Source organism: Callorhinus ursinus, unplaced genomic scaffold (genome assembly GCF_003265705.2).
Source record: "Callorhinus ursinus isolate GAN/ISIS: 27379988/994484 unplaced genomic scaffold, GSC_fseal_2.0 scaffold13, whole genome shotgun sequence".
Lineage (NCBI taxonomy): Eukaryota > Metazoa > Chordata > Mammalia > Carnivora > Otariidae > Callorhinus > Callorhinus ursinus.
In genome coordinates, this window is record NW_027397075.1 from 11,902,871 (window position 1) to 11,973,509 (window position 70,639).

Below are 70,639 nucleotides of genomic sequence, written 5' to 3' on the forward strand. Positions count from 1 at the left end.
GTGGGGAAGGACCTCCAGAGGAGTTTAAAGACAGAGCCACTTCATCACTGCCTGGGCCTCTCCACCCTCCTCAAGTCAGTGGTGGTTAGGTTGACTTCCTAGCCAAGTGCTGGGACAATGGATTTCAGGTCCAGGTGGGCTGCTCCCCACAGAAAGTGGAGCCTGTAACTCATAACTGCTCACCGTGAATGTCTTGGGACACAGGGCATAGCTATGGAATCAGATGCAAAAACGGTCATTTCTGCCTACCCAGCGTCCTTTCCCTCTTGTGGGGTACCCCAGTATTCCTAGAGGCAACCTGCTTATGCTTTTCAAACCAGGTGGTTGGCTTCAGGAACAGGCATGTGGTCCAGGTGGACCAATCACTGAAACCCCATCCCCATATGGTGATTGGTCCAGATTGGACAGAGGACCCTGCTGCTGGCCAATCAGTGTTCTCTTCCCTGGGAACTGTGATTGGTTCAGGGACCAGTGTGGGACCCAGGCAGGCTGATTAGACTGTTCTGGGAGCTTGGATGGAACTTTGGGAGATAGAGGTTCTCTTCCGCAGCTGAGCCTAATGGTGATGGGGTCCCCTGCATGGGGAGGGCACCTGAGAAGGAGGTTGCCCCAGCGAAAGCAGAGCCAGAGGTGGAGAGAGGATGCTGAGCCTGATGATATCCCTGAGCTCCCAGACCAGGCCGACCCAAAGGTGGCCCACCCACTCCTTGGTTTTCCTTACATGAAGCACAAAGGAGATTGTTCTGTCTTTGCATCCTCAAGAGTGCATGAGCTGGATCATTGCCATTGGCTCCAGATGCCCCAACTTAGTGTCCAGACTCAGGGCTGCAGCCCACATGGTCCCAGACCCCATGGACACTTGCAGACATGGGAGGCAAGCGGGCTGCCCCACAGGGCTCAGTCCCAGCTATCTGGAGACCAGGGGGCTGCTGTGGGACTGGCCAGAAGAGGAGGAGGTGGTGGTGCTGAGCTGGGAGAAGCCGCTGGTGCAGGATTCCAGGCTGGACATGGAGCCCCTGGGGAGGAAAGGCGTCGCACGCACATTACCTTCTGGTGGTGATACAGTGCTGGGGCCCACACACAGCAGTGGAAAAGCTGGTGATGCTGCAAATGAGCCCCCAGGGCTCTTTCCACAAGGCTGGTAACCACCCCAGGCACAGAGGGCAAGTGCAGAGGGAAAAGCAAGTGAAGTTACGGTGAGAAACGAGGCTCCACCCATTTTCCTGCCCACCCCCCCCCCCCCACCTCCGGCAAAGATCCCAGCCTGCCAAACACCATTCAGGGGCTTCCTTGACCTGGAGATCTAGCATGGCCCAGAGGGTGCCAGCACCACCAAGCCTCCTGTAGCTCCTTAGAGCTGAAGACTCTGCTGCCCCAGAGCTGCAGTCTGCATTCTGACAACACCCTCCCCACCCCCCACCAGGTGATTTGTGTGCACACCACCTAGGTCTCAACTCCAATGTCACTTCCCAGGTACCTCCCCCATACCTCCTGCCCACCCTATGCCAGGCCCCTTGTCCTGTGCTCTGACAGCACCCTGTGCTGAGACCTCTGGCACCTCCTAGCTGTGTGACCCTGGGCAAGGACCCCAGACTGGAGTACCTTCGTGGCATCCACTGCTGTTCATAATTACGGACAGGTGTGATCATGTGGCCGCCTGCTCCATGATTGTGTGTCTGGTCCCCCAGGGTCCACCCAATGCCTGCCTACTGAGGACAGCCAGGAACTAGCCCTTGACCTGGTTCTCTGTGAGCTCTTGAAGGTCAGGGCAGCAAAGTTCCCCCACATGGACCAGACCAGACAGGCTGGCAAGCAGCATCTGGCCCACCCTTCAGCCTCCAGCTGCCCTCCTGGAGGCAGCAGCCCCCAGGCGCTAGTGTCTAGGGTGTCTGTCCCCTGCACTGGCGCCCAGTGGCCAAAACAAGCTGCTTCCCAGAGAGGAAGTCACCAGCCCTCCCACGCTGTGGGGCTCTCTTTGGAGTAAAGACACTGGCCCAGTATCTCTCACATTGGGCTGCATGTGCCCTTAGGGTACTTGGAGCTCCACCTGGCATATGGATGCAGATGCGACACCCCCCTAGAGCCTCAATTTGACTCCACGGTAAAGAATATAAAGCATTATTTTTAGAAGGAAACTAACACGGGGCGCCTGGGTGGCTCAGATGGTTGAGTGTCCGACTCTGGATCTCAGCTCAGGTCTTGATCTCACGGTTGTGAGTTCAAGCCCCATGCTGGCCTCCATGCTGGGTGTGGAGCCTACTTAAAAAAAAAAAAAAAAAGAAAAACAGAAACTAACAGATATGTTATGAAGCAGGATGCAAAATCACATTTGTTTTTAAAAGATAAAATGTAAAGCCTTGAAGAAACTGCCTGCTCCATCTCCTCACCCTCTGCTTCATTTTTGCTATCAAGTGCTTACTGTATGCCTCAGTGAAGGGCAGTCTTCCCCCAACCATTTCTTCCTGATGACAACCCCGTGATGTGGGGGTTTCAGCAGTCCCTTTTTAACAGATGGGGAGGCTGAGGCTCAGACACTCAGGTGACTTGCCTGAGGTCACACAGCAACCAGGAAGTGCTAGAGGTCTTAACCACTACACTTCCTGCCTCTCTGAAAGCAACACTTGGGGAGATGTGTCTGCGAGACACTATTCTAGAATGTTCTAGAACAGTCCAGCCCTGTTTTATGGGTTTCTAGGAGTGAGAGGAGTTCCAAATAGGAGGGCCTTGGGCTCCCCTTCCCCCAGCAATCAATCTGGTATGTTGGGCTTCTGTCCAGAGTTTCATCTGAAGGGGAGGTTCTGCAGCTGAAGCAGCATTTGGACACAGTGTTGGATCTGATTGCTCACACAGGTGCTGAACCTCTGGAGAATTTTAACAATACCAATGCTGGGGCCCCACCCCTGGATAAGCTCAAAGGCAAGTAGGGAAGATGAATCCAATGTCCCCCAGCCCAGAAGGAAGGGGCCTCAGAAGTGCTGTAGGCCTGGCCTGGAGAGGAGGAGGGGGCCCTTCCTGCCCACGTTCCCTACTCCAGCCCCTCCTACCTGAAGTCCTCAGATGCCAGCACCTCGTAGTAGTAGAGGAGTTTGCACTTGGGGCCAGGGCTGTGCAGGGCCGTCAGGACGTCCTCCACACCCGGGAGGCTGCAGGCCACATTGCCAGGGGGGCTGTGCATTTGCCACTGGAGCAAGTAGATGCCAGGCCACCGGGTCACATGGGAGCCCTGAAACATAGCAGTCCTGCCTGAGGCTCTGGTCCGCCTGGGGATGGACGGGAACCCCTTGCTAAACCAGTGAACCCACAGATCTTCCTCACAGGGCCTCCGGAAGTCATCCTTGACCCCTCTGCTGTTAACCCTGTATCTGTGGGGGCTGAGAGCCTCCCCCTGATCTGGTGGGAGTGGAGGCCTGGGGTGGGGCTGTGGTTGCAGGAGAACAGGTGCAATTGGTTAAAAGCCTGGATTTTGTTGGGCTTTTGTTGTGCTGCCCAGGAGGGATTTGGGCAGAGAGCTGGCAGGTTGGTTAGAGTTGGTGGAAGGCCTAGACGGTGAGAATGGAGGTGTTAGTTGTTACAAGAGCAACTTCAGGGAGGGCTAGGGGTGCTGGTGTTTGAGGTACAAGACAGCCTGCTGCTCAGGGGCCCTGGGTAAGATCTGCTGTGCTCACCGGAGCCTGTTTGTGCAGTGTGAGTGAATGAGTGGGGCTGGTGATCTAAGACTTGCGAGCCCTGGCCTTGAGCAGCATGTGAGTAACGGGGGTTCATGTTCCAAGATCCATCTGAGTTCTATCCCCAGACTTAGAGCATCTCTGCTGCATAGGTTCTGAAACTAACACATCAGAAATCACTGGGAGAGGGTGAGGGATGCAGAGTCCAGGCCTCGTGCCCAGAGGTTCTGAGTTACGCCCCTGGCATGAGGCCTGGCAGTCTGCATCTTTAACAAGAGTCCCAGAGGATTCTGAGGCTGGGATCCTGGGGTCCCCAGAGTTCTGGATCTGTCCAGTCCTTTCTCCCTGACTGTCCTACAGGGTCCCTGAGGTCAAGGGCCAGAACCCTGGCACACAGTGAACACTCAGTCCTGTATGATGAATGAATAAATGAACAAAGGAGTTCGAACCTGGATGCTCTCCCCTTCCCGGCAGACAAGAGGGGCTTCGACACGGCTGTAATCCACACCTAGGACCCAGCCTTTGTCCGTCAGCTGCCCGCCAGCCCTGGCCCCGGGCTCCTGGGGGCCAAGCTTGGGCATCTGCTTGCTGTGGTACAGACTGAACACCACGTCCCCTCTCAGGATGTCAAAGTCCCAGGTGATGACTGACTCCCCCTCCAGGATCTCCACCGCAACCTGCATGGAGGGCCGGGGGCGGGGGGCGAGGAGGGGGAGGCATAGTCTGAGAGTCCCATCTGGAATCTCACCAGGAGTGGGGAGCTGGGATGGGGAAGTCAGCTGCAGTAGGTGCTGTGGAGTACCCACCTGGGTCTCCAGTCCCCACTGCGGGAAGGATGGGCTGCTGAGGCCCCCAGCCTCCACTGTCTAAGAACTGCCCTGGGCAAATGGTCCTGCCTCTGTCTGAAATGGCTGGGAGGTCCCACCCTGTCACAGGGTGGGTGACCCACAGCCGAGGACTGACATGAGAGTACAAAAGGCCTGCCCACCTGTCATGCTCTGCACAGCCCAGTGCTCCCCTCAGATCAGGCTGGGCAAGACTCGGCTGTACCGCCCCTGTGCTTACATCCATCCCCACACCCACCCTGTCCCACCTCTCCTTACAGGTTTCACCCGAGAGCTCACCCTCAACAAATCGCTGGCACAAGAACCCTCACCTCAGGCTCTGCTTCAGGGGACCCTGGCCTAAGACAACACCCGATTCCAGCGGGCCCTCCCAGGTCCCAGCACCTCATGGGGGGCCCCTCGGAGCACGCTGGCCGACTGGTAGGTCTCTCTCCACTGCTGCAGCTGGTCCGTGTGCCCCTGCTCCTCTTCCGTCAGATAGAGGGACTTGGGGACGAGCCCTCCTTCGGGGACATTGCACTGGGGGACAAAGACAAAGGTGGCAGGCCTGGCTGACCCACAGAAGGGTGCTCTGTGACCCCCGAAACTGCACTTGTCACAGCAACCCCTTAGTGAGTAGGGTGCAGGGCTTTCATTACCTCACTGTCCAGAACCACAATGCAATAGAAGCTATTATTCTTTCCTTCTGTTTCACAGAGGAGGAAAATGGAAGCTCAGAGAGGTCGGGCCACTTGCCTGAGATCACACAGCAGAAAGTGGCTAAGCCTGGGCACAAACCCATGTTTATCGGGCCCCCCAGGCTCATGTCTCTTATTACCATGCTGGTTTTAGAAGCCCATTTGCTAAACATAAATCATGCATATGTATCTCAACAAGTGGAGAAAATGGGCAAGCTTGGCAAAATCCCTAGGAAATGCCTTTTTTTTTTTTTTAAAGATTTTATTTATTTATTCATGAGAGACGGAGAGAGAGAGAAGCAGAGGGAGAAGTAGGCTCCCGAGGATCAGGGAGCCTGATGCGGGACTCGATCCCAGGACCCTGGGATCATGACCTGAGCCGAAGGCAGATGCTTAACCATCTGAGCCACCCAGGCGCCCGGAAATGCCTTTTTTAAATTCAGAAATCAAGTAAGCTTGGAGTTTGGTATTCTGTTAGAGAAGGGAGAGGGGCCTGCCCTCCCACAGCCAGATGAGATAAGACCGTCGTGACCCAGGGTAGCCCCTTCCTGTGTCATCTCACCCCCAGGGGGAGGCAAGTAGAAGGGGTCTGTGGTTGCCTCTCCCTGAAGCAGTTGGCCGATCTTCCCACTCCATGGGGCTGCTGGTTGGGAATAAATCCCTTTGGGTACACCGGCTTCAGGGTCCAGACCACTGGGATGTTTGAGTCACCTCTCCCAGAAGCAGAGGGTGCAAAGTCAGCAGGTAAACTCTGACTGCTGCCTAGCAACATACTGCGTGGGGAATGCCAAGGTAAACCTTTGACTGGCCTGGTCTCTGGGCTTCCGGAAACTTCCATCTGGATCACTATGTTTGAAAGAAACAAGGTAAGGCCCCTCCTTTGGAGAGATCTCACCTCTCTTTGGGGCAGCTTCGAACCAAGCCCTGCCCCCCAAAAAAGAGAAAGCATGACCTCTCCAGGTACCAGCACCCACACACACAACGGAGGGCCCCACTCCAGCCTCCTTGGACCTCTGCAGCCCCGCCCCAGCAATCTCTGGCTCCTCCCGTGGCCACAGCCCAGGGCCTGCAGCCATACACTCACCACACACTCTCCCCCGAGGAAGTCAGGAATCACTTCTTTATCCAGGTAGTCCACGAGGCCTCCGGGGCCCTGGTAATTGCTACCGCTGTAGATGAGAAACTTCTGTCTGGTGTTCTCATTGATGAAGGGGCTGATCTGAAGTGGGGGGAGAGGAGACAAGATGGAACGGTGTTTTTGTTTGTTTGTTTTATATGGAGATGTAATTCACATCACAAAAAATTAACCACTTTATCTTATTGGTTTTTTAAGTTTTTTTTTTAACTTTTTTTTTTAAGATTTTATTTCTTTATTTGAGAGAGAGAATGAGATAGAGAGAGCATGAGAGGGGGGAGGGTCAGAGGGAGAAGCAGACTCCCCGCTGAGCAGGGAGCCCGATGTGGGACTCGATCCCGGGACTCCAGGATTATGACCTGAGCCGAAGGCAGTCGCTTAACCAACTGAGCCACCCAGGCGCCCGGTTTTTTAAGTTTTTATGTATTTAAATAATCTCTGCACCCAACGTGGGGCTCAAACTCATGACCCTGAGATTAAGCGTCACATGCTCTTCTGTTCTTTTTTTTTCCCCCAAGATTTTATTTATTTATTTGAGAAAGTGCAAGTGCATGACTGGGAGTGGGGGGGTGGACAGAGGAAAAAGGAGGAGCAGACTCCCCAATGAGCACGGAGCCCGACACAGGGCTTGATCCTAGGACCCCGAGATCATGACCTGAGCCGAAGTCAGATGCTCAACTGACTGAGCCACCGAGGAACCCCAATGTTGCATACTCTTCTGATTGAGCCAGCCAGGTGCCCCAGAATTAAGCATTTTAAAGTGAACAGTTCAATGGCTTTTAGTTCATTTACTGTGTTGTATAACTACCACTTTCCTGTAATTCCAAGACTTCTCATCACCCCAAAAGGAAACCCCATTCCTTTTACACATTCATACACATCAGCGGCTCCTCGCCATGCCCCTCCCCCAGCCCCTGGCAACCACCAACCTGCTTTCTGTCTCCATGGATTTGCCTGTTCTGGACACTTTATAGAAATGGAAGCACACGACATGTGGCCTTTTGTGTCTGGCTTCTCTCATTCAGCATCATGGTTTCCAGGTTCATCCATGTCGTAGTCCTTTTTATGGCTAAATAATATTCCACTGTATGGATGATCCTGTTTTGTTTACCCCAGGTGGAAAGTATTTCAATGCTGAACTCAAAGCTGCATGTCGATCCATTGTTATTCACAGCACACACACACACACCCCCGCCCCAGTGCTGGTGTGGTATCTGACGAGGTACATAGTTGGGGCAGGAAGGAAGGACTTGATATTGGCAGGGCACCAGCCAATTCAGCGAGGAATGCCACAAGCAAAAGATGGACAGGGAACTGGGAATCCCACCTGTGTGGTTACTCTCCTTCACCCTCCATCCCGGGAAGCAGTCACCTGCGGGCCTCGGCAACCTGGCTCCATGCCACCAGCTTCCATCTGGTGTGGCCACTGGGCAGGGGTGGGGGGCAGCAGCAGGAGATGGGAGGTGGGAACAGAGAAAGAGGCCAGGGTACTTCTTCCCCCACTCTCTCCCACCTCAGTGCCCCAGACACCCCCACTCCCACCCCATTCCAGCTCTCATGGGGCTCAGTAACAATGTCATCCCCTCTGCTTGTCCCTCCAACCCCCGGGGGGTGGTCAGGGTTCACTGCAGGGGCTAGCCCCAGGGGGCCTCTCCATCCTGCCCATACCTCCGCAAGGAGTTCTTTCATGTTACATCCCCATTAAGCCACTGGGGCGAATCCCACTTTTGGCCAGAACCCTAAGTGACTGGCCCCCACCACCACGCAATATACATCTTCTTAAAGGTCTCCAAACAGCAAGGGAACTTCATTTTCACAAAGATCAGGATATCTCAAGATAAAAAGCTTTCAGGAGCGGGTCCTGCCGGTCCCTCCAACAGCTGCTGCTCCCCGGCCCAGCCCCAACAGAGCCTTGAAGTAGCCACAGGAGCTAGAGAACATTCTGCCCCAGAAGTCCGCTCACATCCTCTCCTGTTGACAATCCTCCATGGCTCCCTACTGCCCCAGGACAAAGTCCCACCTTCACCACAGCCTGGACTTGGTAAGTACTGGTCCCCGAGCATTTTCCCAGCCTCTGCCAGGGCCACTGTTCCTTTTGCTCCTTTTTGCTCCAACCATTCTGGACTGGGTTTTCAGTTTTTCAGAAAGCATCAAGTACATTCCTGTCTCCAGGCCTTTGCCCGTGCTGTGTGGGTTGCCTGGCCCATCTTTCCTCCCTGCCCTTCCCTGTATGATTCCTGCTCCTTTCTAGGGTCTCAGCCACAAGTCACCTCCTCTGAGGGACCTTCCTCGGTTTCCAATCTAAATTACCCCCTGCGTCACCCCCTGCCTGACTTAGCCTCTCTAAGAACCCTGAACATCCTCATGCCCTTGCCACAGGGAACCACGAAGTGTTTGCTTGTGTGGGGTTATCTGCTTTATCACTCCCTGCCCTGTGACAGTGGTGGGGAGACACAGTGGCTGGCTTGTTTACTTCGAATCCCCAGGGCCTGGAAGGTGCCTGGCACATAGTAGGTACTTAGTGAAACACTGAATCCACTTAACTCTCAAATGTCTATCCTGATTGAACCTCAATTTATAGCAGTGGTTTTCCGGTTTTCTGCGGCACTGAATCCTCGGAGGGGCCTGTGGACCAGTAGCAAGGCCCCAGGGCAGTAGTTTTCAATTGCCAGTAACAACCTGCTCATGGTTGTGAGATCAGTTCAGCACATTGTGACTAGCCTATTTTTAATGGGATGGAATAGAAGAGCGAAGAAGGTGTTGTACGTAGTTAAGGTAACCATTGCTTGCGGATCTGTGCAGGTGTGTGTGTGTGTGTGTGTGTGTGTCTGTGTTGGGTTGTAACATAACGTGTATTTCTTACTGTGGGTCTTGGGCAAAAGTTTTAAAATCCCTACAGCACAGGATCCCAACACTCCTCGGAGCCGACTCACAGGAACCCTGGGAACGCTGTACGATCCTGAGTGTGACTCTAGTGTCCACAAAGCAGGACAACAGATACATAAATCATGGTCTACCCATACGGTGGAACCGTATTCAGATATAAGAAGGAATGAAATACTGATCCATGCTACAACGTGGATGAATCTGAAATCATGATGCTCAGTGAGAGGAATCAGATGCAAAAAGCCTCATATCGTATGATCCCACTTATGTGAAATATCTCAAATAGGCAAATCCACAGAGACAGAAAGGAGACTGACGGCTGCCAGGAGCTGGGGAGGAGCAGGGCTTCTGATAGCTACAGGGCTTCCTTTTGTGGTGCTGATAATGTTCTGGAACTAGATGGTGGGATGGTTGCACAACCCTGTGAGTCTACTAAAAACCACTGCATTCTGCACTTTGAAAGGTTGAACCTTATGGTCAATGAGTTCTAGGTCAATAAAGCTGTGACTTAGAAGAAATGACACGGAACAATTAGGCAGAAGGAACCCACCCCCCACCTCGGTCATCTCTACCGGGCAAGGGCCTGGCCCGGGCGCCTGCTCTCACCAGCGTCCAGAGCACCGGGAAGACACGAGGGGCTCGCACGATGAGCAGCCGACCCAGGGTCTCGGGGTAATTGTCCTCCACCACCTCAATCATCCGCAGCAGGGCCTTCACCCCCGGCCGCCACAGGTGACGCATGTTGAGACCCTCCAGGTCCACCAGGCAGGTCCAGGAGCTGCAGCAGAGACGGGCCACTCACTCCCGCCTGCTCCACCACCTCCCAGGGCCCCTGACACCCTCAGCGGGTCTCAGAGTTGACAGGAATGGATGGAGAGGCTCAGGAAGGCAGGGCTGGGGGTAGAGGGGCAAGACACTCTCATGGATCCTACCACCCCAGACCCTCGGCTGGGGAGGCCATGTGGGGAGGAGGTTCAGAGCCTGGCCTCTGAGGCTAGGCAACCGAATTCAAGTGTCACCTCCACCCCCAAGAGCTGTGTGACATGGGCAATTTCCTCATCAAGACAGTGGCAGTGACAGCAAGAGTCCCCATCTCGAGCAGTTGCTAGGATTAAATGAGGTGGTATGTGTAAAGCTCTCCGCAGGGACAGGCCATAGCATGCACTCGATAAAAGCCAGTTATTGCTACCAATTGTTGAAAGGGTGCTGACTGCTAAGAGCACACACTCCAGAGCCAGATGGCCTGGATTCAAATCCCAGCTCTGCCGCTGGCTGTGTGGCCTTGGCCAAGTTCCTTAACCTCTCTGTGCCTCCATTTCATTGGTACTAATTCATTAGGGAAATGACTGTTTTACTGCAGCAGCTAGTTCTCAGGAGCCTCTCCATCCTGCCTTTGTTCCCTTCATCCAGTCCACACCGCTGCAAGGAATCCCTCATGACACCCTGTCATCTGAGCCACGTCGGGTGAATTCCATTTCTGATCAGGACGGACCCTGATTGATCGATTTCTCACCCCAACCAATGTATGTCTCCTTAGGAAAGCTCCAAACAACAAAGAAACTTACTTTTCCTAAAGATCAGGCTACGTCAGGATAAAAGGCTGCAGTAGCAGGTGCTGCCTGCCCCTCCCCCCTGGGGTGTAATAAGGACAACATGAATCAGGTACTTCAGAGAGCACCTGCTGCAGAGTGTCACACACGCATTTGCGTTATCCCTCAACGGTTGTCGTTTTTGATGATGCATAAAGAAACCCTGGGACTGGTGATATTATTCCCACATGATAGATGAGCAAGCTACGGTTCAGAAAGGTTCAGTGCCACTCTAAGTACTCATGTGGGAAACTGAGTTCGGGGGAAGTCAGAGAGGGACAGAGGTTACTGGATGTGCCGTGACACCTGCAAGTCCCTCTGCCTGGGAGACAGAGTCAAGGCGGCAGTTGGGGGTGGTGCAGAGCTGGCCTCACAAAGCAAGGTCCAGGGGGTGATGTGGCACAGGGGTTCACATCCTTGAGCCCGAAGCAGACAGGAACAGGTTCAAATCTCAGCTCTGCCACTTACCCACTTAGCAGCAAGCTTGGACGAGCATCGCCCCTCTGAGCCTCCGTTTCCCCCTCCACAAAGAACAGGGACAATAATAGTCCCTGCCTCACAGGATTGTTGTAAGAATTAAGAGAGGACATTTCTGTAAAGTACCTAGCATGCTTCCTGGCCAGCGTCTATGCCCAATGAACCTTGGCTGTTTTCACTATTTCAGGGGAATTTGCTCTTGGCTGGGGGTTCTTGCCTGATGGGACGGCCAAACTGCTTTGTGTTCCCTTCACATCTCTTCTGTCCTTCCTCGTTGACGGAAAGAACCTGGAAAGTAGAGAATGTGCTGGCAAACATTCACTTGGCTGCCCCACCCACAGGCAGCCCTGGGATCCAGTGGGGACCCCTACTCACGTGCTTCAGCAGTGCCTCTTCCCCCACGGCCTTCATCAAGCCTTTGGTGTCCATGTGGCCCAGGCGCAGGATATAGAGGGGGCGGCCATCTTTGTAGGCGAGGCAGGCCGAGCAAAGAGAAGGGACATTATTTCAGGAGTGCTGGTGAGAGGGTAGGCCCAAACTTCTCCTCGGAGAAGGCGGTGCCAGGCTGTGGCTCAGCTTGCCCCTCCTGTCCATTTATTCGACAATGTTCTGCCTGCTCCCGAGAGGGGCTGACACCAGTTATGGCAAAAGAAGCAAAGTGTCCAAGTGTCAGAGAGACAGATTTCCATCACACAGGAAACTGGCTGAGGGGCATGTGGCAACTCTATGTACGACCTCAGCAACTTTTCTGAAAACCTGTCCTAAAATTAAATGTTTATTTTAAAGCTTTTTAAAAAGAAGAGATGAACCATGTTAGGAAGGAATATGGAGAGAGTGGATAATGTTGGCTCTTAGCTTTCTGTCAACCAAAGCGAATAGGAAAAATAAGGAAGAATATACGAATACAGTCGATTCTTATTATTCATGGTAGTGATGTTTTCTGAAGTGATCCTGAACACTGACTTAGGGAACAGTGAAGCATCGCTTTGAGAAGAAATATGGGGTAAGGTCCCTGCAAGACTCTAGACATAACATTTTTGTTAACTGATCGATACATAACCTGTCCTGAATTTCTTAAATTCAGGCACACTAGCCTCAGAGGCCATGCTCATTAAGGACACTCTATTGCTCATTAAGGACACTTTATTGGGTATATATTGTTGATACATCAACATCGAACTCACGGCCAGCAGCACCACACTCAAGCCAGGACAAAGCTTATCTAACACACATTTTTTCTCTGTGAGGCACATTGCAGCCTTCTTGTGCTCGGTAACACGAGCCAGCATTTTTGCACTTTGCCTGGGGGCCATTTTAAACAGCAAAAATCTCTCACACACACACACCACACAAAAGCTACAAAATTGCAAAAAAAAAAAAAAAAGTAGTACTAAGTGGACTTTAAAAAGGACTCTTGTTAACAGTATGAGAGCCGGAACAAAAAGGCAGAGGGACATCTTGAGGACACAAAGATCAGACAACTGACTTTTTGCCATTCTGCCCATGGTTGTAATTGACCGCAGAAGCACCCCGAGTATTGATTTGGGGGTTACAAATAAATTTGGGTGACTAGGCAAATTCACAAATATGGAATCCATGAATAATGAGGATTGACTGTATATTAAAATAAAGTGCTCCAACTGGTTCTTCAGGAGAGTCAAGCACTCACCTCAATCGATATATATGAATTTCTACATAAAGGGCATTGAAAAGCATCATGTGCACTGGAATCAAGGGCAGCTTTAAGAAACTGAGAGGAGTTATTTGTGGTGGGTTGAACAGTGTCCTCCAAAAATTCACGTGAACCCAGGACCTCTGAATGTGACCTTATTTGGAAATAGCCTGCAGAAGAAATTAGTGAAGGACCTCCAGATGAAATCCTACTGGATCAGTGTGGCCCCTAAATACGATGACCTGGGGTCTTTACAGGAAGAGGAGAGGACACAGAGAGACAACCCGAGGGAAGCCATGTGAAGACAGGCAGAGATTGGGGTGACATGACCACAAACCAAGGAACACCTGGAGCCACCAGGAGCTGGAGAAGGCAGGGAGAGATTCTCCCCTAGAGATATTGCAGGGAGCATGGCCCTGCCCACAGGTTGAGTTTGGGCTTCTGCCTCCAGAACTATGAGAAAATACATCTCTATGGCCTTAAGCCACTCAGTTGGTGGTAATTTGCTATGGCAGCCCCCGGCCACTAATGCAAATCATACAGCCATTATGTGTGGGGTCTCCAAGACCAAAAGCAAGGCTGAGCTAACTCTGCCACTGCGTGAGAAACATTGCTTCCAGCTCAAATGTCTATTCTGGCCCTACTTTCCTCATGGCTGGGTGAACCCCAAGGGCATCTCCAGATGCCCAGGAGAGTCAAAAGGAAAAATCATAAGAGGCTAACATGAAAAGTGGCCTTCAAAGCGCCTTTGGCAGTGACCAAAGTGTGCGCTCTGCATTATGTAGGTAAAGGGACGCACCTGTGTCCTGGTAGTGCCAGCCCCCCGCATAGAATTCCTCCAGGAGGGCAGGGGGTCGCCACGTCTGAAGGAGGAGATCCACCTGGTGCTGCTTTCTCCAGCTCAAGGACTGGCACAGCATCTCCCGGGCCTTGTCCAGGTGGAAGTCACGAGCCCGCAGGAACCGGAGAATGTGCTCATCTTTGGGAATCTGAGAGAAGAAGGAGAAAGCCCGTAGAATGGTATTCCCTAACCCAGTGGACAAAATTATGGAGAATGAGTAGCTCCTGTCTTATCTGCAAAACACTTAGCTGGGAAAAGGACCATACACTTAACCATGATGCAGTCTAGGGGTGAACTGTCGGGAAAATCTGTGAGTTTGGGCTGCCTGACGCTCCTCCCTCCTCATGTACCTCTTTTCCTTTGGGGAGCTGCTTTTCCTCCCCACTCCCCAGCACCCATCCTGGCTTTAGCTGGTGTTGCCAATCAGCACTCCACTCTCATGGCCTCAGGGGTGGCACAACCCAGATTTAAACCCAATTTAAATCAGAAGAATGGGTCATGAACCCCTTTCTCTGCAGTGGCAAAGGTGAGCCTGCAAGCCACGAGCAGCCACAGCTCCAAGCTCAACTGGGAAGTAAGTCTGACGGGGATGAAGCAGAAGCAAACAGATACAAGAGCTCAGGGGTCCCGACCATGCGTGAGTCCTGGTTCGGGACATCCCTGAGGCAGGTTGCATGGGCCCCTGTGTGAGGCTGAATGATGTTTCTTCAAAATTCACATCCACCCATAACCTCGGAATGGGACCTTATTTGGAAATGAGTCTATACTGATATAATTAGCTAAAATGAGGTCACAATGGAGTAGGTGGGCCCTACTCCAGGAGGGGAATTGGGACACAAACAGGACAAACTGGGGGAAGAAGGCCATGGGATGATGATGGAGGCAGAGACTGGAGCACCGCATCTATCAGCCAAGGACTGGCGGCAGCCACCCGAAACCAGGAGGGAGGTGGCATGGCAGAGACCCTCCCTCAGAGCCTTCAGAAGGAACCAACCCTGCCCACACCTTGATTTCAGACTTCTGGCCTCCAGAACTGTGAGAATAAGTTTCTGTTGTTTCGAGCCACTCAGTTTGTGGCATTTTCTTTCAGCAGCCCTAGAAAATGAATACACCCTGCTCAACAGTTATATGAGCCAATAAATACTCCTCTCCTTATTTTCTGCCTTGACTCAAGCTGCATTCCTACCACACAGAACCCAGAGACTAACTAATAGGCTGAGGTGACAGGGTAAGACCCTGCCAGCTCTCCTTCCTTCCCTTAGGCAAATAGCAACCCAGCCCCAATGAAAGCTCCCCTTTTCTGAGTGCTCATCCTGAGCCAGACATGACTCCAGGCACTTTATGTGCGTTGTCCCTTGTAATTCAGTCCAGATGGCATATGCCAGCATCATCCCCCTTTTATAGATGAGAAAACAGGGGCAGATAGGTTAATCACAGCCCAACATGAAAGTACTCCCTGTCTGCCCCCCTGTCTCCCTTGTCTGCCCCCACCCCAGCGTGGGGAGGGGATAGGAAGGAAGGGCAAGCTCGAAGTTCTTATTCAACAGAGCTGAAGGTCAAGTCCATGCTTGGGACCTACATGCACAATGGACATTCATGTGATGGGGCTTAAGAGTCTGGAGCCATTTTTGGTTGTCACAGCTGGGGAACAAGAGCTCTTGGTATCTACTGGTGGAGGCCAGGATGCTAATCAGCACCTTGCAGTGCACAGGACAGCCCCACCCCATAAAGAACTGTCCAGCCTCAAATGTCAACAGTGCGGAGGATGAGAAAGCCCGCGATCAGTGGTATGCACAGCACACGTTATAGATACATGAGACAATACATAATAAAAAGACAAAACAGGGGCGCCTGGGTGGCTCAGTTGGTTAAGCGACTGCCTTCGGCTCAGGTCATGATCCTGGAGTCCTGGGATCGAGTCCCACATCGGGCTCCCTGCTCAGCAGGGACTCTGCTTCTCCCTCAGACCCTCTTCCCTCTCATGCTCTCTATCTCTCATTCTCTCTCTCTCAAATAAATAAAAAAATAAAAAAAAGCAAAACAGAGGAAGTGGGTGGGGGGATGGGGTAACTGGGTGACGGGCATTAAGGAGGGTGCTTGAAATAATGAGCACTGGGTGTTATATGCAAATGATGAATCACTGAATTCCACCTCTGAAATTAATAATAACAGTATATGTTAATTAAATTGAATTTAAATTAAAAAAGAAAAAAAGAAAGCAAAATATGTTTCCAGGATTGCTAATTACATCAGCGTATTCACCTGGCCCTTCCTCCCCCAGTGCCTGAGGTGAGTAGCTGTCATTGAACATGCTCTCGTAGACCCCAGCTCTGCACCCACCTTGCCTTTGTGGGTCTCCTGCAGCCAGTGCCGAAGCTGGATCAGACAGCTCTCCTGCACGGGCGTGAGATGGCCCAGGTACCTCTCAATGTAGTCTGCATCCAGCTTGTCCTCTGCAGGAGAAGATGGGGGAGTTCAGGACCAGAGGGCAATACCACCCTCATCTCCACGTGGTCTACCCTTTCTGGAACGCTTGCCTCACTGGCCGCCTTGGATCTGAAACGTCGAGTACAGTGGCCCTTTCACCAAAGAATAGCCACATGGGTTCCACATCCTCCAGTCTTGCCAACCCATTTCCAAGGTGGTTCTGAAAACTCATGGTAGGGCCAGCCTGGATCTCACTATGGCAAGTGACGTGTCCTTTGACCCTCGGAAATCCAGATAATTCCCACCCCCTGGAGCTGTCCTGCCCTCTGAAAATATCAACAATATGTGCTCATTGTTTCTAGACAGGCATCATCTCAGTGAGCTCTCCCAACACCCCTGTGAGGCGGGCACACTACTGTCCCCACTTCATGGAAGACAAAACTGGGGCCAAGAGAGGTTAAGTAGCAAGTGAATGCATGTGGTGCACCCAGCATAAAAGAGACAGTCAGTAGATACAGTTACTTTTGTCTTCCCACTCCCATCCCCCTTGTGGGTTTGAGGCTTTTCATAGACAGAGCCCTGACCCCAAAATATAGCCCAGGAGCTGCATAGATCATCCCCAGTGTTCAGGCCTGTCCTACACAATTGGGCTGTTTGGGGTCAGCATGTGCAGGCATTTGGAGGCTGGGCTCCAACATGGAGGTCCTGGTGCCCACTCTTAACTGCTGGGGTGGCAGATGTTGGCATGGTGAGGCACATCAGCATGTGAGCATCTCAGCAGTGGGTAAGCGGTCCACAAAGAGCAGCCCCCATAAGTACAGCCCATTCTCTCTCTGCACAATTGGAAAACAAATGGAATGTGTGCACAACCAGTAGCAGGATCCAATGGTTCCCTCTAGAACAAAAAAATCCAGGGCTGGAGGTCAGTAGGCATCTGGGTAAGCAGAAGCAGGAGAGATGCTGGTGGTGTGCAGTGGGGGAGCCTCAGAGTGGTCCGAAGTGAGGATGCTGGATATGGGAAGGGAGCGTGGAGAGGATGAGGGCGAAAGCACAAGGGAGGCAGGAGATACCAGCATCCTTCCGGCCTCTATGCAGCTGTCAAGGCCCCTTTCTCTTGAGCACAAAGGCCCAGTGATTCAGGGCAGGATGGAAGGGGCATGACTCTGCCTCTCGCCAGCCATCCTGAGCACCTGCCTGCTGCTGGACAGCACAAACAGACAAGGAAGGAAAAGCCTGGTGCAAAATGAGTAGGGCACAGGGCTTGACCACCGCAGAATGTGCACAAGAAGGGGCAGAATTTTTAATTTTTAAAAAAATTTTTTTAATTTTAATTTTTTAAAAATATTTTTTTAAAAATATTTTAAAAGTGCATGTACCACAGCAGCCAGCTAGTGCATATACAGTTGGTACAGATTAAATGTTTGCTGAATAAATGCATTTTGTTCTCCCTAAACACTGCCCCAGATGTATTATTGGTTACATGGCATATCTCCAAGAAAGCCAAGCCCTACACTTCAGTGGCCCCAAAGGAGAGACTAAATCATCGTGAGCACTAATTGCATACGGTTAAAACTGAATTCATGGGGTATGTGTAGTTTTGTGTCCTAGGGTTTTTTTTTTAATTTTAACATTAGATTGTGAACAGTTCCCATGTCATCAAAAGCCTAAAATATGACAAAGGGCTAACTGCCTTCAGTACAAAGAGCTCTTACAAAGCAGTAAGAAATCAGTGGGCAAATAGGAAAATAAACAAAGTACAAGAACAGAGATTCACAAAAAAGCAATACAGAGTCACTAAGCACAAGAAAATAATATTTGGCCCCACTCATCTACCAGTGGTCACTTTTTGCTTTCGGAAAGATTTTATTTATTTGAGAGAGAGAGAGATGGAATGCATGAGAGGGGGTTGGGAGGGTGGAGAGGCAGATGGAGAAGCAGACCCCCCTGCTGAGCATCATGACCTGAGCGGAAGGCAGACACTTAACCGACTGAGCCACCCAGGCACCCCTCAGTTTAAAACATTTAGTAACAGTCTTGTGGGGAGCCAGGGTGATGTCAGGAATAGACTCAGCTATGCACTTTTGGGGGGAACACTGATTAGTACGACCTCTTTGTAGGTCTAACTGGTAAATCTGACAAAATTTTGGCTGCATATAACCTTTGACCCAACAATTCAACTTAAAACATTTTATGCTACGTATATACTCATATAAAAATAACCTTAAGTAGATATACTATATTATTTATATTTTTTTAAAAATGGGAAAAAAATAAAATTTAAAAACAGAAACCTAAATGTCCATCACTAGAAGTTTAGCTAAATTAACTAAAAATAATCATCAATAAATGTTTATTAATAAGTAAGTTATGGTACAACCATACCATGAAATACTGCAAAGTGCTGAGACAGAAGCAATGACACAGAAGACTTCAAGCAACATTAAGAAGTGAAAATAAGCAGAACATCCAGTAGAATGTATAACATGCTTTCATTGACTCAACGTAAGTTATACACATATGCATGCCTGTATATATGTGTATGTATGCACATATTATGTGCATGTATATGCCTAGATAATTTTAGGAAATATGAACACAAAACTATTATGGCCTCAAGGAGAAGAAAGGAATCTTACTTCCTAATTTACATCTTCCAAGAAATTTGAATTTTTTTTAACATGCATTACTCATATAATTAAAAATAGTTGAGGAAAAAAAAAAAAAACAGAGAAAAGGGCAGCCCTGAGGCACCAGATCAGGTCAACTCCTGATTTAGAAATAAATCAGTTCTGGCTCTTGGGCCAGAAGGAAGACAGGGTAAAGCAGCGGGGAAGGGAGGAAGCTGAGTCATTCCAGGTCCCAGACCCGTTCCCAAGGGGACCCGAAGCAATTCTCCCCCGCATGGAGTGAGCAAAACCTAAGCAGGCTTTTGGGGACTGGGTGGCGGTGGGGAGGGGTGGCCAAGGGCACAGACCTGGCCAGATGGCCTCCACCGCAGGGACCTACCGTCTGTAAGAACTGTCTCAGCAGCAGGGCCTGGGGCGCTGCCGGGCCTGTCAGCCTCCAGGGAGCCAGGATCCCTCGGGCCAGCCTGAGAGCGGTTGTCCTCCTCTCGGACAGGGGCAGGCGTCCACCGGGGAATGTGAGAGGTGCCCTGGGAGATGAGCTCGTTCAGGTAATGCTCAATCACCTCCTTCCCCTGGAAGCCAGAGAGATCAGAGGCACGTGAACACCAGGACAGGAGCGTGGGGGGGGGGGGGGGGTAAGGGCGTCAGCCTGGGCGTCAGCCTCAGCTGGCTGCAGTCCCAGCCCTGACACGTGGCTATTGAGCAGTTGAAATGTGGCCAGTCTGAATGGAGATGTGCTATGGGATTTCCAAGAGTTAGTACAGAACAAAAAAATGTAAAATAGTTCATTAATAAGTTTTCTATGGATAACACGCTGGATAAAATATATCGTTAAAATGAATTTCACCTGTTTCATTACACGAAAAGGCTTCTCTCCTCAGTGATGGGTCTGAGATCTGTACACAGCAACCATTTTAACCAGGACAAAGCACCACAGAAAGCTCTTCCTCTGTCCAGAGTTCACTACAGAAGCCCCAAACATCAGGGGGCTTCAGGATAATGATAATGGTGCCTCCATTACAGGCCGGGTAGTTTCCACTCATTATCTTGTGTGTTATGGTCATTATTAGGATACCCATTCTATGGATGAGAAGACTGAGGCCAAGGAAGGTTAAGGATTTATCTTGCCCGATGTCACTGGGGTTGTCAGGTGGTAGAGCGGGTTTTGTGTACCTTCCTCCTTGTGACTGACAGGGGAGCCCACCCCTTACCCTCTTGACGTTGGCTGTGTACTGCTTCATGGCGATCTTCTCCAGGGCATTTTCGAAGCCAAAGAAGGACCGGATGTCGAGCGAGGCACATTGCTCGAAGCAAGTCCACTCTTCATTCTCAGGGTGGACCTGAAAGCCAGGCAGGGGTGATGACAAGGTCTCAGTGTGGGGGATGCTGCGCCCACCCTCCCGCCCCAGGGGCTCTCTTGGTGATGTGGGCCCAGCCAGAGCAGACAGCAGACAGCACCTAGAGCCCTACCCAGAGAACAAGGGAAAGTGTTAGAGAACAAAGAGCCTTCTCATGAGAGGACGGGAGAAAGTGGGTCTGGTGTCTGCATGCCTCTCCCTTAAAAACTGATATATAATAATATATTTAAATGAGTAATATATTTAACATACAATTATATATAAGCAAGTTAAACACAATTAGTATATATTCTAGATATATATTTTAAAGTATGTATTGTTATATATTTATATATATTATATATATGTATATGTGTGTATATATATGTATTATATATATATATACATAAAAACAAGGACAAACTTTGTTGACACAGCTACTACGCAGACCCAGGCTTAGTACTTCTCAAACTTCCGTGGGCAGAAACATGACCCGGGAGTCTGTTAAACGTGCAGATTCCTAGGCCGAATGGGTCCAGAGTGGGGCCTGGAAACCTGCATTTCCCAAGCAGCCTTGGTGATGCTGATTCATCTGTTGGCTGAACTCACTCTGAGAAATATTGCACTAAAAATGATTTATAAAAAGCTGCCACCCACTCAATCGTTAAGCGTCTGCCTTCGGCTCAGGTCATGATCCCAGGGTCCTGGGATCGGGCCCCACATCGGTCTCCCTGCTCCGCAGGAAGCCTGATTCTCCCTCTCCCACTCCCCCTGCTTGTATTCCTGCTCTCGCTATCTCTCTGTGTGAAATAAATAAATTAAATCTTTTAAAAAGAAAGGTAACACACCTACGGGGCTTAGTATGTGCCAGGCACTCTCCTAAGGGGTTTGGATAGTTTACTTCCTTTAATCCTCAACACAACCTATGTGGTAGGTGCAATCATTAACCCCATTTTAAAACAGATGAAGAAACTGTAAATGAGGGTGTGTTTCATGGAGGAAGGAAAGGAGAGAGAGAAGAGGATGAGGGAGGCAGGTTGCCAGGTTTCGCCAACAAAATACAGGATGCCACATTTGAATTTCAGATAAACAGTGAATAATATTTTGTTAAGTATGTCCCAAGCAATACTTGAGACTATTTAAACAAACAAAAAAGTGGGCACCTGGGTGGCTCAGTCGTTAAGCGTCTGCCTCCGGCTCAGGTCATGATCCCAGGGTCCTGGGATCGAGTCCCACATCGAGTCCCACATCGGGCTCCCTGCTCAGCGGGGAAGCCTGCTTCTCCCTCTCCCACTCCCCCTGCTTGTGTTCCTGCTCTCACTGTCTCTCTCTGTCAAATAAATAAATAAAATCTTTAAAAACAAACAAACAAAAAAGTATCAGCTGTGTATCTGAATTGCAGATGGAAGCCAGTGTCCTGCATCTTGTAAAGGCCAAGGCCCTGGGGGCAGAGGAGGGGGATCTAGGCTGATGCAAGGACTGGGGGCGCAGGCTCACGGTGTAGCTGCAACTCTCATTGACCACCACACGGCTGGCGAAGGTCTCGTTGTGGGCCTCGATGAGGAGGGTCCTCTCCCTCCAGTTCAACACGTTTCTCTGCACGAAGACTACGTGCTCAACGCCCGCAATCTGCAAGGGAAGGGCAGTGGGGGGGCCTGCAGGATATGGAGATTTCGCCGAGACCCCGTGCACCTGCCCACCAGCTGGCCCGGATTCTGTACCACGCCCTCCACCCCCAGACCCTGAGACCCCCGGCGCCTGCGCACCAGCCTGGGCCCTAGTCCCCAGCCCATCAATCAATTCCTAGGACTTGGTCCTTCCCAGACCAGCCCTACACCCCAGTACGCCATACCACCATACCGGCACCTACACACACACACACACTCCGTCCGCCACCTGAACCCGCCCCCAGGTCCCCCACACCCCTTCCGGTCCCCTCCTCCGCGCCCCCCCCAGCCCCTGGGACCCTCCTCCCCGCCCACCTTCCGCAGCAGCCGTGGGGCCTCCACGCGCAGCCTGCAGCTCCGCTCCACCACGTGCACCGCCCCGTCGGGGCTGCGGGACTCGCGCAGGACCTCGCTGCCCAGGAAGACCGGGATCTGCGGGCAGGTGGGGAAGCGCTTCTCATAGGCCTGGGGGCAGAGCGGGAGTGAGTGCCAAGGGGGCTGGTGGCCCCAGAGAGGCCCACTGCTGCTGAGGCCTGGAGCTCAACCCTCCTCCTTCCTGCCTGGTGGTTGTCTCATTTACAGGAGCAGAAACATGAATTCCTGGCCTAAGATAAGAGCAGTGACCACTGCTGTTTTACCAACAAGACATCATTTTAACACCTGTTTCAGAGCCGTGACACATGAGCGCATGAGCAATGATTTGGCAAATCACTCTTTGGCGCTGCGTTTGAGATTTCAACCTCAGAAGGAAGAGTGGGCTTGCCTGCGGCATTTCAAAAGAAGGCATCTTTCAGGAAAAAACACGACATAATCCAACACCTCTTCGTGACAAAAACACTGAACAAGTGAAGAATAGGAGGGAACTTCCTCAATCTGATAAATCACAGTCAGCATCATGTTCAATGCTAGAAGATGGAATACTTCCCCCCCTGAGATCGGGAACAAGGCAAGGATGTCCTCTCTGGCAATGTCTGCTCAACATCGTCCTGGAAGTTCTAGTCCTGGCAGTTAGGAATTAAAAGAAATAAAAGGCCTCCAGACTGGAGGACGGGAGTCTGTGCCCAGTTCTGGAATTGCCAGGGAAAGAGCCACTGTGGGGCAAGCCCTCATCCATGGCTGACTGTATCCAAGTGGGGTCTGCTCCAAGCGCCTGTCACAGCCCATGTGCCAGGAAATCGGGATCAAAGCAGCTCCAAAAATAGTGCGGGCGTCTGAGGACAGCACCTCCTCCCCCATTCCTCAGGGCTCCTCCCAGCTCAGAAGGGCAGAGGGGGGTGGGGGCAAGAAGAAATGGAACTGTGCCCGGTGCCCTTGGTGTCACCCCAGGCCCCACAAGGCCAGCGTAGTGTGTCTTCCTGCCATATGTTGAGCCTGGCTGTCTCGTACAGACACCGCAGACACAGCAGGGCTGGAATAAGGAGCCCTTGTTCCCCAGCAGAGGGTGCACCGCGAGCAGACATTTGCCCACTGAGGACAGAGCTGCATAACAGAGTGGGCAGATCCTGTGGTGGTGGGCCAGCTGCGAGAGTATGAGGCTCAGCTCCACCTACTCCCAACAGAGGCAAGTCCTTTCCTCCTCTAAGCCTCTTTCACCATCTGGAAAATGGGTACATAACCAAGTTTGCCTCCCAGAGTATGAAACCAGGCTGGCTACTTATGCAGAGCCTGGCTCATTTAAAGCAAACAGAATTTTCATTCTCCAGGCAACAAGACTCAAACGACAGCAGAACACAGGTTTGCAAGAACCACAGACAGCTCCCTACCAGTCATATCTGAGTACTCCCTTGTCACCAAATGTAGGAGGGAGCCAGAGGAGGCGGCTTGAGCTTCCCTCCACCATAGGAAGAGGGATGCTGACATTTTTTTAAAGTATGTGGAGGGAAAGGGGTGCATGTCTCAGAATTGGACAAGCTCAGTTCACGTCTCTGCTACTTTCTCGCTGAGTGGCCTTGTGAGCCTGTTTCCTCATCTGTAAAATGGGGTGGCATCCCCATTTGACAAATGAAAGAACTGGAACGCAGAGAGGCTAAGTAACTTACCCAAGGTCACACAGTGAAAATTGGTAAACCTGGATTTGAATCCCAGCATGGCCCAGTCCCCATTCCCTCGGAAGGGCTTTGCTCTTCTGGGCACCTGGGAAACAGCCAGGCATTGTCCCCAGGGCCGAGTGATCACGATTTCCGCCTTCTCCACCTTTAGTACTTCAACTCCTATTCGCGCATGGCCACACTGTCCCTGAGTTTCTGCACTCCCTCTAACTGTAGAGTCTCTCCTGCTTCCCAGATGAAATGACATACTCAGAACAGGCCTGGATGCCCAGAACATGTCCCACACTCCATACTGTGGCCCACCAGGTCCCAGGCAATCTCTGCCATCAGCCACCTTCCCTCTGCTCCAGCCACGCCAGCCTTGCTGTTTCTAGAACACATTTTTATGGGTTCAGTTGTGCGCCAAGCCCCCCCCCCAATAAAATCCATGTGTCCTACCTAGTTTCTCTGAATGTGACCTTATCTGGAAATAGGTCCTTGTAAATGTAATTAGTTAAGATGAGGTCATACTGGGGGGGGGGGCAGATCTCTAATCCAATATGGCTAATGTCCTTATAAAAGGGGAAATTTGGTCACAGACACTCATACAGGGAAAACACCATGTGAAGATGAAGGCACAGGTCTGGGTGATTCCTCTACAAGCCAAGGAATGCCAAAGATTACCAGCAACACCAGAAGCTAGTAGAAAGGCATGGAACAGATTCTCCCTCAAGCCCTCAAAGGAACCAATCCCGCCAACACCTTGATTTCAGACTTCAAGGCTTCAGACTGTGAGGTAAAATGTTTCTGCTGTTTAAGTCACCCAGTATGTAGTACTTTTAAATGCAGCCCCAGGACACTAATGCACCTACCATCTGTTCCCACCACAGGGCCTTTGCATGAGCTGTTCCCTCTCCTTGGACCACTAATCACTTTACTTGACAGTGAAGGAGGAGGGAGGCCTGAGTAACTGGGTCTTCCAGAGGGTAAAGGGACCTGGATCGGGGACTAAGGAGATGCTCTGGCTTCAGGGACTCATCCGTGCTAGTCCCTCTTCCTGGAACATCTTCCCCCACCTTCTCCCCTGCAAGGCTGCCTCCTTCCCTATTCTGTCCTTTTAGCTTATTCGTTTCCTTGATACCATTTATCACACCCTTCAGCTGTATCCTAGCTCACATGGGGTGTGCTGAAGGCCTGGGCTGCATGCTTTTTCCACAGCACTAACCTCATACGTGTCTGTCTCAGCTCTTGGCACACAGCACCACTAATAAATGCCCACAGGCAAAGAAAAAAATAATTTAAACTTGTCTGTGATCCAAAAAGCCCCCAAGAAAGGTGTCCCCGGAGGGGAATGACAGGCTGTGGAGACAGATCATCTAACTGAGCTTCACCAGGCTGACTTCCTGTTGTAACAAAGCTCTGGGTAGAAGAGCTCTGTCTGGAGCCACCAGATAACGGTGGATGGCGGAGGGCTGGTCGGCAGCAGAGGCTGCTGGGGCACAGCTTTTCCTGACCCTGAAAGGGAAGGTGCTATCTTCCTCAAGTAGCAACGATGGAGCTAGGCCAGGCATTGGGGCGGGGAGCGGGTCAGAGCTCAGGTCCCATCTGGAAGGCAGGGGCCCCTATATGAAGAGTCCATCCCAGGGCTATATCTCCTGCCGGAGAGTCCCCCCGGGGTTGTGAGGCCCAGTGTCAGACATTTTTGCTACTGACATTTATGGGGTGCTAACTGCATCATTTCTTTGTACAGTGCCCCAAGATGGAAACTAGTATTTCCCCATTTTACAGAAAGGCAAGTTGAGGCTTGGGAAGGCATCACACTGTCAGTAAGTGGTGGGGCTGGAGCATAGGCCCATCTGACCCAGACCCCAGCCCTGAACCACCCTGTCCTGCCTCTCAGGGGATTTTGGTTACATCACAAGTGTCAATAGTTTGGAAATACTGAGTCCTGCTGGCCTAAAACCAGTTAAGTCAGGGGTACATTTGCCTTTGGCACATCACAGGGTCTTATAGGACCAAACAATCCACAGGATCCTCCCCACGGGCTCCTGTCCCAACAAATCATGCCTGAGCTTCTCTGTGCTGAACAAGCACATGGTTGCCTCCCCGCCTCCCCAGGAACACAAGGTAGCAGAAGGATTCGGTTACAGCCCTTCTGCCAGGTGGCTAGAGAGGGACACCCAAACCTCCTCACTCAGAAAGGAAGCTGGTCCAAGGCCCAGAACCCGCCCATGCAGGGCCGCAGCTGGGGTAGGCAGAGACCAGTGGAAACTTCCGTTGACTGCCTCCCATGGACCTCCGTCCTGTAAAAATCCACAGTGACACACTTAGCATGTGGAGATGGGCAGCTGGACTCCTAGCCAGACCTGCCTACCTCCAGCTGGGCAGCCTCGAACATGGGCATGTCCCCTTGTCTCCCTTCAGGCTCATCTGTAAAGCAATTCACTCCCAGTGAGCACCTGGTTGTACCGTTTCCTTCATTTGTGCGTCACACCCGCTGACAAGAAGTCATCGGCCCCTGGCAGGGAGCTTCTCCTCCTCCCACCAAATCCCCAGGGCTTGTCAAAATGACACAGTCAACAGTAGGCATTTACATGATGAATGAGTGAATGACAACATCCCAAACCCATTAAGGGTACGGACTCTGGGTCCAAATCTCTGCTCTGCTTCTTACCAACTGTGTGGCCTTGAACGCGTCATCCGGCTCTCAGTTCCTTAATGTGCTCGTTTTGTTAGAAGGAGAATAAGAAAAGTAGCTACCTTGCTGAGTGGTGGGATGTGTAGGGGGGAATAAAGGAGTCCGTTTTTGTAAAGTGCTGAGAACAGTGCCTAGCACATGGTTCGTTCTACATAAGCATTTGTTAAATAAATTTAAATTTTAAAAAAGAGTGAGATTCTATAAAGTACAGAAAAGCTATTTCTGCTAATCACTTGACAGCTGCTCCCTCCTCCCCCTACCCCTCCTTCCTTCCTGCTCTTCCTCATGCAAATTCAAAAAAAGCTGGAAGCTGCTTACCCCAAACCTTCCACCATGAGTGTGGAAAGAAGATCCAAACTGCGCTAACGTACTCTGGCCCAGTACTTTGCCTTCCCTTTCCATGTTGCAGGCTGGATTCGGGGCACTGAGCACTGTATGACCTCACACGGAGGCACACACCTCCCGTCACACTCCTCCAGGAGCCTTTCTTGATGACCCCCACACACCCCCTGCAAGCGTGGAAGACCCCAGAACTGACGAATATCAATCCTCTCAGCTCCCCCAACTTTTTTTTAAAACTGAGATAGAATTCTCATACCATAAAATGCACCCTTTAAAAAAACATTTTATTTATTTACTTGAGAGAGAGCAAGAGAGAGAGAGCACAAGCAGGGGGAGCGGCAGAGGGAGAAGTAGGCTTCCCTGCTAAGCAGGGAGCCCGAGGCAAGAGTAGATCCCAGGACCCTGAGATCATGACCTGAACCGAAGGCAGATGCTTAACCGACTGAGCCACCCAGGAGCCCCTAAAATGCACCCTTTTAAAGTGTTCGATTCCGTGGGTTTTAGCACATTCACAAAGTTGTACATCCATCACCATCATCTAGTTCCAGAACATGTCATCGCTCCAAAAAGAAATTCCTTACCCATTACAGTCAACCCCTAGTGCCCCTACCCCAGCCCTAGGCAACCACTAATCCACTTTCGATCTCGGCAGATTTGCTGTTTCTGGACATTCCATGGGAGTGGAATCATACAGTATGTGGCCTTTTGCGCCTGGCTTCTCTCACTTGGCATCGTGTTTTCAAGGCTCATCCGCATTGTGGCAGGAGTCAGTGCCTCATTCCTTTTCGTGGCTGAACCATATTCTACTGTATGGATTCCCCCCAGTTTTGGCCAAGTTGCTTAGCTAGAGCTAAGGGTAGTGGGCGTGGTAGAACCAGGAGAACACACCACTGGAGCCGTTTGACTGCTGGATACAATCTATAAAAACGGGTATGCCCAGAGGGTCCTGGAGCTGGATAACCTGCTGCCAGTCTAGTCAAAGCCAGCTCGGGGGAGGCAAAATATAGAGACAAAGAGGCAGAAGGACCCTGCAGCCAGGGCATCTGGACGCAGCAAGGGGGCAAGGCTCGGGTGTGGGCAGCACGGCAGAAGCAGAGCACGGGGTTTAGATGCTACCTCTGCCCCTTGCCAGCTCAACCTTTTGAGACTCAGTTTTCTCGGAAAAAAAAGAGAGAGAGAGAGAGAGAAAGAGAAGATAACGAGAATGATGGTGATACCTACTTCGTAAGGACTACAGTAAAGATTAAAGGTAGATAATATGTTTAAGGCACAGAGCGCAGTGCCAGACATGACATCGTAGACTTTTAAATGGACGAGAGGAACAGATATTTGTACAGAATCATGCACAGTAGCCAAACGGTAGAAACATCCCAAGTGTCCTTTGACGGATGCGTGGATAAGCAAAATGTGGTCCATCCATAGAGGGGAATATGATTCAGCCATAAAAAGGAAGGCAGCATGGACACCTGCTACAACATGGATGAACCTCAAAGACATCGCACTCAGTGAAAGAAGCCAGACGCAAAAGGACACATACTGCACGGTTCCGCTTGTGTGAGGTCCCTAGAATAGTCAGATTCCCTGGCAGAGAGTAGAAGGGTGGACGCCAGGGGCTGGGAGGGGCAGGAGGGACGGGGAGTTGGTGTTTAATGGGGGCAGGGTGTCAGTTTGGGAAGACAAAAGAATTCTGGGGATAGATGGTGGTGAGAGCTGCACCACACTATGAATGCGTTTAATGCTGAACTGAACTGTACACCTAAAAATGGTTAAAATGGGAAATTTTGCATTGTGTATATTTTACCACAGATTTTTTGAAGAAAAAAAAAAAGAGTAAGCCCCATCTCCTGGGTGGTTTATAGCCCTGCTGGGAGCATTGGCTGTGATTTGGAGTAGAATATCATGTCTGTGTGTTTGTTTTTAGTCAACACCTCAGTCTCTATGTCTATTTTCTTCACCCCTGGATTCCCCAGTGTCCTCGTACAACACCTGGGATGCTCTAGAAGCCCGGCCCATATTTGCTGAAGGAAGAAACGAAGGAAGGAAGGAAAGGAGGCTGAGAGGGAGGGAGGAGCAGGTGCTGGGGAAAGAAAGCAGGAAGTTAGAACCATTGACATAGATCTACATGAAAGAGCAGGTGGGGCAGCACAGGACCTTCATCTCCCCATTAGTGGGCTCTGTCTGCACCTGCCAGTGCACTGCGGCAGGCCCAGCAGGTAACCTGTGCCCGTGTATCGCTGTTTACGCTCCACCTGCACAAAGCTGAGTCCTTGCAGGTGCCTACTGCACAGGTGAATAAATGCCTCAGTAGTTCCCGTCTGTGGTCACGAGAGCCATGCAGCCGCCGCTCTTGGCCAGTGAATCAGCCCCAAACAAAGGGCCAGGGAACAATTCTGCCTGTTTTTCAATTTCCTGGTCCTGACTGAGGCTGTAGCATGGGGTGCCATTAATGCGGCCGAGGTATTATTCCTTCCTATTCTATCCTTTCTTTGCATGAATTAGATCTGGATGTCCCTCTGCCCTGGCCAGGACTGTGTCTCTGCCTCGGGGGGTCACACCATCAGAACGCCTGGCTTCTCCAGCACTGGGGGATGGAGTGCATAGGCTGGTCGCCCCGCCCGGCAACTGCACAAAAAAACCTGCTGTGGATTCTCACCCACGCATGGGGAGCAGGGTGGAGGAAACTCTCCTCCTCTGAACACACTCTGTACCCACAAACTTCCAGGATCAGCTGGTGCCCTTGATGGCTCAGGGAGGGACTGGGAGGCAGAGAGGCCAGCCCAGAGCATCTTGACATTTAGCGGTATGTCAGGATCGCGATGGGAGGGAAACACTATTTGAGATTTTTCAAGTGTCTCAGGAATGTGCCCAGCCTCTGTCACCTCTGCTTCCCCACGTTCTCCAGGCCTCTGGGATGGAAAACCCCCTCCAATCCATTTAAACCCTAAATCTGATCATGTCACTCATGCTTAAAGCCTTCCAAAGCTCCCAAGTTCCTTGAACAGACAAATTGACCCTGCCAATCACTTTCTAACTCACACTGGAGCCCAGATGAGCCACATTTATTCCTTCAGAGAGAAGGTCTCCTTCTCTGCACAAAGTAGACCCTCCTGCCCTTGGCAAGGCTCAGCCTGAAGGACCTAAAAGACCTTCAGCTGACGATCAATGGGCCCTCCCCCTGTTCCTACAACACCCTGTGCATTCCCTATTAGGAATCACTCTACATGGCATTTGCCTGGTTCCTCTCTCTCTCTCTCTCAGAAACACACACACATACACACACATCACTGCAAGCTCCATGAGGGCAGGAAAGGATGGTGTCAGGAGAACCAGAACAAGATAGACATTGCCCTCGCCTTCCTGAAGCTTAATTTAATGAGAAAGGCCCATATAAACAAGCAAGGAAGCAAACGAACAGAATCACAATGCATTTCAAAAAGTGCTAGGAATCCACTATGTTGTAGCCCCTACACCTAGCATGCTGCTTAGCACACAGTGAAACTCAATAAATATTCGTAGGATGCATACATGAACACATGTGGGAATTAATATTTACATAAACTAATGAGTGAGGACCTAAAATTTGCTTCTGAAATCATACGATCACTTTGCTAGGCAGTGGATCGCCTCTGTTCTCCCAGCCCAAATCAGAACGCGTCAGGTCCCTGTAAGAAATCCAGGATGGAAGATGTCGCTTCCCTTAATCTGTTAGCAACAGGATCAGATGATGGGCTCCAGGGAACTAATTTAAACTCATTTAAATAAGGCCCCTGTTGCTTTATTAAAACTATGCCCATAACAACGGGTCCAACTGTAACTGCCCTGGCCTGAGCTGCAAGGATTTACCTCTAGATGCTGCTCCTTATTAATAACTCATTTGCTAAATTACAAGCTGTTTTAAGTACAAAAGGCCAGGTCTTTAAATATTTTAACACTTAATTGCTGATGACAGCTCTCACCTCCATAACCCTTCCTCTGTGTGTAAAGCCTATTGCTAAGGAAATTCTACTCCAAGCCATCTTCCTTCTTTGGATTTGCAGAATCTGAGATGAGCTGAAGTCACGGGGCTTGGGAGCCCCACTGGGATCCCGGGGCAGTGCCCTGACAAGAGGCAGCCAGGTCATTCCTGAAACGGCTGTGGCCACTGGTGCACAGGTGTTTACGGAACATCAGCGCCCGAATCTGGAATGTCTGGCTGTGAGCACAGGCTATAGGGTCAGATTTCCCTAAATTCAAATCTCTGATGATGCCATTTACTGAGCATAATGGGCTGAATTATGTTCCCCCAGAAAAGGTATGTTGGATGTGACCTTATTTGGAAAGAGGATCTTTACAGAGGTAATCAGGTTAAAATGAGGTCACTAGAGTGTATTTATAAATCCAATATGACTGGTGTCCTTCCTTATAATAAAGGAAATTTGGACCCAGAGGCACACACACAGAGGAAACACGCCATGTGAAGGTTGGAGTTATGCCACCACATGCTAAAGAACTACCAGAAGCCAGGAGAGAATCCTGGAACAGATCCTTCCAAAGTATCTTCAGAGGAGGTTCAGCCCTGCTGACACCTTGATCTTGGATGGCTGGCCTCTAGATTTCTGTTGTTCTAAGCCACCCAGTCATGGTACATTGTTACGCAGCCCTAGCCAATGAATGTACTGACTAGGAGATAGTCTCCGTACCCTCTGTAAACCTTAGTTTTCCCTCCCACTGCAGCCAAGGCTGCTATGAAAATTCCTGCCTCTGAGCTGGACTTAAGAGCTGGGCACACAGAGCATCTGGTAGGTAACCTCTGCCAGGCTCTGTCAGCATTGGCTGCCCCCCTACCAGAAGGCCAGGGTCTGTGGGTTCCGGCTGTGCTCCCTTTTGTGGGGTCCTGATGGAGTGCAGGCATTTGGGACACAGTCCTGGTGGTAACCGTCCCAGCCAGACTACTCACTAGGCCCAGATGCCACCTCAATGAGTTGAGATCCTCAGCTCTGAGAAATGGCAGAGCTCATGATTGGGAATGTAAATTCTGGAGCTGAACTGCCTGCAATTGTCCCCACCTGCTTCATGTTTGCTTTGTAGCCTTGCGGAATCCATTCATCCTTCTCATTTCTCAGTTTCCTCCTCTAGTAGAATGGTGCTACCCAGAGAACCTATCTCTTGGGGTGCTTAGGAGAAGTACACAACTTAATATTTGAATGGGCTCAGAACAGTGCCTGGGACCTCATAAGCACTGTGAACATGTTTATTAAATAACATTTAAGATAAAATTTGCCTAAACCCACAAACGATCACTACCATTCATGGCAGGGATTTCTTTGGAAGGAATATGTCCACACAAAAACTTGGGCCTCAGCGTTCATAGCGGTGTTATTTGTAATAGGCCAACATTGGAAAAAATCCTTCCACTGATGAGTGGAAAACAAATGTGGTCTATCCAGGCAACGAAATATGACTCAGCCATAAAAAGGAGTGAAGTGCTGACATGCTACAACCTGGATGAACCTTGAAAACATGATGTTGAGTGAGAGAAGCCCGTCACCAAGGGCCACATATTCTATGATTCCACTTACATGAAATGTCCTAAATAGTTAAGTCTACAGAGACAGAAGGTAGACTAGTGGTTGTCAGGGGCTGAGGGTGTAGGGATTGAAGAGGACTGCAAATGGGAACAGGGTTTCTTTTTGGGGCAATGAAATGTTCTAAAACTGATGGTGGTGATGGGTACACAACTCTATGAATACTAAAAACCACTGACTTGAACCTTTTAATCGGGTATGTGAGTTATAACTCAATAAAGCTGTTAGAACAATACATAATAACAATAAACCTAAGTAATATTTCACCAGCATGAACAATATGCCAGGCCCTGTCCAGGCACCCCTGTCCCTTCTTTCAATCCTCACACTTCCACTCTTGGTAGAGCAAGAGGCTTTATTATCCTCCATTTTCCAGCTGAGAAATCGGAGCAGGGACCCAGAGGATGGATCTGGCTCTTCACTACCATCTATCTGGGAGGAGAGCCCAGATAACCCGGAATCCATTCACAACAGGGTGCAGGCTGACCAGAGAGTGGCCTTTGATGCTCAAGGGACCACTGTCTGAAGTCCAAGACACGGCCTTTGTGTTCTCTGCACAAAGACCCCACCACCACCGTCTGGGACCCCACACACAAAGGGACCAAAGACCCTTTCCAACCTTGGATACACAGCTACCTCCATTGTCTTAATTGTTTCCCTCTGTTTACCAAGATAATACGAGCGCACTGTTTTGAACCAAATAATACAGAATACAATCAAGAAAGAAGGAAGCAAAGGTCCTTGGAATCTCACCCTTCAGAAACAAAATTCACATCAGGGGATATGGCCCAAGGAGAGAGACACCCATTCACTGGATTAGTTAAATCTTTGAAATGAAAGAAAAAAAATTTGGGGGGGGTAATTTTTTAAGCTCTGTCTAGAAAGGTTGGCTCAGTGCTATTTTATAACCAGTTCCTTGAGTTCGGTTTTAGTCATTTGTGTTTGTTCCTTGTGGACTTCTGAAGCAAGGAATGCTTCAATTCTGAAGTCAGTTTTGTTAAACAGAAAAACCAAAGGCCAGCTCATCTGGTCATTCGGATGCACTGAGAATAGCTGAGTCCATCTGAAACTTCCCTGGCATCTGACCCAAACTGAAGGCAAGTGTTTAGCTGAGAAACAAAGACGGACATTAAGTGCAGAAAAACCCTTTTGTGCCCACACAGCATGCAAGTTATGTTGAGTTATGCAGCTATTTTGGGGACAATGACATTTTGTAAACAGTCGGCAAAGTGGCTTTGTCGGTAACATTGCAGAGGTTTGGGGCCTCTTCACCAACAAGAATTGTATGGAAGATAAGGAAACGTGGGCAAGGCTGTCCCTTTGAGAAATACAAATAAATTAATGCAGATACAGATAATAAGTATCTGAAAACCTTTGTTTCCTACTGTGCCCACAAGCCTCTATACATCAACACCTAGGGATTGTTAATAGATAGGGGAGTAAAGGGGGTCCTGCCTTCGTTTATGAAACAGGAAGCTTACAAAATATGCTTAACATACTCCGGTAAATTCAATGTGAATACTTTCCTAGTCTTATTTATACAGACTTACATGCTACTTTAGCTGGCGTGTTTTATTTTGAAGTGCAACAATTGTAAATATTTTTGAGAATCCTAAATATGCTAAATTAAATTTACATTTATTAAGCTCATGCAATAATAAAACAGTATTAGTTTTCCATTTTACAGTTATTTGTCTCAGTTTCATGGTAGAAAACCACAGGGCCCTGGATTGTTCCAGAAGGGTCAGAATGGTGTCTCTCTTATTTTAAATGAATAAATGAATGAGTCCTAGGGTCTTAGAATACGTGAGCTGCCTGGAGCCTTAGACAGAAGACAAATATTTATATTTAGCTGCCATTTATTGTCTATTTGGTATGGACCAAGCTCTTTGCAGGGCACCTGCCCCCCACCCCCCTATTCCCCCTACGTTATAATATATATTATAATATATATTTATAACATATATATATATAAACTTTAATCCTCATGACAACTCTGTGAAGTGCATATAACCATCCCCATTTCACAAACGGAAAACCAAAGCTCAGAGAAATTCAGTAACTTTTCAACCGCACACAGCCAGAGCACAGCAGAGCCCCAGCAAGAACCTAGCGCTTCTGACTCTTCATCATCCCCTGGTGTCCCACCCTCATTACGGGAGGGAGGGTGTCCCACCCTCATCACACAGCCACACACGGCAACAACCATGATGGTAACAGCATTTGGTCTGTGCCAGATCTTGCATTGGGAGCTTTACGTATATCGACTCATTTAATCCATTGGCACAAAGCCTGGATTTGGAAACCATGTACTCCTCATTTAGAGATGGGGAATGGAGGCTCAGAGAGGTTAAGTAACTTGCTCAAGGTCACCTAGCTGGTCAATACAACCCCAGGCCTGCCCCCTGCCTCTTGCCCTGGAATCATCTGCACATAACAACACAACATGTATGAATGACTCCAGATGCTTTAAAATCCATTATGTGATTATAAACACATACATAGGTAGCTTTGTAGAATAAGATCAGGTAGGACACACACCCACAAAGGTACCAATTGATATGAAAGTCCTTGAATCAAAGGCTGAAGTTAAGCAGCCAGGCTGGGATGGGGAGGACGCAGGTGGATGCCAGTGTTTCTTGCACTTTCAATACAATCATTTATAACACCATGTGGTGGAAGAGCAGGGACAACCACATTTTGTGAGTGCTGACTGTGTGCCAGGCAGTGGGCCAGAGGCACTACACATTTCTCATTCACTCCTAACACAAGCCCATAGCATTGCCTCCTTTTCCCCAAGGAATGGGACCTCTGAGAGGCAGAGGGATGGTCCCCAGAAGGAAAGGTACATCTGCCTATTTACAGCACCTGCCCCATGGGGCAAAGACCATTGATTCAGGAGGCCAAGAGCTTGGGAGTCAATTCTAGCCCCTCAGCTGACTGGCTGCCTGACTTACATAGAGTGAGTCTGAAGCCACCTTGAAAACGACTGCCCTTGCTGCACACTGGCCCTCTCTCAGCTTCCTTGAGGGAAAGGAAAAGTGGTGTGCAAACAGAAGGAGGACCCTGGGGGAGTGGTGGTAAAAATGATGGCTCAGGAGTACCCCCTGCATGGGTCTGAACCCTGGCTCTACCTCTTCTCAGCCACGGAACTTGGGGCCACCCCTTCACCCTTCCAAGCTTCAGTTAAGTGAAGGTAAAATGAGAAAAATGAAACAATGTATGTAAAGACTTGGCCCTGTAAACCCTCGGTGAATGGCTGCTACCATCATCATCATTAATTAGTATATTTACTATTATTATTATTAGCATTACACAAATGACAGCAGTGGCTTGGCCCACGATATCTTTGTTTTCTGTTAGAGGAGCTTGAGATGAGAGAACAAGGCTGCTTCATTGAGGAGAAAGAAAGAAAGGTACATCATGATCCGGTCAGTGGGCAAGGATTCCAGAGGCTGTGGTGAAGGCTGGGGTGACTGGGTGGAGGGGTCACTAGTGAGAAGCCTGACCCACCAGGTCAGCAGAGCAACTCAATAATTCCTTCTCATTTGGGGGGACTGAGGGGCTTCCTCTCATTCCTGCATAGCTGACCTCCTGTGTCCCTCTAACCATCACACAAGGGGCTGGAGAATCAGGGGTCACTCACCGCCATGACCAGCTCAAATGGGTACTTGTAGATTCGGACAGGAGACTGATACTTCTGCACCATGTTCTCGCAGGAGCGCCAACAGAAGCCACCCAGGTAGGAGTGAACACAGAGCCTGGGTGACAGGTGACTGGTAAGGCAGCAGCTCCCTCCACCTGAAGCAAGAACCCTGCCCACTGCTTCCCCAAGCAAGGGCCAAGCCCAGCCCCTTCAGGTTCCACCCACACATTTCCCCAGCCCTCAAAGCAAGGGGACTGATGTGATCACCAAATTACTCTGAGCCAGGCCCCAAACACCTGCCCTGTCCATTACCCACTGCTCCAGATCACACTCATCCCTCAAAGAGCAATCAGTACCCAAACTTTCCTCGGTCCCCACCCCTTCACACTGAGGCCCGCAGCAGCACCCCTCATTGCCGCTCACATGGAAACACACCTTTGCAACTCTTACACTCCCACAGTTCACCGCCCACCCACGCACCCCACAGCTCGCCACAGACGTCCCGACCCTATAGATCCCCAAGTATCATTGCACCTGCCCTCCCATTTTCCTCCAAGATACGCTGCATACACACACAGTCTTCACTAAATTTCACATGCACTGTCTCTGTAACACACACACAGGCACACACATGCACGACATACCTCCCACACGGGACTGCCCTTGCACACACATGCAACTTCGCACACACACTCAGCTCCCTGGAGCTCACACCTACCCAACTCTGCGCACGCACACAATTCCCCTGGTGCGCACAAACGTCCACACACTCGCACATACACCGGTATGCACATCCAAGCACACACGTATGCACTCGCAGGCCCCCACAGCCCTGCTCACCGTCGCCCTCGGAGTCTCCGGGGACGTAGCCCCGGGGGTTAGTAAGGAGCTGAGTCCGCCAGGGCCCCCAGCGGACGCCTGGCCCGGAGCGCAGCGTCTGGGGCGAGGCCCGACCGCGGCCGCCCAGCCTTGGGCGTCCTGCCTTGCGCTTCCTGGGGCCCGGCCAGCCAGGGAGGGGCCTGCAGGGCGGGAGCGAGACCTGGATGGCGGGAGTGCTCCAGGACCTGGGACAGCGGAGAATCCGGCCTAGCCCCGCCCCTAGCCTGGCCCCGCCCATGCCACCCTGCTTCGGCCCCGCCCAGATTTCCCGGGCCCTTGGCTGGTCCTGCCCTAGCCACTCCCCAGCCTTAGCCCCTCCCTTCCTTTATTTATCCCCCGTTTGACTACGCCCCAGCCCGGCCCTTTCTCCAGATTGGCCACGCCTCAGGTAGGCCCCGCCCCCATACTGGTCCCGCCCCGAAGACTGCAAGCCTCGAAAATGGCCCAGCCCCGGGAAGAACCCCCCCAAGGCTCCACCCCCAGTCTAGCTCTGCCCCCACGCGGACCTTTGCCCCGCCCAGCCCCTCCCCTCTGAGTAAGATTTACTTTCATACTCGGATTACCCTGATCCCCGCCCCTCCCATGGGCTACTCCTAGATCCATATTGGCTCTGCCCCAAGCCCCACCCATGCATCATTCATTCACTCTGCGTAGGTTTACAGAGTACCTACTAAGTGTCATGTCCTTCCAGGTGCTGGAGAGTCATTAAGCGAACAAAACACAAAAATCCTAGCCCTCCTGGAGCTTACATTAATGGGGGGGCCAGACATTAAACAAATAAGGAAGTATATAGTATGTGAGATAGTGAAAAGTACCAAGGAGAAAAGGTAAGCAGGGAAAGGGTTCAAGGAGTGAACGAAGTGAGGGTACAATTTGAAACAGGATGGACCAGGGCCTCCCTGGGAAGGTGACATTTGGCCATCATCTCCTTTTAGTTCATACCCAAACCCATCTAGCCCTCTCAAGATCCCTAGGGACCCAGCCTCCCTTCCAAAGCCCTCCCTTCCCGCTCCCTATCTATTCGGCCTGTTAGAGCTAACAAGCTGGCGCTGGACAACCTTGTCCTCCGTGTATTCATTCACTGGTCATTTACTGAGCATCTACTATGTGCCAGCACTGGGTGACTTCAACCATTCCCAAAGGGGAATCAGGCAGACACACCTGCCCTCGCGTGGCCCACAGTCCTGGACAGGGAAAGGGTGTGACAATGCTCTGTTTAGCAAATACATAGGCCTTTGCATCCTATGATAACCAGCCCTTGTTCGTTTCCTTTCTAGCATGTGTCACACTCTGTAATCATTTATTCATTCATTTTATTTATCTGTGCGTTATTGACTGTCCCGGGAGACTGTGAGCTCCGTGAGGCAGGGACCATGTCTGTCTTATTCATCTGCCCCCAGGACCCCAGGACCTTACTGGGTACCGGGCACACAGTAGGTGGTCAGCGCATTCTTTCAATTAAAGTTACCAAGAACGGAAATGGAGCGCAAAGTTGCCATTCCTGCCACAAGGTGGCAGCAAACGACAGTCCACGACTCTAGGGTCCGCGCACCAAGGGGAATTATTGCGGGAGATGGGCTCCAGGGATGTTTCCGCTGTACCCGGGGCTCAGCAAGGAAACTCGCCTGCTTGTCCTAGGCGTCAGTGCCGGGCGCGTAGTGAGCACTAACACTTAGCTGTTGTTACAGCACGGAAGGCGTTAAATTGGCACTAAGTAACCAGAGAGCGGGATGTTCACACCTAGAAAGGTGGGGCGGAACAGTCTGTCCCAAACTCTCCAGCTCCTCAGACTCCTTTCAGCAGAGCACATGTTAAAATGCAGATTCCCGGGCACTGCTCAGAGGAGGCTAGGAATCTGCCTGTTCAACAAGTCCCCAAGTGATTCTTTGAGTGGACAAGTCTGGTGGTGCTGGCTGGCAGATCGTGGGGGTCCTTCCAAGCGTTTGCGGATCCTGGAGTGCTCGAACTAAACGCCTGCCCAGAGTGGGAGGCGGGGCGCTCATAAGCGGGGGAGGTCCGCTCGCCAGAGCTCCTCCCAGATGTGGGCGTGCTTCCACTCCAATTCACTCCCTTCGGTTCTGGCAGAATCTTGGCTACCCACCCACACACATGTCTCCTTTGCCACAGAAGGTGACAGCTTGGGGGAGCAGGAGCGGGCGTGGGAGATGCAGGGAGCGGGCCAGGAAGAGTCCCAGGAGCGGAGGAGAGGCTCTGAGACTGAGGGGGAGGCCTCAGGTTTCCTCCCTACCAGCAGCGTCTCCCCTGCTCCCAACCGGTGAGGATGGGACTCTGGGCCCGGGCGGGGAGGCGTGGGGCATAGCCGGGTGGGTTCGGAAAGCTCAAAGTGGAAAATGCAGCCCAAAGTAGAGTGAGACCCTAACTCCCTCCTCCTCCAGTTGGAGGGAAACGAATTAATAGCACTGTCCAGCAAGTGTTACCTATTATGAGCACCGTTCTATTTCTGATTATTCCTACCATCTATTGACCACTTATTTGGCACGTACTGTTCCAGGCACCGTTCTAAAGCCTTACAAACATTTAATCCTCAAAAACAACCCCTGCAGTGATGAAAATGTTTGGAACTCCATAGAGGCGGTGGTTGCCCAACATTATGAATGCACTCAGTGCCCCTGAATTGTACACATCAAAATGGTTAATGTTAAAACGGTTAGTCGTTATGTTAAATGATTATCTAAATTAAAAAAAAAAAAAAAACTTTTAAGGGGCGCCTGGGTGGCTCAGTCTTTAAGCGTCTGCCTTCGGCTCTGGTCGTGATCCCAGGGTTCTGGGATTGAGCCCCACATCGGGCTCCCTGCTCGGCGGGGGAGCCTGCTTCTCCCTCCCCCACTCCCCCTGCTTGTGTTCCTGCTCTCGCTATCTCTGTCTGTCAAATAAATAAATAAAATCTTTTTAAAAAATAAAAAAAAGTCTTTTAAGATCAAAACTATTTTAATCTTCATTTTAAAGAGAAGGTCACTATGGCACAGAGAGATTAAGTAACTTGCCCAAGGTCACACAGCTACTAAGGAACTCAAACCAAGGACTCTAGTTCTCCAGTGCCTTCTTCTGCCCAGGACTGTAGCTGAATTACCCAGAAGATATGATTTTCCAGCCTGTACTATAAAGATATCCAGGCATTTTGTTCTGGGCTAAGGAGGTACTAGAAGGATGGGCTGAGTCCATGGGATCTCTGGGGGGTGAGAGGGCAGTCCCAAGGGCAGGACCTTCAGCCTCTATCTGCTGCTTCCTACTTGCCCTGCGGAAATGACCAAGCCGAAGCTGCCATGTGGTGAGGTAATTTTTGAAGACTCCAGAAACCACCCCCACATCTCTGAATATCTCCCCCACAGATGGGCCCCTGCCACAGGAAATTCAACCATTAGCAATGCATTTATTTGAGTAAAAAAACTGGGCCCAAATGCAGATATCTTCAGAACGTGTCCGTCCTGCAGGAAAATGTCCTCAGTTGGATAGCTCAGTATGACACCAAGAAATGATGGAGTAAAGAGGGGGTTAAGAGTGAGGGGATCCAAAGTCCAGACCCTTGTGGGGACGTGAGTGGCCCTTGATGTGGGCTCTGGAATACATGGGTGCCCCAGGATGGTGCTGAAGCTGGAGAGGATGGGACATTTTTTTAAATCATGGTTAATATACATAAAAGTTATCTTAACCATTTTAAGTGTACAATTCAATGTTTTTTTTGTATATTCACAAGGTTGCACAACTATCTACCACTATCTAGTCCCAGAACATTTTTATCATCCCAAAAGAAAACCAGTATCCATCAAGCAGTCCCTCCTTTCTCCCTCTCCCAGCCCCTGGCAACCTCCAATCTGCTTTCTACACCACGTCTCATTTGTCCTAGGGCTGCCTCTAAGTTCCTCTCCCTTCTCAGAGTGCAACTCAGGAACCTCCTGGATTTGGGAATCTCGAGGGCCACAGGGGTCCTTGGCAGGGTCCTTGGCTACGTACAGGTGTGCAGGTAGTAACCTGTCATTGGACAGCTTTGATGGAACAAGAGGCTGAGTCTGGAGGGGCCTGATCCAGGAGGCTGCACAGCCAGGCACTGCACACCTAGACCCCCAGTCCACACCCAGGTCTAGTCACTTCCACACAAGCTTTGGGACTCCACCAGGTGCTGCAGGTGGGGTCAGGGTCCAAAGGTGAGTAAAAGGCTGTCTGAGCCCCAGGAGCTCTCAGTGAGGAGGGAAGAGAGAGGGAGCAAAGGTAGGGTGCACGGGGAGTCAGTGTGGCACTTGGGAGGGGGTTGGGTGGCAGAGTGGTGAGCAGTGGGTGCTAGAGTCAGGTTCACCTGGGTGCGAATTCTGGCCCTGCCGCCTTGTAGTGTCCCTGCAGTGTATATGGCCACAGTGTCCCCTCTTTTAAAATGGGGATAACATGGATATTGTCCAGCCTTAAAAAGGAAGAGGGTTCTGCCACATGCTACAACATGGATGAATCTTGAAGACATTGCGCTCAGTGGAAGAAGCCAGTCACAGAAGGATAAATACTGTTTAATTCCAATTATATGAAGGACCTAGAGTGGTCAAATTCATAGAGACAGAAAGTGGAAGGGGGGGTGCGGGGGGAGGGGGAGGAGAAATGGGGAGTTAATGTTTAATGGGAACAGAGTTTCAGTTTTGCAAGATGAGAAAGAAGGTTGTGGGGATGGATGGTGGTGAGGATTGCACAACATCGTGAATGTACTTGATGCCACTGAACTATACGCTTAAAAATGGTTAAAATGGTAAGGTTTTTCTTTTTTTTTCAAGTTTTAATCTTAATTCTAGTTAGTAAAATATAAGTTTTATATTATGTACATCTGACCATAATAATTCAAGAAATCACGTTGGGAAATTTTTTTTTTAAATGGGTAAATAGGGGTGCCTGGGTGCCTCGGTCATTAAGTGTCTGCCTTCGGCTCGGGTCATGATCCCAGGGTCCTGGGATCAAGCCCCACATCGGGCTCCCTGCTCCGCGGGAAGCCTGCTTCTCCCTTTCCCACTCCCCCTGCTTGTGTTCCCTCTCTCGCTGTGTCTCTTTCTGTCAAATAAATAAATAAATCTTTAAAAATAAGTAAATAAGTAAGTAAATAAATAAATAAATAAATAAAATAAAACGAGTAAATAGTGTCAGCTAGGAGAGAGGGACCGTTTTCCAGGGACCTTCTAGGAGAGGGTGACATTTGAGATGGTGCAGTGGAGGAAAGTGATGACTCTGCTTTATTAAGACATAATTCTCACACCATACAGTACACCCACATACAGTGTGTGAGCCAGTGGTGTTTAGTATATTCACAGAATGGTGCCACCACCACCACCAATTTTTAGAACATTTTCATCCCTCCAAAAAGAAACCCCATAACATTTAGCAGTCCCTCCCCGTGTGTCCCCCAACCCCTGGCAACCACTGATTTGCTTTCTGTCTCTATGGATTTACCTAGTCTGGACATTTCATATCAGTGGAATCACACGCAATGCGGCCTTTCATGACTGGATTCTCTCACTGAGCATCGTGTCTCTGAGGTTCCTCCATGTTCCCCCAGCCCCTGCTCTCCTGCTTTCACCCATGACCTTCCTCACACCCCAAGTTACCGTGATGGCAGACTACCCCCCGACCTTGGGGCAGGGAAGAAGGAACCTCGTGTATTAATTTCTTACTAATGCTCTATGGCCTTAAAAAAAAAAAACCCACACATTTATTATCTGACAATTCTGGAGATCAGAAATATGAAATCAGCCTCACTGGGCTAAAGTCAGATTGTCAGCAGGGTTTGCTCCTTCTGGAACCTCTGAAGGGAGAATCCATTTCCGTGCCTTTTCCAGCGTCTAGAGCCTGCCTGCATTCCGTGGCTTGTGGCCCCTGCCTGTATCATCAGATCTCATCTCTCCATCTCTAGCTGCGCTGGTCACTGCATGGCCTTCTTTTCTCAGTGTGTCTCCATGTTGCAAATCTCCTTCTGCCTTTTTCTTATAAGGACCGCTGTCATTGGATGCAGGGCCCACCCTAAATCCAGGAAAATCTCATCTTGAGATCCTTAACTTATTTGCATCTAGAAAGAACCTTTTTCCAAATAAGGTCACATTCCTAGATTGCAGGGGGTTAGTACTTGGACTTAACTTTTTTTGGGGGGGCCCCCATTAGCCCACTGTGGGGCCCACCTGTGGTTGTACGTTGGGTTGGTTGGCCTCCTCCTGGTGCATTCTCCCTCTTGCCCCTGCTTCCCTGGCCTGGGGTCACTGCAAAAAGTCCCTGTACCCAAGCTTGATGCTTAGAGGGACCAGGACCAGGACAGCTATGGCCTCTGACTCCTCTGGGTTGGAAAGGGGAGTGCGTTGCCCTTGCCTTTCAGCAAATTAGATGTGACCCTAACCCCCCATCCTAAGTTCCTCTGGAACAGTGTAGGTGGGAGCAGGGATGGGCAGAGGGAGAGGTGGGATCTGAGAGAGTTTGGACCATGGTGCTGTAGCTGGGCACTCCCAATATTAAGGGATCAGTCCAGGTCATGATTCTGCCCACCACGCTGGGGTCAGACCAAGATGCTGGGCAGGTAGGAGGTTGGCCACAGGCACCAAAACCTACGCCTGGCCCCATTAACAGAGCAGACCCCAAGGGAAAGCCCCACATACCCAGCTCAGTCTCTCAGGCCCCAGCTGCCCCTGCCTGCGGGGAGAGGCCAGGGTCCTCGGCTGTCCACTTCTCCTCTATGCCTGGGTCCAATCTGACTTTCCCAAATCACTCGAAGCAATTACCACCAACCACATGCAGCTGTTTAAATTTAAAATTAATCACATGGATTAATTAACATATTAACATATCATATTTATATAAATAATAAAAATGAACAATAAATTTAAAAATTCTCTTGCACTAGCCTCATTTCAAGTGCTCAACAGCCACATGTGGCTTTTGCCTCCCATGTACACAGAATATTTCTAGCATCTAAAGAAGTGCCATTGGACAGGGCTTCTCCAGAGTCGCCCCTAGACCAGCAGAGGCTGGGCCCTTTCCAGAGAACAGGATGGACTGAACAGGGGCGGGGGCGAAAGAGGGGGTGTTTGTCCAGAGCCAACTGGTGTTGACTCATCAGTCCCGGGGCCCAAGCCCAGGCGAGGGATTAAGCCTGAGCCAGTGACCAGAGAATGGCCTGGGAGGGTAGTGCATGGGGGCTTGGCCACCCAGGTCTCTGGCAGGAATGTTTGACCTCAGCAGAGAGAATGGACAAAAGGTCCAGGCAGACCCAGACCTAGGCAAGCAGGAGGGATACAGGGGCAGCTCTATTTCACATCACAAACGGCGAAAATGCAATATGCAGTGGTGGGTCACTTCTTTTTTTTTTTTCACTTAATACACCCAGTGCTTCCTTCCTTGCGAGGCCTACAGACCCCCCATGTGTCTGTCCCCTTCCACCCAATGTTAGATGTCTGTCTCAGCATTTATCAGCCACACATACCCCTTGGTGGGCATTTAAGTTATTTCATTTCTTTAAAATGTGTTGTCTGTCTGCTTTTCGATCTCTTTCCCTTCTCAGGCTGGGAATATGTGGGTTGTATCCTGTTAGCCGCTGTACCCCCCAGGGCTGGGCATATAGTAGGTGCCCAATAAATGGATGGGTGAATGTGTGGGAGGCACTGTGGAGGCAAGAAGATCCTCCCCTGAGGGGTTGGGGGAGCCTGATTCCTGTGGAAATGTCAGTGATGTTTGGGAGTATGATGAGGGAACTAGGGTCCCTCACTTGCCTCCCTCCCCTTCCTTGCCAGGGCGCCAACCACCCTCAGCCTTGGGTCTGACTGCTTTCCTCACAGTCTCTCCAGGCCCCTGCTCCATGACTTTGTCTGCCTGGGGTGCTCCATCACTGGGGACCCAGGACAGGTGCCATCATCCACCCACAGGTGGCATTAAACTCAACATCCCCCAAGCCCACCCCTCTGCAGCAAGCTCCCTGAGGGCAGAAATCTGTGTCTCTTGTGCTCAGCCTTGTATCCCGAGTGCCTAAAACAGGCCTTGTCACATAGTAGGTACTCAATCAATATTTGATGAATGAATGAATGAATGAACGAACACCTTCTCTTCACCATGGTTCTGACTCAGGACCTACTAACCTTTGGTCAGTTCTCCTGGACCTTCGCTGGGACCACTATCATGCATTGACCCTCCTGTTCATTCATTCAGCAGTGACATTGAGTGCCTACTCTGTGCCAGGCACCTGACTGAATGGGGGCAGACATGGGGACGCAGGCGCTAGCTCAGACTGCATGGTTGTTGAGGGTTTTTTTTTTAATATTTTAAAGATTTATTTATTTATTTTAGAGACTGAGAGAGCGTGAGTGGGGGTAGGGGCAGAGGGAGTGGGAGACGAGCAGACTCCCTGCTGAGCGGGGAGCCCAACGCGGGGCTCGATCCCAGGACCCTGAGATCATGACCTGAGCCAAGATCAAGAGTCGGACGCTCAACCGTCTGAGCCCCCCAGGTGCCCTAGATTGCAGGGTTTAAATCCTGAGTCCTCTCCTGACCACCTTGAGCGGACTCTTAACGTCTTGGAGCCTCAGTTTCCGCATCTGAAAAATGGGGAGAGGAGGAAGGCCAGTTCATCATCTTTGTTGTGGTCATGGTTTCACCGTCGGGTGCTGATGTCAAACCCATTGGATGGTACACTTTATTTTTTTTAAAGATTTTATTTATTTGAGAGAGAGAGCACAAGCAGAGAGGAGAGGGAGAAGCAGGCTCCTCACTGAGCAGGGAGCCCGACGCGGGGCTCAATCCCAGGACCCTGGGATCATGACCTGAGCTGAAGGCAGATGCTTAACTGACTGAGCCACCAGGCGCCCCTGGATGGTACACTTAAAGATGTACCCTTTGTTATATGTCCGTCACACCTCAATCAAGCTGGAATCCATAACACAGGGCCTAGCACATAGTAAATGTTCAGCAGAGTTGGGATTGTTTGTCATTACTGCATGTCTTACTTCACAGAATCCTTTCAAGACCTTGTGGAACAAGTGTCAGAGTATTCCCATTTTGCAGGTGGAGAAGCTGAGGTTCAGAGAAGTGAAGACATTTCCTCAGGGTCACATAGCTAGGAAACAGAGGAGCTAGGATTTGACATCTTAACTCACTGGCTCTTCCCCAATTTACAAATGGGGAAACTGAGGTTCAGAGAGGTTAAGCCACTTGCCTAAGATCACACAGCTGGGTACATGGCAGAATCAGGATTCAAACCCAGGTTGGCTTCAAGCTAAAAGCTAATTTGATTCTGCCCCCTGTGGCCTAGCTTGCCCATCACTCAGGCCTCCAGGCTCTGGAGGGAATGGGGTTCTGACCTTCTGACCTGGACCATCCCCAGGGGCTGCCACACCCTGGACACTGGCCCCAGAAATGCAGCCCTACCGGTCTGGGCAGCGTGAGCCCTGGCAGGGCCCCACAAGGTGGGGTGGGAGGAAGAAAGGTTGGGTATTTAGGGGAGGACAGGAGATTTGGGATAGGGTTGGGCAGCCTGTCCTGCGGGGATCCCAGGCCTGGCAGAGCCTGTCTGGTCCCACCCAGCTCTGCTGTCTGCCCTGACAGTGTGACCTCCTCACTGGGAGGCCCTTCTGGCCCGGCTGAGAGGCCCAGGGATGGGCTTAGAATGAGATGTCCAGAGAGAGGGAGCAGGTTGTACTGGAAAGCAATCCAGGGTTCAAGATGAGGCCTGGATCTACCAGATGGACTGATGTGCTAGTAGGGCTGGGTCAGAGTGCGTGAGGCAGGGTCTGAGAGTACCCCCTGCAGAGTTGAGGGTTAACCTCTCAGTGGCTGGGCCCAGGGGAAGGGCCAGGGCTGCCAGGGGCACCAGAGCCTCAGAGTGGTCACTATTCAGTAGCTGGAAACAGACACATCTGTAAGATACACCCCTGCATCCAGAGGCACTGGCAGGAGGGTCCTCTGAGCAGCAGCTCTCTGGGAGGGTGGCAGGGCGGGGCTCCCTGGCAGGCAGTGGGGAGATGGCCAGGATGGGGCAGCCTGCCAGGGGCCCCCAGCGGGTAGGGCCCTGAGGCACATTCTTGAGGGATGACTCAGGGGCAGGCAGGGTGGGTGACTCACCATGGACCCTTTCCTCCCCCTGCTGCCAGGGTCCAGCCTCCCATCTGGCCCCCGGGGTGTTGTGGGGAGCTCACCAGGCCCCCAGCCCAGGACTGAGTGTGAGTCAGCCGAGCTGGGCTGGAGAGCCAGCATGATTTTTCCATCCCTTGCATTGTTCTGCAAGAAAAGTAAATACATGTTACAAAACCCAGGGTGAAGCTGGGCCAGTCCCCTGCTGTCCCCTTGAAGAGTGGAGAAGAGAGGGGCCTCCATGCCAGGTGCTTGGCACACATCATGCCACAACTGGCTTTTCCCCACTTTACAGATGGGAAAACCAAGATCCCAAAAGGTTAAGCCACCCCCTTGAGGGCACACAGGTGGGTGTGTGGCTGAGCCAGGATTCAAACCCAGGTGGGCTTCAAACTAAAGCCTGTGGGCTCTTTCCCAGTGGGTGCAGACATGGCCTGAGCATGTACTGCCCCTGTCTGTGTTTCTCACGGTGGTCCAGAGTGTGCTTCTCAGGGTGGCTTCAGCAACCAAGGGCGAGGACAGCCTCCTGTGGCTGTCCACAGGAGGTTGGGAGGAGAAGGTGCTGTGGTTAGGAACAGGCTGCTGGTCCCACACACACCTCTCTCTGGGGCTGGGGGAATGCTGCCCTTCTTGTTCCAAACTGGTTCACAGAAACACCCCAAGCCAGTGAGTGAGTGAGCACCTCTCCAGCTGCTAGGGAAACAATGACAGCAAACAAGGAGGATGTGGGTGACCCTTCAGAAGGCGGTGGCCTCCTGGGAGTCAGCAGCCTGGCCCCACTGGAGAGAGGGGACAGGGTTCAGGGACCGAGGGTGGCCTGGTTGCCAGGGCACTAGAAGGCCCTGCAGGTGCCATCTCCGTGGGTTTAACCATCGAGCAAACCCCAGGAAAGCAAACACCCTCCCCCGAACCTCCACCCCCAGTCGACCGGGGGATGAGTCACTTGGCATAAGAGGGCTCCGCGGAACCAAACAAATCCCATCTGCCCAGAGGAGGATGCATGGGGCCAGAACACAGCTCCCACCCCATCCGGCCTGCCCACAGACGAGTGTCGTGCACACGTGTGTACGCACACAAAGCCATACCAGCTCCAAGTCCAGATTTTAGAGAACAGAGCGGGGAGGGATGGTGAAGCAGAGCCCAAATTCCTCCCTGAATTTGCTAATTCTCCCCAGCTGAGTCAGTGGGAGGCTGGGAGGGTGGAGGTGGGTGGGGGTCCAAGCTCAGGGCTGGAGCCGAATAACCCAGGAAACAGCCCCGCTGGGCACCGGGTCTCTCAGGGCCTTAGTGCCCTTCCCTGGAACACGAGATAAGAGAGCTTTCGCCCAGGTGGGGACGGCTGGCCTGCTTCACCCAGTGGGGGTCCTCGGGGGAACCAGCCAGCTGAGACATGTTGGGCACATGCCCTGTTGTCTGGCACGGAGTCCGTCCTCCATAAATGAGAAATGGCATGAATATCATCAGTGCCATGACTGTTATCAGCAGCCGAGCTACAAGCAGGCTAACTTGGAGGTCCCTAGCCTGGTTTCCTTCCCAAAGCCAAACGTCACCTCTATTTGTTTGTTTGTTTGTTTGTTTGAGAGGGGGCAAGTGAACAAGCCGGGGGAAGGGCAGAGGGGGAGGGAGAGTGAGAATTCCAAGCAGACTCTGCACGGAACTTGGAGCCTGGCATGGGGCTCTGTCCCACGACCCATGAGATCAGGACCTGAGCCAAAACAAAGAGCCAACCCTCAACTGACTGAGCCACCCAGGCATCCCTGACCATCACTTTTGTAAGCGGTGTGGGGGAAGAAGATTTGGAAATTGGGAGAAATCCAGAGTTTTGATGCAGTTTGGAGTTCCTGTGAGTGCTTATACCCCTCAGCCCCACAATCCCCCAGCTACAGACATAACCCCCTCCCATTTGCTGAGCCATCACTAACTGCAGGGGGCATGCTAAGTGCTTCACACATGGGTGGGCTTCCCTCTGTGGTGGATGCTATTGTCGTGTGCCCATTTCACAGATGAGGACAACTGAGGCCGAGAGGGGCAAGATGATTTGCCCATGTCCACACAGGGGAAAGGGACCAGGCGAGGACTCCAAGCCAGGTCTCCCAGGCTGCTCCTCCCACCTTTGGAGCCCTGATAAGGCTCTTCTTCCCAGACTCATCCAGGTGGGCTTTGTAGTTGTACCTTTGTCTCAGCTCTTAGACCATCAGCAACTTGAGGGTAGAGCAGCTTCAGCACGGATTCTTCTATTCCCCAAGTTTCATGTCTTTCGTAATCTTTACCCACCATTATTTCCCAGGCCAGTAAGAAAGTCCAACGAGGAAGGAGGTTATTACCATAGACTGTGGTGGGTGCTGATAGAGGGGCACACAGCTGGGATGGGGGGTGGGCAGTGGAGGGGACAGCACAGGAGGCACTGGGAAGAGGGAATGCCAGACTTGGGTCATTTTTTTTTTAAAGATTTTATTTATTTATTTGACAGAGAGACACAGCAAGAGAGGGAACACAAGCAGGGGGAGCGGGTGAGGGAGAAACAGACTCCCCACTAAGCAGGGAGCCCGATGCGGGACTCGATCCCAGGACCCTGAGATCATGACCTGAGCCGAAGGCAGACGCTGAACGACTGAGCCACCCCGGTGCCCCGAGACTTGGGTCATTTTTAAACAAGTTGTTAAAAAGCAACTAAAAAGGCAATTCATGCACATATAAAAAATAAAATCAAGAGATTTTTGAAAAAATAAAAATAGATTAAAAAAATAAACTCCAAATACTGTAAAAGGGTATACAATGAAAATTCAGATTTTTCTCTTGTCCCTCCTGAGGAGACTCACAGCTAACAGTTTCTTGTGGATCCTTCCAGAAGCTTTCTGTGCATATACACATGTATTTTCTCTCCCTTGTACTTCTGGTGCCTGACCACGTGTGTCCACATCTGCCCCTCATTCATTTCCAGCTGCATGGTCTCCTAGTGTGGATGCACACCACTGTCTCCCCATGGCCATCAGCTTGTCTCCAGGGCTGTGTCTCCATAGCAACAATGCTGCCAGGAACACCCCCTAAAGCATGCTTATCTCCCATGTAAGAGCCCCCTGTAGGGATAGGTGAGGAGAAGTAAGGAAAGTGTTTCCAGGCAGAGTTGCTGCACAGGCAAAAGCAGAGAGATCAACAAGGTACCTTCCTGAGCCCCTGGCTATGGCCTACTTGGGGTTGTGGGTGGGTAAGCTCTGCTGAGTTTGGGTTCTGCAGGCCCCAGTTCCCCCCCCCCCACACACACACTTGATATCTGTTCCCAATGTCAGCAGGCTGGACTTGAGTCCCTTTGTGCCTCCAGGCCCCATCCCTTAAGAGAAAGGCACCTTTGCTGTATTTTGTTTTTCCCCTCTTCTTATCACTGTAGCGGAACCAGGCAGCCAAAGCTGGGAGAAGGTTAGTATCTGCTGAATGAGTGAATGAAGGAACCCACTGAAAGCAATAGGCCCTCCCCAAGAAAAATGTACATATGGACACACATTTTGAAAGAAGCTATGAGGATTCACAGACCCCCTGAAGTCCACCCACATATGCCTCATTAAAATAAGATTTTCCTAGAGTCTCTGTAACACTTTGAAACTGAAGTCCTTTGGTGGCAGGGACAAGAGATGGTCTAAAGGACACTGTGTCTCTCAGAATGCTCCAGGGTCCAGGGGCAGTAAAAGCCTTTGGAAATCAACTTCCATAGCACTTTTATTTTATAAATAAAAACATGTGGGGAAGGGACTGGCCTGAGGAGTCAGGATTCTCAGCAGGGGCTCCTGCCTCCCTCCTCTGCAGACCTCATTGCTTCTCCTTTCCCGCTAGGCTCAGACCCCACCTCCACTCCCCTCTAAAGTGGCACTGAACCTTCCCAGCTGTCGGGGCCCCATTTGGGCTCACTGCCAGACTCGGTTTACTGCCTCTTCCACTCCAGCCTTCTCAACTGGTACACACCTAACACCGGGTGCACAGTGGTCTACTGTCAAACCCAGGGACACCGTGGCACACAGTTTTAACTTGGGCACATGTTGGCAGAATTCTGTAACATGGCGATTTTGAACCAGAATCCAGCTGCTTTTATGACCAGCCATGAAGTATTTCTATCATGCCAGGGCCTGGAGTTATTAGTTTCAAAGGATTTTTTTGTCTACCCTAGATGGCCCACTTCCTGCACATTTGGGCCGGACACTGTGCTAAGTACTTAGTGTGAATTCTCAACAGGACTCTGTTGACCCTAACCCTTGGGGCTGTGGGCAGTTGTTATCACTGTTTGACAAATAAGGAAACTGAGGCTGGGAGCGGTAAGACGTCTTGCGAGGTGTCAGCTGCGGCTGAGGTCGGGGATGTGAATCAGGCAGACGCGCTCCACAACCTCTTTTCTCAATTGCCATTGGCACTGCTACCCCCTGTGAATGTAATTCACCAGCTAGCCAAGGCCCAGAGACCCGTCTGGTCCCAGCCACACCTGTCTGGGGGGGGGGGCACCTGGGTGTGAGCCAAGGAGATGGGAGCGCGACGCGCGAGGGGCAGCGGAGAGCCAGGTGAGGGCCCTCAGCCAGGGGGAGCGCCAGGCCCGAGGGAGGGGGTTGAGTGTGGGGCTAGGTGTGCCCGGGCCTGTGCGCCCCCGCCCACCTGCCAGACACTAGAGTGCGGGGGCCGGGGAGGGTGGGCGGTGTCCCGACAGGTCCCCGTGTCCCATCCCCAGCCCAGGCTGGACGCTCCGCTCGCTCGGACCAGGCCTAGGGCGCGCGCCCAAGGGGCCTGGAAGCCCCGCCCTCCCGGTGGCCCCTCCTCCGGGAAGGTAAGCACCACCTTCTCCGGGAGCCGCCCGGAGAGCCAGAGGCCCGCGGGCGCCCCGCCCCCCGTGAGTAGTGACCGGTCGCCGCACTCGCCGCGCCGCACTAGGGATTCCTGCGCCGCCGCTCGCTCACCTGCGTCCGCTGCCCGCCCCTCGGTGCGCGCCGGGCCCGCCCGCCTCCCACTGCCAGCCCGGCGCCGCGACCCGCCGCCCCCGCCCGCGCACTCCGAGCGCCACCATGAACTCGCTCTTCAGGAAGAGAAACAAAGGCAAATACAGCCCCACTGTGCAGACCCGGAGGTGAGCAGGCGCCGCACGCCGCGCCCGGGACGCCCGCGGGAAACCAGCGCGCTGAGGGGCGCCCTAGGCTGGGAAGCAGAGCCCCGAGCGTGGGGGAAACGGCCTGGCCCGGAGAGCTGCAGGGGGGCCCCCCCGAAAGCTTGGCCGAGGGGGCGGGGAGCTGAGCCGGTAGTGCGCGCCAGGCGGGAACGCCGCTCCCGAGGGACACCCTTGAGCTGGCAAGCCCTGCCGGGGTGGGAATGAGGATGGGCTGGGGGGCGCCCGAGGAGAAACATGATACTTGGCACCGGAGAGTTGTAGGAGGTCAGGGAGCATTAACTTGGTACAGGGAACTTCTGTGTCTGAGGGTCGCCCTTGCGCCGGGGGTTCTCCTGAGACGGGAAGCACCGCAGGGGTGGACAGTGGTGTGTCCGGAGGACGCTACACCCAAGGCAGGGGCGCCGCAGGGGATTCAGGAAGTTTCGTCCAGGGGCTCACGGGGGGAACGGAGACTGAGCTGGGCGGGGGGGGGGGCGCTCGCCGGCGCTTCTTGGAGAGCGCGCAGGTGCTCCTGGCTCTGTGGGGCTAGAGGTGGGGGTGGTGCGTGGCGGGGCGGTGGTCTGTGTGCCAGCTGCGGCAGCGGTTCCCGGGAGCTGCCACCCTGCCCTCCAGAGCTTCACCAAGAAAAACCCATGGGTGTGGGGGGGAGCTGGTGAGGGGGCACAGGCTGAGACACCCCCCCTTTTCCCATGCCGGGGTTTGCGCGGTGGCTGGGCGTCGTCGGAGCCTCCTTCTCACTGCATGACTTCCCAGGGGTGTGCCCCACCCCCCAGTCCAGAAACTGGCGGCGTCTCTGAGCCTCAGGTTCCCAGGGCGGCCTGGGAAGGGAATGACATGTCTTGATGTGTTTGCGTTGAGACGGCAGCCCACGTCCGTTTTGATAAGCCTAATGTATTCATTTAATAACCGGTTTAGGGAAGCCTCTTGGAGATGCTGAGATTGACCCTTGCAAATATGAGGTGGGGGCTCCTGGCTGGGAGGGTGCACTTTACCAAGCTTCATTCAGGTGGGAGACTCCGCGAATTGCACTGTCCAGCTGGCTGGCAGTATCCACCCTAACATGCCCCCACCCCACTGTGATCCTCACTCCCATCCAGGCCCAGAAGAAGGTGAGAAGACTCTGGCCAGGGCTCCCACGATACTCCTGTGGTCCAGCCCAGGCAGACCCCTCAGACAGGTGCAGGCAGGCCTGGGCACTCCATTACTGTGAGTTCCAGCTTTTTCAGAAACTGCACCACCCCGTGATTTCAGGGTCCCCCATCTCTCCTTTGGACTGTTTAAAGCTCAGAGGCATTTATTTTCCCCTCCAAAGTACCCCCCCCCCCAGCCTCCCCAGGCTTTCACAGCCCCAGAGATTGGGCAGGGCCCTGTATGCTGTTCCTCTGTGGCTGAGTCCAGCTGGCTCTCAAACCTAGCTGGGGTCCCGTCCAGTCCCTGAGCTGTTCCCTGGAGAATTGCACAATCGCATACTCTGTGCCAGCCACAGAGGACTGTTCTGTTCTCCCCCCACCAAGACTTGGGCTCCTCCAGTCCTTCACACATGCACACACCCACACACCAGGAGATGGGCCAGGCCTCACCCTGCCCTCTGCTTACCCCGTTCCTCCAGACCCTGATCCCTCCAGCTCTCTGTCTGGTCCCCCTAATAGAAGGTTGGACCTAACAAGGTTATGATGAAATCATACGTGCTGGGAGGGTCTTGGCTTTCCCAACAGAGGATAGGAAGGAAGGACTTCCCATCCTTTATAGCTGCGTAGACTCCAAGGGCCTGGGGTGACAAGGACTCAGGGTCCTACCCCTCTCCTGCCCTCTTTCTCTTCCCTGCATACTTCTGGCCCAAGGCAGCCACCATCTGCTGTTTTCTGACAGCCATTGATCTCAGATCTCAGCTTTGAGGTTTCTTCCTCCAGGAAGCCTTCCCAATTCTCTCCCCCAGGATGGGATGAGAGACTCTTCCTTTGGGCTCTGTGGCCTGGCACAGACAGCTCTGAGTAGGGGCCGGGTGCTTCCCTCCCTGATCTCACCAGACCAGACCAGTGCATCCCTCTGCCCCTTCCCCCTCGGTGGGGACAAGTTCATGGACTGGGTTATGGGCTGGGGGACAGCCTCTTGCCCCATTCTCTAAACAAGAATCTTCTGAGTGTCACGTAGTGCCTAACACTGTCCTTGTAGCTCTAAGATGTGGTCGTGGGTAATGGGGGCACTGACCCTCAAACATTCACCCTAAGTTTTTGGGGGGCCTCCTTTGAGGGGGGGTGGGGTTGCCAGGGAGATAAAGCATGGCAAGGTGAGTGGGAGCTCCGACCCCGAGAGTGGAATGCCTCTCTCCTGAACCCGGCTTTGCCACAGCTGCTGTAGGCAGGTCAGGGAACCACTCTGAGCCTCAGCTTCCTCATCCCCAAAGCAGGGATGGCGTGAATACATGTCTCCAGCCTGAGGTCCTGGGGGAAGCAAATGTGACAATGGACAGAATGCCCCTAGCACACAGGAAGTACCCAGACACGGGGTCAGCAGCACCGTCTTCAGCGGAGGGGACCCAGGACCCAGAAGCCAGGCAGTCACAGAAGAGCTCTTGTGGAGAAAACTGCCCCTCCCTGTTTGTCCACTTTTTAGCATCTGAAACTGGGGAGGGCTGGGACAGGTGAACCCCGCTGCTCCTGTCACCCTGGTTCCTAATAACAGGTGTGGGAGCTGATGTTCACACCTGAGCTAATGACAGGGTCAGGCCTGATGGTGCAGGTCACTGAGGATGAACATGGGCATCGAGCCCAGCAGGGAAGGTCCGGAGGGGACCTTCTCCCACCGTCCTGAACCCTGAACTGTGGCTGATAGTGCAGCCCCTACCAGTTGCCCCTTCTTGGTTATGCAACCCAGGGCGAGCTGCTTGGCCTCTGAGTCGGTGTTTCCTCCAACTGTAGAATGGGCATAAGCATAGTTCCTGCTGGATGATATTGTTGGCATGAAGATTAAATGAAATAACACAGGGAAAGAGTTGAGAGTTTTAGGAGGCCTCAATCTATGGCCACTACGATGATTATAACTATTGAACAAATGCAGATAAGGCACCTACCACGTGCCTGGGTTTGAACTGGATGCCGATGGACAGGCTGTGCACCGCACAACTCAAGGGCTGCTGTTCCCGGGGAGTGGAGGAGACATTGACAATCTTCTTGTACTCGATGGAGTTACGCTTCATTACTAGTGTGGTTACAGGACTGTTTCCTGGCGGTGGGACATAGAGCTGGATAGACGAGGTCTCTAGCCCATCGGCTCTGGTGCCCCTGACTGGTCTGAAGTAAGAGCTGTCAGGGCAGGGTTAGGGTGGAGACCTAGGAGATCAGGCAGGACTTCCTGGGGAGGTGTCCGACCTGTCATGGGGAGGAGTGGAATGGTTAAAATCCAGCTGTGGAGTTAGACTGAATTCTGCCTCCTTTTGATTTTGGCAAAGAAATTTGGCCTCACAGAGCCTCAGCTTCCTCATCTGTAAAACGGGACTAATTTTGCCCCTCCACCCAGACCTGGGTCCCAGTAAGCACCCAGCAGCCTGGCCTCACCTTTCAACCTCACCGGGGTTGCATCCTGCCAAGAATCGCCCCGTCTTAACGAGGAGGACCCTGTGTGGGAGGTGGGGCCCAAGGCTTTAAGGGCTGGTGAAAGGGGTGCCTGCCCTCCTGGAAGCTGGCTAGGGTACCCTGAGCCTGTTGGTGGTTAAGAGCACAGAGTCTGATGTCAGCCGGGTGTGAGTTCAAGCCCTCCCTCACTTTGCCCCTCCTGACTGTGTGACCTTCGGCAGGTCACTTAACATCTCTGAGTCTTAGATTCTTCATCTGTGAAATGGGAGTGATGATAGCAACCCCCAGCTGGTGAGGTTGCTGGGTGTGCAGCCCCAGACCCGGCTCACAGTGAGTGCTCGGTAAACTCCAGCAGCCAGTACCAGTAAGCGCACACTATTAAGGGTAAGGATAGTGTTAAGCCCAGAGCTGACCAGGCAGCTGGTCTCCTCCTCCCGGGTGGGGCAGGAGATCAGCTGACTCTCATCCATTCACCTCAACATTCATGGGGCGCCCACCTCAAGTAGATCCACAGAGACACACCTGCACACATTGATCAGTGACAGCTGGAAAGCCTGAACGATTTGGGGAGTGTTCTGTCAGCAAAGCCCACCTCCAACCACATGGGTGACTTGTACTGGAGTGATCCAGCCATTTCTCAAGCACCTACTGTGTGCCCAGCATGGCCGTGGGTGTTAGGGTGCCTCATTTTGACACCATACCAGCCAGGCTGGTGTTGGTGTCTCATTTCACAGACAGTAACACTGAGGCCAAGAGTAAAGCCAGTCACCTTGGGTGCATAGCTCACAGGTGGCGGATGCTAGTGGCCCAGGAGCCCCTGGGAAGGGGAAGTAGATCTTCCCCCCCCACACACACACACCTGGGTCTGGTGGCAGCCGGCTCCAGGGATTGCCCCAGGCCAGATGGTGGAGTCACTGGCTTTTGTATTCCCTGACTCCGCCCCAGCAACCCTGTCTACTTCCCCTCTCTCTGGCTTTGCCCTCACTTGCCCAGTCCTCCTCTTGGCAGAGGGAAGGAGACCTGATAAATTAGGTTCAGAACAGAATGGCACTGAACCTTTAGAATGGCTGCTAATGCTGGCATTTCGAGGATTGTCAGGGGCAATCATCTGGGGATAGGAAGTTTTGCGGGGGAGAGGCTCAGCTCAATTCATACCATTTAGGCAATACCCCAAGTAGGGTGAGGGGCACCCAGAGGGCTCTGGGCACTGGGACAAGCTGCCTTTAAGAGCATTTCCAAGGCTCCTTGTCAAGGGGGGAGGACCTGGGCTTCACAGCTCCCTTCTACGTGCCACTCTCCCAGCCTGCCTGTCCCAGCCTGTCTCTGCAGGGGGAAGGGGGAAATGGCCTCTGGTCTTCGTTCTCTCTGCTCCTGGTGGCCCTTCTGTGTTTCAGCCTCCTGAGCCTGGGGAGGGAGGCCCCTGGTGCCCCAGGAAGGAGGTTGCTGTCTGCAGGGGCCAGCCCTGCATTGTCCGTTTTGCCTTGCCTACCCTTGCCTAGCTAGCAGCCCAGGCCCTCTTGCCCTGCATACTTGCAGTAGCCTCTTCACAGTTCCTGCTTCTACTCTGACACCTTAGTCCCTTCTCCCCGTGGCTGCCGGGGAGCTCTTTGCAAGATGCATATCTGATCCTGTCCCCCGCCACTTGCCCCTTGCCCCTGGGTTCCCTGGTTGCAGCAGCCCTGCACACACTCATGTGTGTCCCTCACCCTGTCCTTTCCACATCCAACCATGTGGCCTTTGCCCGCACTGCTCCTCCTGCCTGGAATGCTCTTCCCACCTCTCTTGGCTCATTTCTCTTCCTCTTTCTTGGTTGGTTTCTGTTCCTTAAGTCCTCTCTAACCTTTTGTCTTGCCCATCTCCTTGGTCCTTCTTTCAGCAGCCATTTGACTCTGGCCCTTTGGCCAGATGGGGATGGCTGGCTCCCTGCTACCAGACTGGCTGGTGTAGCACATATGCTGAATGAATGAATGAATGAGGTGAGCCGTGGAGGACTGCTAAGATTCTCTCTCTCCCTAAACCGTCCCCCCCACACACACACACCGGGACGGTGGGGGTGGGGGGTGGGACACAATGTGAGGGCCTGAACAGAGAGTGCTGCTGACCCCTGCCCTCATCCAGCCACTTTCTGTGTGCTCGGTAAACAGGCGACAACAATGCAGGGTGGTAAGTGCTGGGACAGTGGAGGCAGAGGGTCCCTGAGCCAGCCCGAGGGCTTCTGGGGGAGGTGGTGGGTGGATCAAGAGAGCCCAGAGAGGGGATGAGGCGGGTTAGGTGTGCATCCATGTGCATAAGCCTGAAAAGTCATCAGTGAGCAAAGCTAATGAAGGAGACAGAGAGTATATTTATGTACATTTTAAAAAACATTCATACAAAGCAATATGATGTTTCTGGATACAGACACAGGTATGTAGTGGAAAGCATGAAACGGGCCGAGGAGGAAACCAGCAGCTCCAAAATTACCCTCCCCCAGAGGAGGGGGCCGAAGGGATAATGAACGATAATGTTATATTTGTAAACATAATCCAAAGCAGATACGGCAGCATGGGAACATCAACTAAGTCTTGGTGGTAGGATTCTTTTCTGTACTTTTCTGCGTGTTTGAGCTAGATCATGGGTTTTCAGGTCTTTTAAAGTGAGGAGGGGGATGGGAAAGGAGAACTGGCAGGAGGAACAGAGTGGACTGGAGCCTGGAAGGGAGCCTGGAGTCCTGTGTCTCAGAGTCTAGTCAGTAGTGGGAGAAGGGGGTCTCGGGGAGGAAGAGGAGGTGAGCCTGGGAGGGACAGGTCCTGAGGCCGGAAGAGCAAGACTGGAAGGCAGGCAGGATGGTTCCATATCAGGAGTCATGGATAGAAAGTCTCAGGAAGGCGGCAGGGGTATTGGGAAAGGTATGAACATACAAGAGGCTCAAGGTTGAGTCCTGGCTTGGAGTGGCTGCCCTAAATTATGATTATGTTGTGTTTCTTGGATAATACTACCCTGATGTTTCTGTTTCAAGTGAGGCTCAGAGTTTTAGTAGCCTGCCCAGAGACTCAGAGTTACTCTAACACGGGCATTCTGAGCCAGGAGCAGGCAAGCTGGCTGTCAGAGTGTCCTGCCTGGCCCACCCTTTCCTGGGCAAAGGGTTTGTCAGGTCTTGTAGGGGAACTGCACACCCAGCTGCTCCCTGGCTGGCAGCTCCATCTGCTGCCCGCTGACCCTGAAAGGCTGCATGGCTGCAAGAAAATAGCTGTGTGTAGAATTCCTTGCTGCCCCAGTGGCCTGGGCTCGGATTTCAGACTCCTAGCTTTTCTGGTTTTCACTACTCCATCCTGGGCATGGGGACATAGTGGTTCCAAATTAAAGTTGAGGAAGGATTCTAAGTTTGTGTCGGGACCTGAGAGGGCTCAGTCCTGCCGCCCCAGATAAGAAGCTTGACTCTTTCTAAGTATAAAATGGTCAACCAAACCCCACTGCTCCTGAGGGAGAAGCCGAGGCCCATGGGCAGGGACAGAGGGCATGGTGGGTAGAATAGAAAGAGCCTGAGTTTAGGAGTTGCAGACTGCCCCCCCTTCAGGCCCAGCTGTGCCACTTGTCAGCTGTGCTGCAGGTCACATTCCCACCCCCCTAGGCTTGATGAAGGCAGGGACTTTGCATGCTGTGCAGTCACTCCCATACCCCCCAAAACGGTGCCAACCACACGTAGCACTCAGTAAATAGTGGTGGGAGGTCTCTCTTGAATCTGTGAATTAGAGTAGCGTAAGCTTGTGGAGAACACTAGAGACAGTGGGTTTACAACAGCAGGGATGCAGCAGGTGCTTAATAAATGGAGCCTGGTACTCCTGGTCTTGAACCTGGATGATGTCCTGACACCCAGGGGCACCAAGATTGACTTAAGCCCCGTTTAAACCTTGCAAAAATCTTCAAGATTACCCTGGTGTTACCCAAGGCAGCTTGAACTTCTGCATGTGGGTAACGAGAGCCTGAGAGCACACGCCTGACATGGGCCTGGAGGTAGGGTGGCTTTGTGGGGCGGAAACAGATTAGGCCAGGAAACGGATCTGTAGTTACTACACCAGCAATCTTCTCTGTTTAGGAGTACTTCCCCAGGATTAATAGTTGGGTGTGGAGGATTTTACTAATTACCATGGAAGTTTCTAGTAAGGAGAGTATCAGTCAATTGACCAATCAATCTGGTATTTACTGGATGCTTCCTGTGTACTGTGTACTCCTTTCTTACAAGACTTCCTCTCTGTAGAGATCTGGGGATTCTTCCTCAATCTGACCCCCCCCCAACCCTGTGACACATTACTGTGGTTGATTTCCGGGTTCCCAGCCCTGGCTGCACATTAGACTCATCTGGGGAGTTTTATTTTATTTTATTTTATTTTATTTTATTTATTTATTTATTTATTTATTTATTTATTTATTTATAAATTATTTATTTGACAGAGAGAGATACAGCGAGAGCAGGAACACAAGCAGGGGGAGTGGGAGAAGCAGGCTTCCCGCTGAGCAGGGAGCCTGATGCGGGGCTCGATCCAGGACCCTAGGATCATGACCTGAGCCAAAGGCAGACGCTTAACAACTGAGCTACCCAGGCGCCTCTCATCCGGGGAGTTTAAAAGCGATGTCCAGGCCCTGTCGCAGACAGATTAAGTCAGAATCTCTAGGGCGGGGCCCACACTTCAGTCTTTGGATGTGTAGCCAGGGGTGCGAAGCCCACATTTACACTGATTACTTCGATCCATCTTGTCCTTGAGGTACACACACCTTGCTTTCCCTTTGCCATAGCAGCTGCCTGATCTGTCATGCTGTATTCCTTTATTCTCGACTTTCCTGTATCATTCCGTTTCAGGTATGTGTCTTATAAAATGGCACAGAGCAGGCTTTTGTTTTGTATTTTTATTCTCACCTAAGAGTCTTATCTTTTAACAGGAGAGTTTAACTCATTCACGTTTATTGTAATAACTGATGTGTTTGGACCTTCCCCTATACAAAAATAGTTTGTATTTCCTATTTATCATGCTTTCTCTTTTGTTTCCTTTTGGCTCTTTTCCTGCATTTTATTGGGTCAAACTATATTTTCACAATTAAGTTAGGATATAAAGCCTGAATGGGACAGAGTGGATGAAAATACCCTGACCCAGGCAATCTGAATGTTTGCAATTATAGTCACTGGGGTGTTTTTCTTCATCCTGATTATTAGGTTATAAACCTTTGGATGGGGCACCTGGGTGGCTCATTGGGTTGGGTGTCATGATCCCAGGGTCCTGGCATCGAGTCCCGTGTCAGGCTCCCTGCTCAGTGGAGAGTCTGCTTCTCCCTTTCGTTCTGCCTTCCGCTCCCCCTGCTTGTACTCACACGTTTTTTCTCTCTCTGTGTCAAATAAATAAATTAATTAAATATTTTAAAAATAAATCTTTGGGCTTACCTGTCTTTGGGTGCCCTTAATTCCAGGTCTTGCATAGGTTTGGAGTTCAATAAATAAGTGTTGAGGGATGCCTGGGTGGCTCAGTTGTTAAGCGTCTGCCTTCGGCTCAGGTCATGATCCCAGGGTCCTGGGATCGAGCCCCGCATCGGGCTCCCTGCTCGGCAGGAAGCCTGCTTCTCCCTCTCCCACTCCCCCTGCTTGTGTTCCCTCTCTCGCTGTCTCTCTCTGTGTCAAATAAATAAATAGAATCTTTAAAATAAATAAGTAAGTGTTGATCTGAGCAGACGTTTGATAGCATGTTAACAACTCCTGTCTCAGGGGTTGGTAACAGAGAAGGGCCTGTCCCCAGGCGGGTAAGAGCGGTGGAGAGATGACAAGGAGCTGGGGGTGGAGGTGAAAGTTTATTCAGCCGTGACTGACTATGTAGGAAACTGGCTGGGGTGACAGCAGTCACCAGCCTGGATGCTTACTACAGTGGCCCCAGGCAAGTTGCCCCTCCTCCCTAGGCTCAGTCTGTTCACTGGGAGCAATAATAGTACCAACCTGGAGGGGTTGTTATGAGGATCAAAGTGGAAAATGTGTCAGGCCCTGGGCCAGGGTACAACCCAGGGAGGTGTTCCCTCTGTGTTGATTGCTTCTCCCAAAAGGCCTGCTCAGAGGGACAGATTGGGATCCCCTCATGGTGGCATCTTAGGAGAATGTCTGAGTCAGTTGCCACCACTATTACTCAACTACTGGGATTAACTGTACCGAGACAGGTGCCCACAAGATGTAAATCACTAGGCCTCCCCTGAGTGGTGAACACCTTGCTGCTTTGTCCTGTCTCCCCAACGTCTCCCTGTCATTTCGTGGATTGGTATTTTTTATTTATGTATTTATTTTTATTTTTTTTTAAGATTTTTTTTTATTTATTTGACAGAGAGAGACACAGCGAGAGAGGGAACACAAGCAGGGGGAGTGGGGGAAGGAGAAGCAGGCTCCCTGCAGAGCGGGGAGCCCGATGCGGGGCTCGATCCCAGGACCCTGGGACCATGACCTGAGCTGAAGGCAGACGCTCAACGACTGAGCCACCCAGGCGCCCCGTCACCCTCGTTCTGAGAAGGTGGCTCTGGAGCCTGTTCCAATCCTGGCACCACCACTTCTCAGCTGTGTGACCTCAGGTGGATTTCTCACACCCTCTAAGCCGCAGTTGTCTTCATCTGGAAAATGGGGGGATAGGAATTGTGGCCATGCCTCCAAAAGTCCGCTCAGTTCAATATTTATTGAGCCCCAAACCTATGCAAGGCCTGGAATTCATGGCAAAAAAGGGCCCCCTGAAAGATGAGTGTGTCCTGGGGCGCCTGGGTGGCTCAGTCTGTTGAGCGTCCGACCCTTGGTTTTAGCTCAGGTCATGATCACGTGGCCATGAAATCAGTGAGATCCAGCCCCGTGTCGGGCTCTGTGCTGAGCGCAGAGCCTGCTTCGCATTCTCTCTCCCTCTCCCGCTTGGGCTCTTTCTCTCTCTAGAATAAATAAATAAATCTTAAAAAAATGAGGACGTCCTTATTGTCCAAAAATTTATAGTCTAATAAAGGCAGGATTAAGAAAAGTGCCCGATGGGGGCGTCCGGTTGGCTCATTTGGTGTAGTGTGAGACTCTTGATCTTGGGGTTGTGAGTTCGAGCCCCACATTGGGTGTAGAGATTGCTTAAAAATAAAATCTTTTGAAAAAGAGAAGTGTCCAATGACTGTAAGGGTGCCTTTCTCCCAGGACTGTAAGATTTTAATGGATCTTGTTGTGAAGGACCTGCGGGGGGGTAGGGGGGCGGTGATAGGTATCTGGCAGGTGCTCTCAGTGTTTAGCAATCATTTCCTGAGTGCCTACTGTGTGTGCCTTTGTGTCAGGATGGGATAGATGTCTGGGAGGGAGGGACAAAAGAAAATGGGGGCCGAGGGACACCCAGCACCAGAGGTTAAGCCTCCCAGCAGGTCTGGATGTCCCCGGAGAGCTGCTCCTGCCCTGGCTGGCTGGCCAGACCCAGAAGAGGATGACCCTGGCCAGCAGGCAGCCAGGCCCCTGCTCTGGGCTCTGGGAAGAGGTGTGCACTCTTACGCATTCCGGACATTCCAAAGCTGACGGCTCCTGCCCACCCTTCCCCTGCTCCCTGTGCATACCCACTGAAACAGAATTAACCCCCAAAGGGAAGGACGGGTAGACATGATCAAGGGGAACATGGGGACTGACTCAGGCCTGGAAGGCTGGGTGGTCCTGGCCAAGGAGGAAGGGCAGTTCCCACTAGACGGGCCTTATGCCCACCACTTCCTATCTCTACACACAGAGAAAGTTGAGTTGTGACTGGTGGGGGACAGAGTGGTTCTAGGCAGGCAGGGACAGCTGGGGACAGGGGCTTATGGCAGGGCTGCAGCACCCCTCTGGGGGTGTGATCTCTTCCCCAGAGTGGCAGGTCCTGAAAGAGACCAGGGCAGGAAAGAGGCTGTTCTCCCAGCCTGAAGGGGGGGATGGCGGGGAGCGAGCCATATGCCGTGGGCAGGGATGTTGCAGCTCTGGGGGCCTGGGGAAAGGGCGTTGGGCTGTGGTTTACGTGCCCTGGCCCTCTACACACAGGTACCATGCTCGGCTGGGTGCAGCTGAGAGCCCTGGAATGTTTTGAAGTCAGGCAGCCAGGAATCTGTAGACCGGACCTGGCAGGTGTCTGGGCAACCTGTGTAGGTCTGGTGGGAGAGTGAAAGAGAGCAAAAGGGATGATCATTTGTTGAGTGTTCCTAGGTACCAGGCTCTGAGCAGGACCACAAGATGCTCTGAGCATCCATCAGCTTTATTATGGCAGAACCGATGGGTTTAGAGCAAAGTGGCCGGAAGCCACAGAATCCCCTAAAACTGCATTGTCCTACTTGGGAACCACTAGCCACGTGGGGTGTGCTTAGAACAAGCTGAGCTGTGCTGTGAGTTAAAACTACATGCCAGGGTTCAGAAGACATAATATGAAAATGGTATGTAAAATATCTCATTAATAATGTTGTTCTGTCGACTACCTGTCAAAATAATTTCTTAGATATATTAAGTTAAATAACATATCATATAAAAATTAAGTTCACCTGTTTCTTTTGACTTTTTTCATGTGGCTGCTGGAAAAATTTAAACCACAAATGGTGGCTTGCAGCCTATTCCTATGGGACAGTAGTAGCCTTGAACTCAAAGCGATACAATATGAACTCCCATTTGGGGATGTTCCCCACCTGTGAAGTGTGTCTTTCTCTTTGCTGCTCCCTACGTAGACACCATAACCCTATTTATGGATGAGGAAATTCAGGTAGGTAGGAGAAATAGCACGTTTGGTTATGCCAGACACCCGCGCGGCTCATTGCACTGTTGCTGGGAGGAGCGTTGTGTGGGGCACAGTCTTGAGCCTTGGCCATGTGACTGCCACATCCAAAGTGCTTTACAAGGATTATCTCCTTGAATTGTTTCAACCCTCTGGCGTGGGACAGATTCTTATCACCATTTCACAGACGAGAAAATAGACAAAGAGAGGGTAAGGAGCCCGCCCAGGTCAGAGTAACACCAGATCCTACGTTCTTTCCATGTGCCAGGATGACCCCCTCCCTGCAGGCGAGATAGAGAGGAAAATGGGCCAACTGGTTCAGCATGACTTGGGCACGGAGAGCTGAAGGCAGCAAGGGTAGCTGCTAGCTGGAGGGTTGGCCCTTCACGGTGTTCTTGGAGGGCCTGGGTCCCTCCTGGAGGTAGGAGGCTGGGAAGCAGGTCCTTCCTGCTTCTGAGCTTGGGAAGGAGATAGAGAATCTGAGTGGGTCAGCTGGGAATGCAGTGAGTAAACCAAGTCTTAGCCAGGGTGGTCCTGGAGGCGATCTACAAACAGAAACCCCCCCCGCCCCGGAAAGTCCCCGCTGGTACAAGGGCCCCGAGGCAGAAAAGGCTGGGCACAGGGAGTCCTATGGGCCTTGGGCAGGAGTTTGAGCTCTATTCTCAGAGCATTTGGGAGCCCTGGCAAGTTGGAGGCCGGACAGTGGTAAGATGAGGTTGCATTGTTGAAATGTGCTGAAGCTGGTTGGAGGCAGCTAGAGTATGGGCACGGGGAGACAGTTGGGGGTGGCTGTTGCATTGGTCCAGGTGAGAGGTAGCAGCCTTGATCAGGCTGAGACCATAGAACAAAGGGAGGATGGAGGCACAGGAGATCTGTTCCCAGGTGGAACTGGGAAGGGAAAGGCAGGGATCTGGGGCGGTTCTGGGGTTCTGCTTGAACAACCAGGTAGACAGGCCCTCCCTGCCCTCCCGTTCTGCGGTTTCCCTCCTACAGATGGGGGAGAGTTCTCAGAACAGCAGAGACCCTTCGGTGGAAACACACCATACCCTTCAAATCCCAAACCTGATTCTAAGCCCAAACCCAAGGCAGTTCAGTGGGACCAGGCCTGGGATCCGAATCCTCCCAGCAGTCTCACTACCCATGTATATACACCAGCCTCCCTCTGCAGGGATTGGTGGAGACATTTCCAAATATTGACGTTACTTGCGAATTTCCCATGCCTGGACGAGGCAAGATCCGCAAGGCAGAGCCAGAGCATGTCTTAGCTTGCGTGAGGATCAGTGTGAATGGTGTGCTGGCCTGGGGTCTTTGTTTTTTAGCTCCCTGGTGCCAGTGAACCGCCATCAGGTCTCAGCTGCTGGCTTTTATCATCTCCTTAAAAGGAGCCCAGATCCCTGGACAGTGACCCCACGTGGAGGCAGAGAGCCTGGGCTCCCCCATAGAGCAGCCCTCTCTCATTTAACCCCTGGCCGAGCCCTGTGGCATGCATGTTGAGATGACCCCACTGACAGATGGGGAAACTGAGGCTCAGAGAGGCTAAGTAATTCACAGCTTAGTAAGGACTGAGTCAGGATTCAAATGCAGGCCTGCTGCCTTCTGTCTGGGTGCTTAACCATCAGGCCATACTGCCCTTCCAGCTGGGGAAAAGGGAAAGGAGCTCCTGCACAAAATTCAAGCAAGAAGAGAGGTGGGCAGTAGGATTGGGGGAGGAGGAGGGTCCCCTGAGATGCCTGTGTTCTCTTTTCCTGCTCATATACTCCATCCATGGTGTGTAACTGACCTGGGTGCCACCTCTGTCCCCACTTCTCTGGACGGCACCCCTGCTGGCTCGCTGACTAGATCCCCATATTGCTGCTGACCTTCTGGGCTTGAGTGGCCACCTGCAGAGCAGGTTGGACTGTGGTTATTGAGTTTCTAACTCCTGGTGACAGAATGGGAGTACCTGGTGTCATTTAAAGCTCTCAGGCTCTCCCCCTGTGGTTCCAGTGCTCTGAGTACATCCTGGGACACAAAAGAGGCACTTGTTCCAGGCTGGTGCCTGCAGGCTCAGACCCAAAAGGCCCTTGTTTGTCCCTCAGTGTGTCCTCACCCACAAGGTATCCTCGGCATGCCTTGGACATGACCCTGGCCCTCCTGGGCCCGTGCCAGACCCCGGCTTCATCCGCCCAGGAGAAGAAAATGAGGGCTGATTCTCTGGAGAAATGGGCCCAAATCTGCTGGGGACCGCCGCCCCAACCTGGCTTGTGTGACGCACACAGCAGCACTTGGGCTGGACCGGGCTGGGCTGAGGGGGCTGTCGTGGGGACAGCTGAGTCCCTAGTCCCACCAGCTTCTACCAGGTGGGGTCTTGGGTCACAGCACCCCACCTCCTCCCTGCCTGTCCACAGGTGGGTGTCCTAGATGCCATTCCCATCACCAAGGTGTCCTGTAGGGGTCTGCTGGAAAACCCAGAAATCTGGAAGGAAACTTTATAAACTAAACTATAAACTTGTTTCTAATTCCTCAGTTTCTCCCTAATGTCTTTAGGCTGTTCCAGGACCCCACTTTGCATTCAGCGGTCCCATCTTCTTAGGCTCCTCCAGGCTGATGGTTTCTCAGCCTTGTCTTTCATGGCCTTGACACTTTTGAAGAGGGCTGGTCAGGTGTTCTGTAAACCGTCCCTCAGTTTGGGCTTGTCTGCTGGCCCCTAACCATGAGATGGAGGTCATATACTGAGAAGGGTTCCTTGGAGGCGATCTTGTGTCCTCCTTGGTCCCCGATGTCAGGTGGTTCCACTGTATTGATATGCCTTCCCCCTGGGGATGTGAACCTTCTGTCCTCGCCACTGTGAATTTACTGATTTTCAGAAGAAACCTATTTTACGGGACCAGGCATGACTGGCAAGCAGGAGCCCACAGGCAGAACCCCATGCACGGGGGCCCCATAAGGCCTCAGGTGCATTGTGAAGGGCACCCTCTATGGGGTGTAAAAGTGCAGTGAGTACATGTTGTGTGGATGAGCGGTCATCCTCACCGTTTGTGAAGCCCCTGCAATGGGCCTGGTAAGTCGAGGTCCTTCACTGAACGATATTTGTTGAATGTCTCCTACGTGCCCCGCACTGGTTAGGCACTGGTGAAACCAGGGAGATTCCACTTGTGAACCTAAGTGATCTCTAAACTGCTTTTGGGACTCCAGAGGCTGCCCTGAACCTCCAGCTCAGTCCTTGAACCCCAAAGTGGTCTTTGAAACTCATTCAGGTGTTTCCAGAAGTGCCCCTGACCTTTCCCCCACCCACCTCACTTAACTAGGTGGGATGGACTATTCCCATTTTACAGATGGTAAAAGAGGTTCAGAAGCATAAAGTAGCTCCTCCAAGCTTACACCAATGGCTGGTGCAGTCAGGATTTGAATGCTGTCTGACTCCAGGCACCAGCTGCCTCCTGCATGACCTTGGGTAGGTGCCTTTGCTTCTGAGGGCCTCAGTTTGTGCATCTGTGTAATGAGCAGGTGGGGCTGGATGACTTCCAAGCCACCTTCTAGTACCGAAGGCCACTTGCCCTTAGAACCTGTGTCCGTGTTAAACTTCTGAGTAAGTAGAGGGAGGCCGGGTGTGTCCCTCTCCCAGCATGTCACTCAGACCTGCCTCCCCTCTCTGGGGTGGGGGCACCTTGGCTTTCCTGGCTCTGCCGGTGATTGTCGTCTCCGTGGGTGGGACAAGACTGGTCGGGGGTGGTGGGGAAGGGGTGTATCTTGGTCTCCATCAGTCGGGCCGATGCCCTGTCTGGATGCCCCCATGGGTCTTATTAGTGAGATGAAAAGCTGGACTGGCCAAGCCAGTTCCCAGGCCTTTTGGGATCTGTGCCCCTTCCCTGCAGGTTGCTGACCTGCCCACGTTCCTGCATTCCTGCACTCCTGGCCGGAATGCAGGACCCTGTGGGGACTCTCATTCAGGACCTCAAACCCAAAAGGCATAAGTACTAGGACTGTGCCCCAGAGGCCTGGATTAGAACCCCAGCTCTCCTTGTTTCCTGGCAGCGGACTGGAGCCAAGTTATTGAGTCAGTGCCTCAGTTTCCCCATCTGTAAAATTGGAGAACAGTGCAACTTCAGCAGTGGTAGGATTAAAGGAGCTCATCTCTATGTGACTTGCTTAGCACTGGTGGGCACAGGGTCAACTCTGTGTGTGTTAACTAGCATCTTCTAGGCAGCTGGGCGTAGCCTGGAGCTGGTCTAGCCTCCACGGAAAACGGGATAGAAGGCAGGAAGAACACTCAAGGGGGTGGGGGAAGAAGAAACAAGCCCCTATCACTTAGAAATGGCACTTACCAACTTTTCTGGTATCAGCTTTATTGAGACATAACTCACATAGCATACCATTCCCTCACTTAAAGTATACAGTTAGTTTTTAGTATATTTACGGAATTACCCAACTCTCACCACAACCAATTTTAGAACATTTTCATCACCCCCCAAAAGACACCCCATACCCTTCAGTGCTCACTTGCCAGCCCCACCCCAGCCCCAGCAACGACTAATCTGCTTTCTGCTTCTATGGATTGGTCTATTCTAGATATTTCATGTAAATGGAATCCTACTATATGTGACCTGTTGTGTCTGGCTGCTTTCACTTGGCGTAATGGTTTTGCGGTTCACCCACGCTATAGCAGGTGTTGGTGTTTCATTCCTTTCTTTGCTGAGTGATATTCCATTTAATGGATATTCCACATTTTGTTTATCCATTCATTGGTGGGTGAACACTTGTGTTGTTTCCACTTTTTGGCTATTATAAGTAGTGCTGTTAGGAACATTTGTGTTTCGTTCAAGTTTCTGTGTGGGCCTATGCTTTCATTTCTCTTGGGTAGATACTTAGGAGTGGAATTACTGGGTCATGTGGCAACTTTATGTTTAACTTTTTGAGGAACTTCCAGATGCTTTCCAAAGCTGCTGCACCATTTTACAGTTCCTACCTACTGTGAGTGAGGGTTCTGATTTCTCCATATCCTTGTTACCAAATCATTATGGTCTGTCTTTTTGATTATCACCATCCTGGTGGGTGAGAAGTGGTATCCCATTGTGGTCTAGGGCACTTGGCAGTCCATGCCTAGGATGTGTTGGGAGCCGTGCAGGATTGTCAAATGGGGTTGCTAATGGCATGAACTTGGGGGCCTGCCTGGGTTGGAATTCTGGCTCTAACATTTAATTTAATTACTGTGTAACTTTGAGAAAATTACTAAAACTCTCTGGTCCTCCATTTCCACATCTTTAAAGTGGGGACAATAATATGATGACCCACTGGGCCAACACCTACCTCACAGGATTGTAATGAAGATTAAGAAATGAGCAGAGAGACTGGCACGTGAAATACAAGCTCATACTATTCTGGTGATGGTGGTGGTTGCTACACATGCGCTTGTGATTTTCCCAATGCCCCTATGAGTAGCTGTGAGCCAGTATTTGATGAAGTGGCCTCTGGAGCAAGACTGCCTGAGCAGAGAGTCCTGGTGCCCCATTCACAAGGTGTATGACACTGGACAAGCACCTTGACATCTCTGAGCCTTGGTTTCCTATAAACTCTGTAAAGGGACACACAACCCTCCCCCAGGGCTTAGGGTAAGGATGTTGTTGAGGCAGTACCTATGAACATGTCTGATGTCTGGTGAAGCATGTGCAGGAAGCGTCAAATTACCATGACGCCTTGGTGGGCATCCCTTGTAGACAAATGGAGAAACGGAGGCACCTCGAGGGTACGGTGCCTGCCTGAGATGGTCCAAGCTGCAAATGGCCCCACTGCACCTGGAACGTATGCCTGTCTGGCCAGAAGCTCCCACAGAGCCCTCCTTCATCCTCTGCCAGGAGCACCAGGTTCCTGGGACCGGTTGCTCCACCCACGTCCTTTGTCCCCTTTCTGGTGCTGGGCTTTGGCTGGAATAATGGGCCAATCCAGGTGGGGGTCCAGAAGGTGCTTTCCTCACACTGCCCACCCAGTGAAGGGGCTGGCTTGGGAGCTGGTCCCATGCCCTGAGGTGGGGCTGGGCCGAGCCAAAGCCCCCCACCTAATCCACACTTCAGGTTCCCGATAACACATGAGCAGTCATGGGTTAAATATTTGGTCTAAGACTCGCTACATCTG

At 51.7% G+C, this 70,639-nt stretch overlaps 2 protein-coding genes across 3 annotated transcripts in view; one reads left to right on the plus strand and one right to left on the minus strand.

Moving 5' to 3' along the window:
- Positions 1-391: 391 nt before the first annotated feature.
- Positions 392-37,180, minus strand: SEC14L5 (SEC14 like lipid binding 5). The gene is made up of 16 exons (XM_025859105.2): positions 36,963-37,180; positions 36,123-36,237; positions 22,161-22,310; positions 21,676-21,807; positions 20,053-20,181; positions 19,221-19,413; positions 16,128-16,240; positions 13,746-13,935; positions 11,650-11,738; positions 11,492-11,562; positions 9,815-9,986; positions 6,272-6,406; positions 4,895-5,029; positions 4,115-4,342; positions 3,045-3,223; positions 392-1,016 (listed from the first exon to the last, which is right to left on the minus strand). The coding sequence occupies exons 2-16, from the start codon at positions 36,183-36,185 to the stop codon at positions 908-910; spliced, it is 2,088 nt and encodes a 695-aa protein (XP_025714890.1). The 5' UTR covers positions 36,186-36,237; positions 36,963-37,180; the 3' UTR covers positions 392-907.
- A 14,826-nt stretch (positions 37,181-52,006) lies between these two features.
- PPL (periplakin) overlaps positions 52,007-70,639 on the plus strand; it is a 43,784-nt gene continuing 25,151 nt past the window's right edge. The window contains exon 1 of one of the 2 annotated variants that reach the window (XM_025859083.2): positions 52,007-52,188. In XM_025859083.2, the coding sequence (XP_025714868.1) occupies positions 52,127-52,188 (62 nt within the window). In that variant the 5' untranslated portion in view covers positions 52,007-52,126. The remainder of the gene's footprint in view (positions 52,189-70,639) is intronic. The other variant, XM_073899558.1, reaches the window with a different exon arrangement.

Bases quoted from the DNA above. Each gene is read 5' to 3' on its own strand.
- SEC14L5 (XM_025859105.2), bottom strand. From the start codon at position 36,185: ATGGTGCAGAAGTATCAGTCTCCTGTCCGAATCTACAAGTACCCATTT. The intron at 20,182-21,675 runs GTGAGCCTGCGC...CCTGGCTTTCAG, and splicing joins ATGAGAGTTGCAGCTACACC to GTCCACCCTGAGAATGAAGA. The intron at 13,936-16,127 runs GTGGGTGCAGAG...TTCTTCTCTCAG, and splicing joins AGGAGACCCACAAAGGCAAG to ATTCCCAAAGATGAGCACAT.